This window comes from Rhinopithecus roxellana, chromosome 7 (assembly GCF_007565055.1).
Source record: "Rhinopithecus roxellana isolate Shanxi Qingling chromosome 7, ASM756505v1, whole genome shotgun sequence".
NCBI classification, from domain to species: domain Eukaryota; kingdom Metazoa; phylum Chordata; class Mammalia; order Primates; family Cercopithecidae; genus Rhinopithecus; species Rhinopithecus roxellana.
Window position 1 is genome coordinate 49073784 of NC_044555.1, and position 72089 is coordinate 49145872.

Sequence of the window (72089 nt, forward strand, 5' to 3'; positions counted from 1 at the left end):
TTCACAAAAGAAGCCTACAAGAAGTACATCAAAGATTACATGAAATCAATCAAAGGCAAACTTGAAGAACAGAGACCAGAAAGAGTAAAACCTTTTATGACAGGGGCTGCAGAACAAATCAAGCACATCCTTGCTAATTGCAAAAACTACCAGTTCTTTATTGGTGAAAACATGAATCCAGATGGCATGGTTGCTCTATTGGACTACCGTGAGGATGGTGTCACCCCATATATGATTTTCTTTAAGGATGGTTTAGAAATGGAAAAATGTTAACAAATTTGGCAATTACTTTGGATCTATCACCTGTCATCGTAACTGGCTTCTGCTTGTCATCCACACAACACCAGGACTTAAGACAAATGGGACTGATGTCATCTTGAGCTCTTCATTTATTTTGACCGTGATTTATTTGGAGTGGAGGCATTGTTTTTAAGAAAAACATGTCATGTAGGTTGTCTAAAAATAAAATGCATTTAAACTCAAAAAAAAAAAAAAAAGAAAATGTGGCACATATACACCATGGAATACTATGCAGCCATAGAAAAGGATGAGTTCGTGTCCTTTGTAGGGACATGGATGCAACTGGATACCATCATTCTCAGCAAACTATGGCAAGAACAGAAAACCAAATACCGCATGTTCTCACTCATAGGTGGGAATTCAACAATGAGATCACTTGGACACAGGAAGGGGAGTATTACACATCAGATCCTATTGTGGGGAGGGGGTGGGGGGAGGGATAGCATTAGGAGATATACCTAATGTAAATGATGAGTTAATGGGTGCAGCACACCAGCATGGCACATGTATACATATGTAACAAACCTGCACGTTTTGCACATGTACCATAGAACTTGAAGTCTAATAAAAAAATAAAATAAAAATATAAATAATAAAAACTTCAAATAAACCACTTAATGAGGCACCATAAGAAACTAGAAATGCAAGAGCAAAGGAAACCCCAAATTAGTAAAGAAAAAGAGATAAAATAAAGATCAGAGCAGAAATAAATAATATTGAAATAAAGCATATCATACAAAATGTCATTGAAACAAAGTCAGTATTTAGGAAAGTTAAACATAATTGACAAACCTTTAACCAGACTAAGAAAGAGAGAAGATCCAAATAAAGAAAATCCGTGATAAAAAGGAGATACTACAAATGATACAACAGAAACTGAATGGATCATAGATGTCTACTATGAGCAACTATACCCCAATAAATCAGAAATTTAGAAGAAATGAATTCCTAGATACAACCTACAAAGAGTGAACCAGGAAGAAAACTAAAACCTGAACAGACCAATAACCAGTAATAAGATCAAAGCCATAATAAAAAATCTCTCAGTAAAGTCCAGGACCTGATGGCTTCATCACTGAATTCTATGAAATTTTTTTTTTTAAACTGCTACCAGTTCCAAACTATTCTAAAACATAGTGTAAGCGGGAATACTTCCAAGCTCATTCTACAAGTCCAGTATGATGCTGAAACCAAAACCAGATTAAAAAAATAATAATAATAATAATAATAAAATAAAAAAGAAAGAAAACTACCAATCAATATCACTGATGAATACTGATGCAAAAATCCTCAACAAAATAGTAGCAAATTGAATTCAACAATACATTAAGAAGGTCATTCATCATGCCAAAGTGAAATTTATTTCTGGGATGCAAGGATGGTTCAATATATGCAAATCAATCAATATGATACATCAAACAAACAGAAGGAAGCACAAAAATCATATGAGGCCAGGCTTGGTGGCTCACACCTTTAATCCCAGCATTTTTGGAGGCCAAGACAGGAGGATCACTTGAGGCCAGAAGTTCAAGACCAGTCTGGCCAACATGGCAAAACCCCACCTCTACTAAAAAAATACAAAAATTATCCGAGCATAGTGGTACACACCTGTAATCTTAGCTACTCAGGAGGCTGAGACATGAGAATTGCTTGAGCCTGGCAGGCAAAAGTTGCAGTGGGCCAAGATCATGTCATTGCACTCCAGCCTGGGCAACAGAGTGAGATCATCTCCCCCTGCAACCCCTCCAAAAAAAGATAAATTAAATTGATGCTGAAAAAGCATTTGATGATTTTCAACATCCATTCATGACAAAAAAAGAAACCCTCAAGAAACAGGGGATAAAGGAAACATACCTCAGCATTATAAGAGCCATGTATGACAGACTCACAGGCAGTATCATACTGAATGGGAAAAAACTGAAAGGCTTTCTTCTAAGAACTGGAACATGACAAGAATGCCTACTTCCATGACTGTTAATCAACATAATATTGAATGTCCTAGCTAGAGCAATCAGACAAAAGAAAGAAATAAAGTGTATTCATATTGGAAAGGAAGAAGATTTGTACAAGATATGATCCTATATTTGTCTATATCATATCAATATATCTATATCAATTTTGTTGATATAGACCAATGGAACAGAACAGAGTCCTCAGAAATAATACCACACATCTACAGCCATCTGATCTTTGACAAACCTGACAAAAACAAGAAATGGGGAAAGGATTCCCTATTTAATAAATGATGCTGGGAAAATTGGCTAGCCAAAAGTAGAAAGCTGAAACTGGATCCTTTCCTTACTCCTTATACGAAAATTATTTCAAGATGCATTAGAGACTTAAATGTTAGACCTAATACCATAAAAACCCTAGAAGAAAACTTAGGTAATACCATTCAGGACATAGGCATGTGCAAGGACTTCATGTCTAAAACACCAAAAGCAATGGAAACAAAAGCCAAAATTGACAAATGGGATCTGATTAAACTAAAGAGCTTCTGCACAGCAAGAGAAACTACCATCAGAGTGAACAGGCAACCTACAGAATGGGAGAACATTTTTGCAATCTACTCATCAGACAAAGGGCTAATATCCAGAACCTACAAAGAACTCAATCAAATTTACAAGAAAAAAAACAAACAACCCCATTAAAAAGTGGGCAAAGGATATTAACAGACATTTCTCAAAAGAAGACATTCATACAGCCAACAGACACATGAAAAAATGCTCATCATCACTCGCCATCAGAGAAATGCAAATCAAAACCACAATGAGATACCATATCACACCAGTTACAATGGCAATCATTAAAAAGTCAGGAAACAACAGGTGCTGGAGAAGATGTGGAGAAATAGGAACACTTTTACACTGTTGGTGGGATTGTAAACAAGTTCAACCACTATGGAAAACAGTATGGCGATTCCTCAAGGATCTAGAACTAGAAGTACCATATGACCCAGCCATCCCATTACTGGGGATATACCCAAAGGATTATAAATCATGCTGCTATAAAGACACATGCACACATATGTTTATTGCGGCACTATTCACAATAGCAAAGACTTGGAATCAACCCAAATGTCCATCAGTGACAGACTGGATTAAGAAAATGTGGCACATATACACCATGAATACTATGCAGCCATAAAAAAGGATGTTTGCGCCCTTTGTAGGGACATGGATGCAGCTGGAAACCATCATTCTCAGCAAACTATCGCAAGAATAGAAAACCAAACACCGCATGTTCTCACTCATAGGTGGGAACTGAGCAATGAGATCACTTGGACTCGGGAAGGGGAACATCACACACCGGGGCCTATCATGGGGATGGGGGAGTGGGGAGGGATTGCATTGGGAGTTACACCTGATGTAAAGGACGAGTTGATGGGTGCTGATGAGTTGATGGGTGCAACACAGCAACATGGCACAAGTATACATATGTAACAAACCTGCACGTTATCCACATGTACCCTAGAACTTAAAGTCTAATAATAATAAGTTTAAAAAAGCTGAATGCTGGCCAGGCACGGTGACTCACGCCTGTAATCTCAGCACTTTGGGAGGCTGAAGGAAATGGATCACAACATCAGGAGATCAGGAGCATCCTGGCTAACATGGTGATACCCTGTCTCTACTACAAAATACAAAATAATTAACCTCTAGTCCTAGCTACTTGGGTGGCTGAGGCAGGAGAATGGTGTGAATCCGAGAGGTGGAGCTTGCAGTGAGCCGAGATGGCACCACTGCACTCCAGCCTGGGTGTCAGAGCAAGACTCTGTCAAAAATAAAAAAAATAAAAATTTAAGAATTAAAAAAAAAAAAAACTGAATGCTTACCCTAAGATCAGAAAAATATAAGAATGCTTACTTTTTCCACTGCTACCAAACATTGTGCTGAGAATTCTAGTCTGAGCCATTAGACAAGAAAAAAAAATAAAAGCATCCAAATTGGGAAGAAAGAAATAAAATTATCTTGATTTACAGATGATATGATCCTATATAATCCAAATAATTCACAAGAAATCTACTACAGCTAATAAAAAATTCAGCAAAGATGCAAGGTACATAATGCAGGCCAAGAAAAATATAATATCGTGTTTCTATACACATGTAATAAAAATGCTGAAAAGAAAATAAATAAAGCAATTCAATTTACAACAGAATCAAAAAGAATAAATGATCTAGGAATAAATTTAAGGAAAGAGTCAAATGACTTGTACACTGAAGATTAGAAAATACTGTTGACAGTAATTAAAGGAGACCTAAATAAACAGAAATACATTCCATGTTTATGAGTCATCAGCCTTAATATTGTTAAAATAGCAACACTATCCAAAGTCATCTACAGTTTCTACACAATCTCAGTCAACATTCCAACATCCTCTTTTACAGAAATGGAAAAGCCAATCCTCAAATTCATATGAAAGTAGAAGCCCCTCCAAGGGGGGCGGAGCAAGATGGCCGAATAGGAACAACTCCAGTCTCCAACTCCCAGCGCGAGCGACACAGAAGACCGGTGATTTCTGCATTTTCAACTGAGGTACTGGGGTCATCTCACTAGGGAGTGCCGGACAATCGGTGCTGGTCAGCTGCTGCAGCCTGACCAGCGAGAGCTGAAGCAGGGCGAGGCATCGCCTCACCTGGAAGCGCAAGGGGGAAGGGGATCCGTTTTCCTAGCCAGGGGAACTGAGACACACAACACCTGGAAAATCGGGTAACTCCCACCCCAATACTGCGCTGTAAGCATACAGGCATTCCAGGAGAATATATCCCACACCTGGCCGGGAGGGTCCCACGCCCACGAAGCCTCCCTCACTGCTAACACAGCAGTCTGCCGCGATCTATCCGCAAGGCAGCAGCGAGGCTGGGGGAGGGGCGCCCGCCATTGCTGAGGCTTAAGTAGGTAAACAAAGCCGCTGGGAAGCTCGAACTGGGTGGAGCTCACAGCAGCTCAAGGAAGCCTGCCTGTCTCTGTAGTCTCCACCTCTGGGGACAGCGCACAGCTGAAGACCAACAGGGGAAGTAGCGGGAGCCGGTGCAGACGCGAACGACTCTGACAGCTTTGGGGAGAGCCGCGGATCTCCCAACGCGGAGGTTGAGATCTGAGAACGGACAGACTGCCTGCTCAGGTGTGTCCCTGACCCCTGAGTAGCCTAGCTGGGAGAAATCCCCCACTAGGGGCAGTCTGACACCCCACACCTCACAGGGTGGAGTACACCCCTGAGAGGACACTTCCAAAGGAAGAATCAGACAGGTACACTCGCTGTTCAGCAATATTCTATCTTCGGCAACCTCTGCTGCTGATACCCAGGCAAACAGGGTCTGGAGTGGACCTCAAGCAATCTCCAACAGACCTACAGCTGAGGGTCCTGACTGTCAGAAGGAAAACTATCAAACAGGAAGGACACCTATACCAAAACCCCATCAGTACGTCACCATCATCAAAGACCAGAGACAGATAAAACCACAAAGATGGGGAACAAGCAGGGCAGAAAAGCTGGAAATTCAAAAAATAAGAGCGCATCTCCCCCTGCAAAGGAGCGCAGCCCATCACCAGCAACGGATCAAAGCTGGTCAGAGAATGACTTGGACGAGAGGAGAGAAGAAGGCTTCAGTCCATCAAACTTCTCAGAGCTAAAGGAGGAATTACGTACCCAGCGCAAAGAAACTAAAAATCTTGAAAAAAGAGTGGAAGAATTGACAGCTAGACTCATTAATGCAGAGAAGATCATAAACGAAATGACAGAGATGAAAACCATGACACGAGAAATACGTGACAAATGCACAAGCTTCAGTAACCGACTCGATCAACTGGAAGAAAGAGTATCAGCGATTGAAGAAAAATGAATGAAATGAAGCGAGAAGAGAAACCAAAAGAAAAAAGAAGAAAAAGAAATGAGCAAAGCCTGCAAGAAGTATGGGATTACGTAAAAAGACCAAATCTACGTCTGATTGGGGTGCCTGAAAGTGAGGGGGAAAATGGAACCAAGTTGGAAAACACTCTTCAGGATATCATCCAGGAGAACTTCCCCAACCTACTAGGGCAGGACAACATTCAAATTCAGGAAATACAGAGAACGCCACAAAGATACTCCTCCAGAAGAGCAACTCCAAGACACATAATTGCCAGATTCACCAAAGTTGAAATGAAGGAAAAAATCTTAAGGGCAGCCAGAGAGAAAGGTCGGGTTACCCACAAAGGGAACCCCATCAGACTAACAACAGACCTCTTGGCAGAAACTCTACAAGCCAGAAGGGAGTGGGGACCAATATTCAACGTTCTTAAAGAAAAGAATTTTAAACCCAGAATTTCATATGCAGCCAAACTAAGTTTCATAAGTGCAGGAGAAATAAAATCGTTTACAGATAAGCAAATGCTTAGAGATTTTGTCACCACCAGGCCTGCCTTACAAGAGACCCTGAAGGAAGCCCTAAACATGGAAAGGAACAACCGGTACCAGCCATCGCAAAAACTTGGCAAAATGTAAAGACCATCGAGGCTAGGAAGAAACTGCATCAACTAACGAGCAAAATAACCAGTTAATATCATAATGGCAGGATCAAGTTCACACATAACAATATTAACCTTAAATGTTAATGGACTAAATGCTCCAATTAAAAGACACAGACTGGCAAACTGGATAAAGAGTCAAGACCCATCAGTCTGCTGTATTCAGGAGACCCATCTCACATGCAGAGACATACATAGGCTCAAAATAAAGGGATGGAGGAAGATCTACCAAGCAAATGGAGAACAAAAAAAAGCAGGGGTTGCAATCCTAGTCTCTGATAAAACAGACTTTAAACCATCAAAGATCAAAAGAGACAAAGAAGGCCATTACATAATGGTAAAGGGATCAATTCAACAGGAAGAGCTAACTCTCCTAAATATATATGCACCCAATACAGGAGCACCCAGATTCATAAAGCAAGTCCTTAGAGACTTACAAAGAGACTTAGACTCCCATACAATAATAATGGGGGACTTCAACACTCCGCTGTCAACATTAGACAGATCAACGAGACAGAAAGTTAACAAGGATATCCAGGAATTGAACTCATCTCTGCACCAAGCGGACCTAATAGACATCTATAGAACTCTCCACCCCAAATCAACAGAATATACATTCTTCTCAGCACCACATCGCACTTATTCCAAAATTGACCACATAATTGGAAGTAAAGTACTCCTCAGCAAATGTAAAAGAACAGAAATTATAACAAACTGTCTCTCAGACCACAGTGCAATCAAACTAGAACTCAGGACTAAGAAACTCAATCAAAACCACTCAACTACATGGAAACTGAACAACCTGCTCCTGAATGACTACTGGGTACATAACGAAATGAAAGCGGAAATAAAGATGTTCTTTGAAACAAATGAGAACAAAGATACAACATACCAGAATCTCTGGGACACATTTAAAGCAGTGTGTAGAGGGAAATTTATAGCACTAAATGCCCACAAGAGAAAGCAGGAAAGATCTAAAATTGACACTCTAACATCACAATTAAAAGAACTAGAGAGGCAAGAGCAATCACATTCAAAAGCTAGCAGAAGGCAAGAAATAACTAAGATCAGAGCAGAACTGAAGGAGATAGAGACACAAAAAACCCTCCAAAAAATCAATGAATCCAGGAGTTGGTTTTTTGAAAAGATCAACAAAATTGACAGACCGCTAGCAAGGCTAATAAAGAAAAAAAGAGAGAGGAATCAAATAGATGCAATAAAAAATGATAAAGGGGATATCACCACTGACCCCACAGAAATACAAACTACCATCAGAGAATACTATAAACGCCTCTACGCAAATCAACTAGAAAATCTAGAAGAAATGGATAATTTCCTGGACACTTACACTCTCCCAAGGCTAAACCAGGAAGAAGTTGAATCCCTGAATAGACCAATAGCAGGCTCTGAAATTGAGGCAACAATTAATAGCCTACCCACCAAAAAAAGTCCAGGACCAGATGGATTCACAGCTGAATTCTACCAGAGGTACAAGGAGGAGCTGGTACCATTCCTTCTGAAACTATTCCAATCAATAGAAAAAGAGGGAATCCTCCCTAACTCATTTTATGAGGCCAACATCATCCTGATACCAAAGCCTGGCAGAGACACAACAAAAAGAGAATTTTAGACCAATATCCCTGATGAACATTGATGCAAAAATCCTCAATAAAATACTGGCAAACCGGATTCAGCAGCACATCAAAAAGCTTATCCAACATGATCAAGTGGGCTTCATCCCTGGGATGCAAGGCTGGTTCAACATTCGCAAATCAATAAACGTAATCCAGCATATAAACAGAACCAAAGACAAGAACCACATGATTGTCTCAATAGATGCAGAAAAGGCTTTTGACAAAATTCAACAGCCCTTCATGCTAAAAACGCTCAATAAATTCGGTATTGATGGAACGTACCTCAAAATAATAAGAGCTATTTATGACAAACCCACAGCTAATATCATACTGAATGGGCAAAAACTGGAAAAATTCCCTTTGAAAACTGGCACAAGACAGGGATGCCCTCTCTCACCACTCCTATTCAACATAGTGTTGGAAGTTCTGGCTAGGGCAATCAGGCAAGAGAAAGAAATCAAGGGTATCCAGTTAGGAAAAGAAGAAGTCAAATTGTCCCTGTTTACAGATGACATGATTGTATATTCAGAAAACCCCATCGTCTCAGCCCAAAATCTCCTTAAGCTGATAAGCAACTTCAGCAAAGTCTCAGGATACAAAATTAATGTGCAAAAATCACAAGCATTCTTATACACCAGCAACAGACAAGCAGAGAGCCAAATCAGGAATGAACTTCCATTCACAATTGCTTCAAAGAGAATAAAATACCTAGGAATCCAGCTTACAAGGGATGTAAAGGACCTCTTCAAGGAGAACTACAAACCACTGCTCAGTGAAATCAAAGAGGACACAAACAAATGGAAGAACATACCATGCTCATGGATACGAAGAATCAATATCGTGAAAATGGCCATACTCCCCAAGGTTATTTATAGATTCAATGCCATCCCCATCAAGCTACCAATGAGTTTCTTCACAGAATTGGAAAAAACTGCTTTAAAGTTCATATGGAACCAAAAAAGAGCCCGCATTGCCAAGACAATCCTAAGTCAAAAGGACAAAGCTGGAGGCGTCACGCTACCTGACTTCAAACTATACTACAAGCTACAGTAACCAAAACAGCATGGTACTGGTACCAAAACAGAGATATAGACCAATGGAACAGAACAGAGTCCTCAGAAATAATACCGCACATCTACAGCCATCTGATCTTTGACAAACCTGAGAGAAACAAGAAATGGGGAAAGGATTCCCTATTTAATAAATGGTGCTGGGAAAATTGGCTAGCCATAAGTAGAAAGCTGAAACTGGATCCTTTCCTTACCCCTTATACGAAGATTAATTCAAGATGGATTAGAGACTTAAATGTTAGACCTAATACCATAAAAACCCTAGAAGAAAATCTAGGTAGTACCATTCAGGACATAGGCATGGGCAAGGACTTCATGTCTAAAACACCAAAAGCAACGGCAGCAAAAGCCATAATTGACAAATGGGATCTCATTAAACTAAAGAGCTTTTGCACAGCAAAAGAAACTACCATCAGAGTGAACAGGCAACCTACAGAATGGGAGAAAATTTTTGCAACCTACTCATCTGACAAAGGGCTAATATCCAGAATCTACAAAGAACTCAAACAAATATACGAGAAAAAAACAAACAACTCCATCAAAAAGTGGGGAAAGGATATGAACAGACATTTCTCAAAAGAAGATATTCATACAGCCAACAGACACATGAAAAAATGCTCATCATCACTGGCCATCAGAGAAATGCAAATCAAAACCACAATGAGATACCATCTCACACCAGTTAGAATGGCAATCATTAAGAAGTCAGGAAACAACAGGTGTTGGAGAGGATGTGGAGAAATAGGAACACTTTTACACTGTTGGTGGGATTGTAAACTAGTTCAACCATTATGGAAAAGAGTATGGCAATTCCTCAAGGATCTAGAACTAGATGTACCATATGACCCAGCCATCCCACTACTGGGTATATACCCAAAGGATTATAAATTAGTCTACTACAAAGACACATGTACACGTATGTTTATTGCGGCACTATTCACAATAGCAAAGACTTGGAATCAACCCAAATGTCCATCTGTGACAGACTGGATTAAGAAAATGTGGCACATATACACCATGGAATACTATGCAGCCATAAAAAAGGATGAGTTTGCATCCTTTGTAGGGACATGGATGCAGCTGGAAACCATCATTCTTAGCAAACTATCACAAGAAGAGAAAACCAAACACCGCATGTTCTCACTCATAGGTGGGAACTGAACAATGAGATCACTTGGACTCGGGAAGGGGAACATCACACACTGGGGTCTATCATGGGGAGGGGGGAGGGGGGAGGAGGGAGGGATTGCATTGGGGAGTTATACATGATATAAATGATGAATTGATGGGTGCTGACGAGTTGATGGGTGCAGCACACCAACATGGCATAAGTATACATATGTAACAAACCTGCACGTTATGCACATGTACCCTAGAACTTAAAGTATAATAAAAAAAAAAAAAAAAAAATTACTGAGAGAAAAAAAAAAAAAAAAGAAAGTAGAAGCCCCAAATGCCAAAACAATCTTGAAAAGAAGAACACAGTTGGAAGACTCACACTTCCCAATTTAAAACTTACTGCAAGAATTAGCAAATATAGGCCGGGCGCGGTGGCTCAAGCCTGTAATCCCAGCACTTTGGGAGGCCGAGACGGGCGGATCACGAGGTCAGGAGATCGAGACCATCCTGGCTAACACAGTGAAACCCCGTCTCTACTAAAAAAATACAAAAAAAGCTAGCCGGGCGTGGTGGCAGGCGCCTGTAGTCCCAGCTACTCGGGAGGCTGAGGCAGGAGAATGGCGTAAACCCGGGAGGCGGAGCTTGCAGTGAGCTGAGATCCGGCCACTGCACTCCAGCCTGGGCGACAGAGCGAGACTCTGTCTCAAAAAAAAAAAAAAAAAAAAAAAAAAATTAGCAAATATAAAACCCAAAACTATACAAATCCTAGAAGAAAATCTAGGCAATATCATGCAGGACATAGGCACAGGCAAAGATTTTATGATGAAAACACCAAAAGCAATCGCAACAAAAGCAAAAATTGGCAAATGAAATATAATTAAACTAAAGAGCATCAGGAAAAATAGCTAATGCATGCTGGGCTTAGTACTTAGGTGATGAGTTGATAGGTGCAGCAAACTACCATGACACATGTTTACCTATGTGACAAACCTGTACACACTGCACATGTACCCTGGAACTTAAAATTTAAAAAAGAATTACTGCAAAGTACAATAATCAAAACAGTATGGCAATACATGTATGGCCAATTCGTTAGTAACAATGGTACCTAGTCTATTCAATAGGGAAATAAATGATACGGAAAAATTGCATTTCCACATGCAAAAGAATAAAGTTGGACTCTACCTCACACCAGATACAAAAGTTAACTCAAAATGAATCAACAACCCAGACATATAAGATCTAAAATCATAAAGCATTTTGGAAAAAAAAACGTAGGGGTAAATCATCATGACCTTGGATTTTTCACTGGATTCTTAGGTATGACACTAAAAACACAAGCAAGAAAATAAATAAATCAGACTTCTTCAAAATGAAAAACTTTTTTTTAAAAATTGAAGACTTTTTTGTCTTTTCACTTTAATTAATTTCCCTTGATTAAAGATTTTAAGGGCATTATCAAGAAAGTGAAAAGACAAAAAAGAATGAAATGTCTTTTGCAGCAACTTGGATGGAGGTGGGGGCCACTATTCTAAGTGAAGTAACTCATGAGTGAAAAACCAAATACCACACGTTCTCACTTATAAGTGGGAGCTAAGTGATAATTATGCAAAGACATGTAGAGTAGTAAAATGGACACTGGAAACTCACAAGTGAGGCAGAGGGAAGGGGAGGTGAAAGATAAAAACTACCTATTGGGTACAATGTACATTACTTGAGTGATGGGTACACTAAAATCTCAAGATTCACAACTATACAACTCATCCATGTAACTAAAAACCACTTTTACCCCCAAAAGCTATTGAAATATATATCTGAAGCATCAGGTGGAACACAAGGCCATTTTGGTAATAGAACAAAAAGGGATCAGTCCTTAGGAAATGGAGATGGTGGAGTATGGTACAAATCTACTCCTGCCAGTAGATTTCAGTTCAAGATTTTGGTACCCTAGAAATAGGGAAGTTCCAGGCCTTCAGAGACCGCATGCAGAATGCATAGCACTCCAAAATACACAGAGCCACAAGGTAGCTATTTTGGAGATCTGGCCTTCTCACCTAAGGATTATGTTGTGATGAAAGAATCCAGCCCATAAACAAACAGCAGCAAAAGCTATGTTCAGGCCCCCAGGGGTCCTGGATCCAGGACCAATGATGAACAATATCTAGTACATTCTAGGAGGAATATAAAGTATCTACTAAAGGCTTTAGGTTGAGGAAGATGACATGTTCATTGAACAAATACCTTCCAAGGGCCTACTCAGGCCCTATGTTAGGTGCTGTGAGAACAGAGATAACAAGACACCTTCCATATTATGACAAAGCCCATTTCACATTCATCATCCAATTTTATTTGATGTACGTGTACACAATTGTTTTATACTCTTACTGGTTCATAAATATAAATATTGCCTTCATGAGTTTTTTTAATCCTTTAGGGAATGCACTGGGCCTTGAATTTTACTTCTTTGTGATATCTAACACAATGATGGTCATATTAGGCCAGTCATGTAATAATTATTTGTTGATTTGTGGACTTTTGAAACTTCTAAATAATCCAGATCTGTTGCACTTACTCACTTTTGAGAAACTAAACAAAACAAGTGTTTGTTGAGCATCTGTTATGTATAAACCACTATGAAAGGTGCTAGAGAAGCTACAAAGATGCAAAAGACATGGAAGTGCCTGCCCTTAGGGAGTTCACAATCTGGTTGGGAATACAGGCTGGAAAAGTAAGTGACAGTAAAAGGCTTAAGTGACAACTGCATAGAATGATAAAAGAGAAATCAAAAAAGTAATGTCAGTTAAAGTGCCAAATATTTTGCTATATGAATTCAGACAAGAGAGATCCCTTCTGTTTGGAACAATCAAGAAAGGTTTTTTTTTTAATTTTTATTTTTATTTTTTTTTTTTTTGAGACAGAGTCTCACTCTGTCACCCAGGCTGGAGTGCAGTGGCATGATCTCGGCTCACTTCAGGCTCTGCCTCACAGGTTCACGGCATTCTCCTGCCTCAGCCTCCCAAGTAGCTGGGACTACAGGCACCCGCCACCACATCCAGCTAATTTTGTTTTGTATTTTTTAGTAGAGATGGGGTTTCACAGTGTTAGACAGGATGGCCTCGATCTCCTGACCTCGTGATCCGCCTGCCTCGGCCTCCCAAAGTGCTGGGATTACAAGCGTGAGCCACCGTGCCTGGCCAATCAAGAAAGGTTTTTACAGAGTCAGTGGGATTTGAGCTAAAATATAATTAGGACTTGAAGAGGGTAAGAAAGAATGTATTCCAAGTGAGAAACAGGCTGTCAATGGTGGTGGAAAACACAGAATAGATATGGATAAAAATCATTCTCTAAGTCTCACAAACATCAGGTCTGACTCATCTCCTTTAAATATGCCTTTATATAATATTCTCCTGCTCCTATTCTTCATATAAATGTCTCTAAACAAAAAGATTTGCAATAATACTATATGTTGGAATTCCCAAATTAAAGTTTTCTTTCAGCCTAGGAAACATAACAAGACCTTATCTTAAGAAACACAAATTAAAAGTTAGGTGCTTATGGTGCTACATGCCTATAATCCTAGCTACTTGGGAGGCTAAGCCAGGAGGATCACTTAAGCTCAGGAATTGGGGACTGCAGTGAGCTAGCATCACACCAATGCACTCCAGCCTGGGTAACAGAGCAAGACTCTGTCTCATGATCGATAAATAAATAAATAATTAAATACCTTTTTAAGATACTTGTGAACTTTTGAAACAACTATATAATAAGCATTGATGGTTATTACATTAAAAAAAGAAAGAAAATCCAGTCTTTAAGGAAAGAGTTGAGATTTTATTTTATTTATTTATTTATTTATTTATTTATTTATTTATTTATTTATTTATTTTTTGAGATGGAGTCTCATTCTGTCGTCCAGGCTGGAGTGCAGTGGCCGGATCTCAGCTCACTGCAAGCTCTGCCTCCCAGGTTTACGCCATTCTCCTGCCTCAGCCTCCTGAGTAGCTGGGACTACAGGCGTCCGCCACCTCGCCCGGCTAGTTTTTTGTATTTTTTAGTAGAGACGGGGTTTCACCATGTTAGCCAGGATGGTCTCGATCTCCTGAACTCGTGATCCGCCCGTCTCGGCCTCCCAAAGTGCTGGGATTACAGGCTTGAGCCACCGCGCTCGGCCTGAGTTGAGATTTTAAAACATGGCTACAGGTGACTAGTATTGGCTCTTCCAAGAGGTACGGTAGCTACAAAAGGAAATGGGACTTATCACGACATAGAAATTTTAAGGAAAGACAAAAATGGAGACCCTGGTGTATGTCAGAGTATATGCTATACATTCTGAAAACTATTCCAAGAGTTTCTAAATAAAAGAAAAAAAAGAGTTTATAAATACAGAATATCAGCCTAGAATAGAAAAAAATAAAGTAAATAACCTACAGAATGAGAGAAAATATTGCAAATCATATGTCTGATAGGAGTTTAATGTTCAGAAATTTAAAAGAACTTCTACAACTCCATAAGAGAAAAACAACTCAATTTCAAAATAGGCAAATGACTTGAATACACATTTCTGCAATGTAGATATACAAATGGCCAATAAATTCATGAAAAGATGCCCAATATCATTGGTCATTACAGAAATACAAATCAAAACAAAAATGAAATACCACTTTACTCTTACTAGAATGGCTAGGATATCTAGAAGAGGTAAATTAATAGACTCAGAAATCAGATTAGAGGTTACTGACGTTAAAATACATAAATAAATCAGAAGATAACCAGTGCTGATGAGACTGAAGAGAAATTAGAACTCTCATGTATTGATGGTGAGAATGCAAAATCATACCGTTGCTGTGGAAAAGAGTTTAGAGGTTCCTCAAAAAGATAAATATAGAATTACCATATGTAAAGACACATGCACACGTATGCTTATTGTGGCACTATTCACAATAGCAAAGACTTGGAATCAACCCAAATGTCCATCTGTGACAGACTGGATTAAGAAAATGTGGCACATATACACCATGGAATACTATGCAGCCATAAAAAAGGATGAGTTTGTGTCCTTTGTAGGGACATGGATGCAGCTGGAAACCGTCATTCTCAGCAAACTATAGCAAAAACAGAAAACCAAACACCGCATGTTCTCACTCATAGGTGGGAACTGAACAATGAGATCACTTGGACTCGGGAAGGGGAACATCACACACCGGGGCCTATCACGGGAGGAGGGAGAGGGGAGGGATTGCATTGGGAGTTATACCTGATGTAAAAGACGAGTTGATGGTTGCTGACGAATTGATGGGTGCAGCACACCAATATGGCACAAGTATACATATGTAACAAACCTGCACATTATCCACATGCACCCTAAAACTTAAAGTATAATAAAATAAATAAATAAATAAATAAATAAATAAATAAAAGAATTACCATATGAACCGATAATTCCACTTCTAAGTATATACCCAAAATAATTGGAAACAGGGACTCAAACAGGTACTTGTACACCAATGCTCATTGCAGCATTAATCACTACAGCCAAAAAGTAGAAAAAATCCAAACGTCCACCAACAGCTGAATGGATAAACAACATGTGGTATATATATAACAATGCAATGTCATTCAGCCATGAAAAGGAATGAATTTCTGATACATGCAACAGCACTGTAAACCTTGAAAACAATATGCTAAGTGAGATAAGCCAGACAGAAAAGAACAAATATTGTATGATTATACTTATATGAAATATCTAGAATATGCAAATTAAAGTCAGAAATTAGATTAGATATTACCAACCTGAGGTGAGCCGAGAAGGGGAGTTATTGCTTAATGATCACAGGGTTTCTGTTTAGGGTAATTAAAAAGTTTTCTGAAATGTATACTGTTGATGGTTGTACGACTTTGTGAATGTAATTAATGCCACTGAATTGTACACATAAATATGATTTAAATAGCAAATTTTATGTTATATATATTTTATAATAAAAATTTTCCAAAAAAAATTAAATTAGGAGGTCAGGGAAGAGTTTCGTACTACCAAAAGAGGTTATACCCAAGGATCTTGAAGGATAAGTAGAAATTTCTTAAAGAGAGAAAAAGCATAAGAGTCCACACACAGGAATGAGAAAGACTATATCATAATCTGACAGGCACTGGGTCACAGAAGGTCCTGAATGACATTCTGAGAGCTTAAGTTTTATCCCACAACAAAGGCACCCCAAAGAGATTTTAAGTAGACAAACAGCCTAATCAAATCTATGAATTAAGAAGATCACTCTAGAAAGGAGGGGCCAAGATGGCCCAATAGGAACAGCTTCTGTCTGCACCTCTCAGTAAGACCAATGCAGAAGGTGGGTGATTTCTGCATTCCCAACTGCGTTACCCAATTCATCTCATTGGACTGATTAGGCAGTGGGTCCAACCAATAGAGGGCGAGCAGAGGCACAGTGGGGCGTCGCTTCACCCGGGAAGCACAAGGGGCCAGGGACCTCCCTCCCATAAGCCAAAGGAAGCACTGAAGAACTGTGCTACCCAGCCGTGTTACTACACTTTTCCCGCTGTTTTTGCAATATGCAGATCAGGAGATTCCCTCGTGTGCCTAAACTACCAGGGACCTGGGTTTCAAGCACAAAACTTGGTGGCTGTTTGGGCAGACACCAAGCTAACTGCAGGAGCTGTTTTTGTACCACAGCAGCACCCAGAACCCCAGCGAGACAGAACCGTTCACTCCCCTGGAAAGGGGGCTGAAGCCAGAGAGCTAAGTGTTCTTGCTCAGTGGGTCCCACATCCATAAAGCCCAGAAGCTAAGAACTACTGGCTTGAAATTCTCACTGCTGGGCGGGCACAGAGGCTCACACTGGTAAATCCAGCACTTTAGGAGGCTGAAGTTGGTGGATTACCTGAAATCAGGAGTTCAAGACCAGCCTGGCCAACATGGTGAAACCCCGTTTCTACAAAAAATACAAAAATCATTCACGTGTGGTGGTATGTGCCTGTAATCCCAGCTACTCGGGAGGCTGAGGCAAAAGAATCTCTCAAACCTGGGAAGCGGAGGTTGCAGTGAGTCGAGATTGTGCCACTGCACTCCAGCCTGGGTGAGAGATTGAGACTCCGTCAAAAAAGAAAGAAAGAAGGTAGGAAAGGAGGAAAGAAGGAAGGAAAGAGGAAAGAAGGAAGGAAGGAAGGAAGGAAGGAAGAAGGAAAGGAAGGAAGGAAGGAAGGAAGGAGGAAGGAATGAAGGGAGGGAGGGCGGGAGGAGGGAGGGAGGGAGGGAGGGCGGGAGGGGGGAGGGGGACGAGAAAAATTCTTAAGAAGAGAGAGAGAAAGAGAGAGAAAGAAAAGAAAGAAGGAACGAAACGAAAAGAAAAGAAAGAAAGAAAGAAAGAAGAAAGAAAGAAAGAAAGAACGAAGAAAGAAGAAAGAACGAAAGAAAGAAAAACGAAAAGAAAGAAAGAGGAAGGAAGGAAGGAATGGAACGGAAGGAAGTGACTGAAGGCAAAAGGAAGAAGGAAGGAAGGAAGGAGGAAGGAAGGAAGAAGAGAAGAGAAAACAGAAGAATAAGAAAGAAAAGAAAGAAAGAAAGAAAGGAAAGAAAGAAAGAAAGAAAAGAGCAAAAAAGAAAGAAAGAAAGAAAGAAAGAAAAGAAAGAAAGAAAGAAAGAAAGAAGAGAGAGAGAGAGGAGAAGAAAGAGAGGAGAGAGAGAGAGAGAGAGAGAGAAAGAAAGAAAGAAAGAAGCAGAAAGAAAGAAAGACAAAGAATCTCACTACCAGCACAACAGTCTGAAGTCGACCTGGGATGATCGAGCTTGGTGGGAGGAGTGGCATCTGCCATTATTGAGACTTTAAGAGGCAGTTTTTCCCCAGTAGTGCTAAGGAGGCAGGGAGGTCTGAGCTGGGGTCGTCAGCATAAAAGATCAAAGGTAGATAAATCCATGAAGATGAGGAAAACCCAGTGCAAAACTGGAAAATTTCAAAAACCAGAATGTCTCTTCTCCTTCAAATGATAACAACTCCTCTCCAGCAAGGGCACAAAACTGCATGAAGAATGAGATTGACGAATTGACAGAAGCAGGTTTCAGAATGTGTTGAATAACAACATCCTCTGAGCCACAAAAGCATGTTGTAACCCAATGCAAGGAAGCTAAGGACCCTGATGAAGGTTACAGGAACTGCTAGCTAGAATAACCAGTTTAGAGAAGAACATAAATGACTTGATGGATCTGAAAAAGATTGCACAAGAACTTCATAAAACATACACCAGTACCAATAGCCGAATCAATCAAGCAGAAGGAAGGATAACAGAGATTGAATATCAACTTACTGAAATAAAGTGTGAAGACAAGATTAGAGAAAAAATAATAAAAAGGAACAAAGCCTCAAGAAATATGGTACCATGTGAGCAGAACAAACCTAATATTGATTGGTGAACCTGAAAGTTATGGGGAGATTAAAACCAAGTTGGAAACCACACTTCAGGATATTATCCAAGATAACTACCCCAACATAGCAAGACAGGCCAACATTCAAATTCAGGAAATACAGCGAACACCACTAAGATACTCCTAAAGAAGAGCAACCCCAAGATACATAATCATCAGATTCCCCAAGGTTGAAATAAAGAAAAAAATGTTAAGGGCAGCCAGAGAAAAAGGCCAGGTGTCACAAAAAAATAAGCCCATCAAACTAACAGCAGATCTCTCTGCAGGAAACCTTGAAGCCAAAATAGAGTGGCTTGCAGAAAAGAATTTTCAACCCAGAATTTTATATCCAGCCAAACTAAACGTCATCAGCAAAGGAGAAATAAAATTCTTTCCAGACAAGCAAATGCTGAGAGATTTTGTCACCGCCAGGACTACCTTACAAGAGCTCCTAAAGAAAGCATGAATATGGGAAGGAAAAACTGGTCCCAACCACTGCAAAAACACACAAAAATATAAAGACTGCTGACACTATGAAGAAATTGCATCAACCAATGTGAAAAATAACTAGCTAGCAAAGTAATGACAGGATTAAATTCACACACAACAATATTAACCCTAAATGTAAATGAACTAAATGCCCCAATTAAAAGACACATACTGGCAAATTGGAAAAACAGACAAGACCCATTGGTGTGCTGTATTGAGGAGACACAGCTCACACACAGAGACACATATAGGCTGAAAATAAAGGGATGGATGAATATTTACCAAGAAAATGGAAAGCAAGAAAAAGCAGGGGTTACAATCCTAGTCTCTGAAAAAACAGACTTTAAACCAACCAAGATCAAAAGAGACAAAGCAGGGCATTGCATAATGGTAAAGGGATCAATGCAACAAGACAAACTATCCTAAATTTATATGCACTCAATACAGGAGAACCCAGATTCATAAAGCAAGTTCTCAGAGACCTACAGAGAGGATTAGACTCCCATACAATAATAGTGGGAGACTATAACACGCCACTGTCAATATTAGACAGATCAACGAGACAGAAAATTAACAAGGATATTCAAGACTGGAACCCAGCTCTAGACCAAGTGAACCTAATTGACATCTACAGAATTCTCCACCCGAAATCAACAGAATATACATTTTTCTCAGCACCACATAGCACGTATTCTAAAATTTGCCACATAATTGGAAGTAAAACACTCCTCAGCAAATGCAAAGGAACAGAAATTATAACAAACAGTCTTTGGGACCACATTACAATCAAATTAGAACTTAGGGTTAAGAAACTCATTCAAAACTTCACAACTACAGGGGGGTGCGCCCAAGATGGCCAAATATGAACACCTCCAGTTTCCAGCTCCTAGCATGAGCAACACAGAAGATAGGTGATTTCTGCATTTTCAACTGAGGTACCGGGTTCATCTCACTGGGGTGTGTCGGACAGTTGGTGCTGGTCTGTGGTTGCAGCCCGACCAGTGAGAGCTGCAGCAGGGTGAAGCATCGCCTACCCTGGGAAGCACAAAGGGGAAGGGAATTCCTTTTCCTACCCAAAAGAAATTGAGACACACACACCTGGAAAATCGGGTAACTCCCACCCTAATACTGCGCTTTACCAAGGGTCTTAGCAAATGGCACACCAGGAGATTATATTCTACACCTGGCCTACAGGGTCCCAAGCCCACAGAGCCTCCCTCATTGCTAGCACAGCAGTCAGAGATCTAACTGCAAGGCGGCAGCCAGGCAGGGGGAGGGGTGCCTGCCATTGCTGAGGCTTAAGTAGGTAAACAAAGCCACCAGGAAGCACAAATTGGGTGGAGCCTACCACAGCTCAAGGATGCCAGCCTGCCTCTGCAGACTCCTCCTCTGGGGACAGCGCATAGCTAAACAAAAAACAGCAGAAACCTCAGCAGAGGTAAATGCCCTTGTCTGACAGCTTTGAAGAGAGCAGTGGATCTCCCAGCACAGAGGTTGAGATCTGAGAACGGACAGACTGACTGCTCAAGTGGGTCCCTGACCCCTGAGTAGCCTAACTGGGAGACATCCCCCACTAGGTGCAAACCAACACATCACACCTCACACGGCAGGGTACACCACCGAGACAAAGCTTCCAGAGCAAGAATCAGATAGCAACACTCACTGTTCAGCAATATTCTATATTCTGCAGCCTCTGCTGCTGATACCCAGGCAAACAGGGTCTGGAGTGGACATCAAGCAAACTCCAGCAGACCTACAGCTGAGGGTCCTGACTGTTAGAAGGAAAACTAACAAACAGAAAGGACACCCACATGAAAACCCCATCACTACGTCACCATCATCAAAAACCAAAGGCAGACAAAACCACAAAGATGGGGGAAAAGTAGTGCAGAAAAGTGGGAAATTCAAAAGTCAGAGCAAATCTCCCCCTCCAAAGGAAAGCAGCTCAATGCCAGCACTGGAACAAAGCTGGATGGAGAATGACTTTGATGAGTTTAGAGAAGAAGGCTTCAGTAGATCAAACTTCTCAGAGCTAAAGGAGGAACTACGTAACCAGCGCAAAGAAACTAAAAACCTTGAAAAAAGAATGGATGAATGGATAACTAGAATAATCAATGCAGAGAAGACCTTAAAAGAACTGATGGAGATGAAAACCATAACACGAAAACTATGTGACAAACGCACAAGCTTCAGTAACTGACTCGATCAACTAGAAGAAAGAGTATCAGCGATTGAAGATCAAATGAATGAAATGAAGCGAGAAGAGAAGTGTAGAGAAAAAAGAGTAAAAAGAAACAAACAAAGCCTCCAAGAAATATAGCATTACGTGAAAAGACCAAATCTACATCTGATTGGTGTGCCTGAAAGTGAAGGGGAAAATGGAGCCAAGTTGGAAAACACTCTGCAGGATATCATCCAGGAGAACTTCCCCAAACTAGTAAGGCAGGCCAACATTCAAATTCAGGAAATAGAGAGAATACCACAAAGATACTCCTCGAGAAGAGCAACTCCAAGACACATAATTGTCAGATTCACCAAAGTTGAAATGAAGGAAAAAACGTTAAGGGCAGCCAGAGGGAAAGGTCAGGTTACCCACAAAGGGAAGCCCATCAGACAAACAGCAGATCTCTCGGCAGAAACTTTCCAAGCCAGAAGAGAGTGGGGGCCAATATTCAACATTCTTAAAGAAAAGAATTTTCAATCCAGATTTTCATATCCAGCCAAACAGAGTGTCATAAGTGAAGGAGAAATAAAATCCTTTATAGACAAGCAAATGCTTAGAAATTTTGTCACCACCAAGCCTGCCCTACAGGAGATCCTGAAGGAAGTACTAAATATGGAAAGGAACAACAGGTACCAGCAATTGCAAAAACATGTCAAAATGTAAAGTCCATCAATGCTAGGAAGAAACTGCATCAACTAGCGAGCAAAATAACCAGTTAATATCATAATGACAGGATCAAGTTCACACATGACAATATTAACCTCCAATATAAGTGGACTAAATGGTCCAATTAAAAGACACAGACTGGCAATCTGGGAGAATACTCAAGACCCATCAATATGCTGTATTCAGGAGACCCATCTCACAGGCAGAGACACACATAGGCTCAAAATAAAGGGATGGAGGAAGATCTACCAAGCAAATGGAAAACGAAATATGCAGGGGTTGCAATCCTAGTCTCTGATAAAACAGACTTTAAACCATCAAAGATCAAAAGAGACAAAGAAGGCCATTACATAATGGTAAAGGGATCAATTAATCAGGAAGAGTTAAGTGTCCTAAATATATATGCAACCAATACAGGAGCACCCAGATTCATAAAACAATTCCTTAGAGACTTACAAAGAGACTTAGACCCCCATACAATAATAATGGAGACTTTAACACCCCACTGTCAACATGAGACAGATCAACGAGACAGAAAGTTAACAAGGATATCCAGGAATTGAACTCAACTCTGCAAGAGAAAGAAATAAAGGGTATTCAGTTAGGAAAAGAAGAAGTCAAATTGTCCCTGTTTGCAGATGACATGATTGTATATTTAGAACACCCCATTGTCTCAGCCCAAAATCTCCTTAAGCTGAGAAGCAACTTCAGCAAAGTCTCAGGATACAAAATCAAAGTGCAAAAATCAGAAGCATTCTTATACACCAGTAACAGGCAAACAGAGAGCCAAATCATGAATGAACTCCCATTCACAGTTGCTTCAAAGAGATCAAAACACCTAGGAATCCAACTTAAAAGGGATGTAAAGGACCTCTTCAAGGAGAACTACAAACCACTGCTCAGTGAAATCAAAGAGGACACAAACAAATGGAAGAACATACCATGCTCATGGATAGGAAGAATCAATATTGTGAAAATGGCCACACTGCCCAAGGTAATTTATAGATTCAATGCCATCCCCATTAAGCTACCATTGAATTTCTTCACAGAATTGGAAAAAACTGCTTTAAAGTTCATAGGGAACTGAAAAGGACCCCGCATTGCCAAGACAATCCTAAGTCAAAAGAACAAAGCTGGAGGCATCATGCTACCTGACTTCAAACTATACTACAAGGCTACAGTAACCAAAACAGCATGGTACTGGTACCAAAACAGAGATATAGACCAATGGCACAGAACAGAGTCCTCAGAAAGAATACCACACATCTACAGCTATCTGATCTTTGACTAACCTTAGAAAAACAAGAAATGGGGAAAGGATTCCCTATTTAATAAATGGTGCTGGGAAAATTGGCTAGTCATAAGTAGAAAGCTGAAACTGGATCCTTTCTTTACTCCTTATATGAAAATTAATTCAAGATGGATTGGAGACTTAAATGTTAGACCGAAAACCATAAAAACCCTAGAAGAAAACTTAGGAAATACCATTCAGGACATACGCATGGGCAAGCACTTCATGTCTAAAATACCAAAAGCAATGGCAACAAAAGCCAAAATTGACAAATGGGATCTAATTAAACTAAAGAGCTTCTGCACAGCAAAAGAAACTACCATCAGAGTGAACAGGCAACCTACAGAATGGGAGAACATTTTTGCAATCTACTCATCTGACAAAGGACTAATATTCAGAACCTATAAAGAACTCAATCAAATTTATGAGAACAAAATAAACAACCCCATCAAAAAGTGGGCAAAGGATGTGAACAGACACTTCTCAAAAAAATACATTCATACAGCCAACAGACACATGAAAAAATGCTCATCATCACTGGCCATCAGAGAAATGCAAATCAAAACCACAATGAGATACCATCTCACACCAGTTAGAATGGCAATCATTAAAAAATCAGGAAACAACAGGTACTGGAGAGAATGTGGAGAAATAGGAACACTTTTACACTGTTGGTGGGATTGTAAACTAGTTCAACCATTGTGGAAAACAGTGTGACAATTCCTTGAAGATCTAGAACTAGAAATACCATTTGACCCAGCCTTCCCATTACTGGGGATATACCCAAAGGATTATAAGTCATGCTGCTATAAAGACACATGCACACGTATGTTTATTGTGGCACTATTCACAATAGCAAAGACTTGGAATCAACTTAAATGTCCATCAGTGACAGACTGGATTAAGAAAGTGTGGCACATTTACACCATGGAATACTATGCAGGCATGAAAAAGGATGAGTTTGCGTCCTTTGTAGGGACATGGATGCAGCTGGAAACCATCATTCTCAGCAAACTATCGCAAGAACAGAAAACCTAATACTGCATGTTCTCACTCATAGGTGGGAATTGAACAATGAGATCACTTGGACATAGGACGGAGATCATCACACGCTGGGTCCTAATGTGGAGGGGGAGAGATAGCATTAGGAGATATACCTAATGTAAATGACGAGTTATTGGGTGCAGCACACCAACATGGCACATATATACATATGTAACAAACCTGCACGTTGTGCACATGTACCCTAAAACTTTAAGTATAATAAAAAAAAAAACTGCACAACTATATGGGAATGAAACAACCTCCTCCTGAATGACTGTTGGGTAAATAACGAAATTAAGGCATAAATAAATAAGTTCTTGAAAATCAATGAGAACAAAGAGACAACGTACCAGAATCTCTGAGGCACAGGTAAATCAGTGTTAAGAGGGAAACTTATAGCACTAAATGCCCACAAAAGAAAGCTGGCAAGGTTTAAAATCAACACCCTGACCACACAATTGAAAGAACCAGAGAAACAGGAGAAAACAAACTCAAAAGATAGCAGAAGACAAGAAATAACTAAGATCAGAGCAGAACTGAAGGAGATAGGGACATGAAAAACACTTCAAAAAATTAAAGAATCCAGGAGCTGATTTTTTGAAAATATTAACAAAATGAATGGACCACTAGCTAAACTAATAAAGAAGAAAACAGAGAAGAAATCAATAGACACAATTAAAATGATATAGGGGATATAACCACTGATCTGACAGAAATACAAACTATTATCAGAGAATACCACAAACACCTCTCCACAAATAAACTAGAACATCTAGAAGAAATGGATAAATTCCAGGGCACATACACCCTCCCAAGACCAAACCAGGAAGAAGTCAAATCCCTGAATAGGCCAAAAACAAGTTCTGAAATGGAGACAGTAATTAATAACTTAACCACCAAGCAAAAGCTTAGGACAAGATGGATCCACAGCTGAATTCTACTAGAGGTACAAACAGGAGCTAGCACCATTCCTTCCGAAACTATTCCAAATAACAGAAAAAGAGGGACTACTCTTGAACAAATTCTATGAGACCAGCATCACTTTGGTACCAAAACCTGACAGAGACACAACACAAAAAGAAAACTTCAGGCCAATATTCCTAATAAACATCAATGTGAAAATCCTTAATAAAATATTGGCAAACTGAATCCTGCAACACATCAAAAACCTTATCCACCAGGATGAAGTCAGCTTCATCCCTGGAATGCAGGCTGGTTCAACATATGCAAATCAATAAACATAATCCACCACATAAACAGAACCAATAACAAAAACCACATGATTATCTTGATAGATGTAGAAAAGGCCTTCAATGAAATTCAACATCCCTTCATGCTAGAAACTCTCAATAAATTAGGTATTGATGGATCATAGCTCAAAACAATAAGAGGTATTGATGACAAACCCATAGCCAATATCATACTGAATGGGCAAAAGCTGGAAGGATTCCCTTTGAAAACCGGCACAAGACAAGGATGCCCTCTCTCACCATTCCTATTAAACATAGCACTGGAAGTTCTAGCCAGGGCAATCAGAGAAAGAAATAAATGGTATTATAATAAGAAAAGAGGAAGTCAAATTGTCTTCGTTTGCAGATGAAGTGGTTGTATATTAGAAAACCCCTTTGTCTCAGCCTAAAAACTCCTTAAGCTGATAAGCAACGTCAGCAAAGCCTCACAATACAAAATCAATGTGCAAAAATCACAAGCATTTCTATACACCAACAATAGACAAGCAGAGAGCTAAATCATTAATAAACTCCCATTCACAATCACTACAAAGAGAATAAAATACCTAGGAATAAAACTTACAAGGGATGTGAAGAACCTCTTCAAGGAGAACTACAAACCACTGCTCAAGGAAGTAACAGAAGAAACAAGCAAATGGGAAAAATTCCATGCTCATGGAGAGGAAGAATCAATATCGTGAAAATGGCCATACTGCCCAAAGTAATTTATAGATTCAATCCTATTCCAATCAAGTTACCAGTAACTTTTATGACAGAATTTGAGAAAACTATTTTAAATTTCATATGAAACCAAAAACAGCCCACATAGCCAATACAATCCTAAGTAAAAAGAACAAAGCTGGAGGCATCACGCTACCTGACTTCAAACTATATTACAAGGCTACAGTAACCAAAACAGCATGGTACTGGCACCAAAACAGAGATAAAGACCAATGGAACAGTACAGAGTCCTCAGAAATAATACCACACTTCTACAACTATCTGATCTTCGACAATCCTGACAAAAACAAACAATGGGAAAGGATTCTACATTTAATAAATGGTGCTGGGAAAACTGGCTAGCCATATGCAGAAAACAGAAACTGGACCCCTTCCTTAAACCTTATACAAAAATTAACTCAAGATGGATTAAATACTTAAATGTAAAACCCAAAACCATAAAAACCACGGAAGAAAACCCAGGCAATACCACTTAGGACATAGGCATGAGCAAAGACTTTATGACCAAAACACAAAAGAAATTGCAACAAATGCCAAAATTGACAATTGGGAACTAATCAAACTAAAGAGCTTCTGCACAGCAAAGAAAGTATCATCAGAGAAAACAGGCAACCTACAGAGTGAGAGAAAACTTTTGCAAGTTACCCATCTGACAAAGGGCTAATATCCAGAATCTACAAGGAACTTAAACAAGTTTACAAGAAAAAAAAAAAAAAAAAAAAAAAAAAAAAAAAAAAAAAAAAAACTCCATCAATATGTGAGCAAAGGATATGAACAGACACTTCTCAAAATAAGACATTTATGTGGCCAATAAACACATGAAGAAAAGCTCATCATCACTGGTTATTAGAGAAATGCAAATCAAAACCACAATGAGATAACATCGCCTGCCAGTTAGAATGGCGATTATTAAAAAGTCCAAAACAACCGATACTGGAGAGAATGTGGAGAAATAGGAACACTTTTACACTGTTGGTGGGAGTGTAAATTAGTTCAACCATTGTGGAACACAGTGTGGCAATTCCTCAAGGATCTAGAACCAGAAAAACCATTTGATCCAGCAATCCCATTACTGGGTATATGCCCACAGAATCATAAATAATTCTACTATAAAGACACATGCACATGTATGTTTACTGCAGCACTGTTCACCATAGCAAAGACTTGGAACCAACCAAAATGCCTATCAGTGATAAACTGGATAAAGAAAATGTGGCACATATACACAATGGAATACTATGCGGCCATAAAAAAAAATGAGTTTATGACCTTTGCAGGGACATGGACGAAGCTGGATGCCATCATTCTCAGCAAACTAAGACAGAAACAGAAAACCAAACACTGCATGTTCTCACTCATAAGTGGGCTTTGAACAATCAAAACACATTGACACAGAGAAGGGAACATCACATACCAGGGCCTGTCAGGGGCTGGGGGGTAAGGGGACAGAGAGCATTAGGACAAATACCTAATGCATGCAGGGCTTAAAACCTAGATGACAGGTTGACAGCTGCAGCAAACCACCGTGGTACATGTATACCTATGTAACAAACATGCACATTTTGCACATGTATCCCAGAACTTAAAGTATAACCAAGAAATAAAGAACTTTGTTCGGGCTACAGTATGGAGAATGAATTGTAGGGGAACAAGACTGAAACTGCAGAGACAAATTGGGTGGCTTTTGAATAGTCCGTACAAAAAAGGTGATGTGATGGTGATTTGAACTAAGACCATGGAAATGGGGATAGAAAGACCTTGACAGATTGAAAGAGCATTCTGGTAGCTTGGAATAGACCTTTGCAAAGGGGTATGAAGTCAATATGATTCCATCTGCAAGGATAGATCAGTAAGGTAATAAAATAAATGGAAATTCTAAGAAAGAGCAAAAAATATGCTAGAAATCAAGAACACTGTAACATAAATTAAGAATGTTTTCATTGGATTTATTAGCAGTCTGGACAGAGCTGAGAGAAGAATCATTGAGCTTTAGGATATGAAAATTCAAACACCAAGAATTTAAAAAGCAAGGAGTAAAAGACTGAAAATGTTGAACAGAGTACCCAAGAACTGTGGAACAGCCACAAAATGTGTAAGATGCATGTTAATGGTAATACCAGAAAAAGAGGAAGACAAAAAGAAAAATAAGAGACATTTGAAGCAATAAGGACTGAGAATTTCTCAAAATTATTCTCAGACACCAAATCACAGATCCAGGAATCTAAGTGACCAAGCAGGACAAATGCTAGAAAAAAAAATTACACCTATGCATATCATATTGGAACTACAGAAAATCAAAGACAGATAAAAAGTCTTAAAAGAAGCCAGGGGGGGAAAAATACCTATGGAGAAACAACGGTAAAAATTACATTAGACTTCTTTTCATGTACCATGAAGGCAAGAAAAGAGTAGAGTGACAGATTTCAAGTGGAGAGAGAAGAAAACACCAACCTTGAATTCTGTATTCAGCAAAATTATCCTTCAAAAGTGAAGGAGAAATAAAGATTTTCTCAGACACAAAAGGAAATATTAAGAAAATTTGTCGCCAGTAGACCTGCCTTGCTAGAAATATTATCTTTTTGCTTTTTTATGTTTTTATTTTTTTAGAGACAAGGTCTCACTCTATTGCCCATGCTGGAGTGCACTAGTGCAACTGTGGCTCACTGCAGCCTGAACCTCCTGGGTTTAAACAGTACTCCCATTTCAGCCTCCTGAGTAGCTGAGGATACAAGCTCATAATACCACATTAAGCTGATTTTATTTTTTTGTGGAGAAAGAGTCTCAATATGTTGCCCAGGCTGGTCTTAAACTCCTGGGCTCAAGCGATCTTCCTGCCTCAGCCTCCCAAAGAGCTGGGATTACAGACATAAGCCACTATGTTCAGCCCTTGCTAGAAATCTTTTAAAACCTCCTTTAGAAAAAAAAGATTATATAGGCCTGATACGGTTTGGCTCTTTGTCCCCATCCAAATCTCATCTCAAATGTCAATCCCTACTTGTGAGGGGAGGGGCCTGGTAGGGGGTGATTGAATCATGGAGGCCAACCTCCCCCTTGCTGTTCTCATGATAGTGAGTTTTGAGATCTAATTGTTTGAAAGTGTGTAAATTTCCCCCTTTGCTCTCTCTCTCTCTCAGTTTCTCCACCATGGTAAGACGTGCTTGCTTTCCCTTCACATTTCACCATGATTGGAATGTGAGGCCTCCCAGTCATGATTCCTGCTAAGCCTATGGAACTGTAAGTCATTTAAACCTCTTTTGTTCACAAATTCCTTAGTTTCAGATAGTTCTTTATAGCATTGTGAGAATGGAATAATAAAGAAAATTGGTTCAATAGTAGGGTACTGAGATAGTGATACTTGAAAATGTGGAAGCGACTTTTGAACCACATAATGGGCAGAGGTTGGAGCAGTTTGAAGGGCTCAGAGGAAGACAGGAAGATGTGGGAATGTTTGAAACTTCCTAGACACTTGCTGAATGGTTTTGACCAAAATGCAGAGTGATATGGACAATGAAGTCCAGGCTGAGGTGGTCTCAGATGAAGATGAGAACTTACTGGGAACTGGAGTGAAGGTCACCCTTGCTATGCTTTAGCAAACAGACTGGAAGCATTGCGCACCTGCCCTAGAGATCTGTGGAACTATGAACTTGAGAGAGATGATTTAGGGTGTTTGGTGAAAAAAATTTCTAAGCAGCAAAACATTCAAGATGTAATCTGGCTGCTCCTGAAAGTGCACACTCATGTATGTGAACAAAGAGATTATCTGAAACTAGAATTTATATTTAAAACAGAAACAGAGCATAAAAATTTGAAAATTTTGCAGCACAGCCATGTGGCAAAAAAAAAAAAAATCCAATTTTCTAAGGAAAAATTCAAGCTGGCTGCAGAAATTTGCATAAGTAAAGAAGAGTCAAATGTGAATATCCAAGACAATAGGAAAAATATCTCCAGGGCATGTCACTGACCTTCACAGCAGCCCCTCCCATCACAGGCCCAGAAGCCTAGGAGGAAAAAATGATTTTATGGGCCAGGTCCAGGGCCCCACTGCTCTGTGCTGCCTTGAGACATGGTGCCATGTGTCCCAGTCACTCCAGATCCAGCTCCTTAAAGGGAGACAAGGTACAGCTCAGGCCATTGTTTCAGAGGGTGCAACCCCCAAGCCTTGGTGACTTCCATGTGTTATTGGGCCTGTAGATGCAAAGAAGGCAAGAGTTTGGGAGCCTCCACCTGGATTTCAGAGAATATATGGAAATTCCTTGATGTCTAGGCAGAAGTCTGCTGCAGAGGCAGAACTCTCATGAAGAACCTCTACTAGGGCCATGCAGAAGGAAAATATGGGGTTGGAAACCCCACACAGACTCCCCACTGGGGCATTGACAAGGGAAGTTGTGAGAAGAGGGCCACCATCATCCAGACCCCAGAACAGTAGATCCACTAACAACTTACACTATGCACCTGGAAAAGCCATCAGCACTCAACATCAGCCCATGAAATTAACCATGGGGGCTTTACCCTGCAGAGTCACAGGGGCAAAGCTGCTCAAGGCCTTGGGAGCCCACCCATCAGCGTGACCTGGATGTGAGAAATTGAGTCAAAGGAGATTATTTTTGAGCTTTAAGATTTAATGAATGTCCCTCTGTGTTTTGGTCTTGTAAGGGGCCTGTGGTCCCTTCGTTTTTGCCAATTTCTCCCATGTGAAATGTGAGTATTTACCCAATGCCTGTATCCCTATTGTATCTTGGAAGTAACTAACTTGCTTTTGATTTTGCAGGCTCATAGGCAGAAGGGACTTGCCTTGTTTCAGATGAGACTTTGGACTTAAACTTTTGGGTTAATGATGAAATGAGTTCAGACTTTGGGGGACTGTTGGTAAGGCATGATTGTGTTTTCAAATGTGAAAAGGACATGAGATTTGGGAGGTGCCAGGGGCAGAATTATATGGTTTGGATGTCCCTACGCAAATTTCATTTCAAATTGTAATTTCCACATGTTGGTGGAGGGACCTGGTGGGAGGTGACTGAATCATGGAGGCAGACTTCCCCCTTGCTGTTCTCATGATACTGAGTGAGTTTTCATGAGTTCTGGTTATTTGAAAGTGTGTGGCACTTCCCCCTTCACCTTCTCCTTCTCCTACTCCACCATGGTAAGACATGCTTACTTCCTGTTTGTCTTCTGCCATGATTGCAAGTTTCCTGAGGCCTCCAGTCATGCTTCCTGTCAAGCCTGTGAAACTGAATCAATCAAACCTCTTTTGTTCATAAATTACCCAGTCTCAGGTAGTTCTTCATAGTAGTGTGAGAATAGACTAACACAATGTCAGAAACCCAAATCTACATAAAGAAAGAGCATTAGAGAAAAAAAATGAATGAATGTAAAAATTAAATGCTTATTATTTCTATTCTAAGTGATCCAACAGGTAACAATGTATGCAAAATAATAATAGCAATAATATATTTTATTACAGTAGCTTATAGATAAATGAAATGAGTGTCAGCAATTATGCAAGAGATGAGAGAGAAATTCAAAAAACTTTGTAATAAGCTACTTGCACCACCCATGAAGTGCTGTAGTATTTTCCAAAAGTGGATTTGGATTAGTTGTACATGTATACAGCAAATCTCATGGCAATAACTTAAAACATTTTTTAATTAAAAAGATATAATTGATATACCAAGTAAAGAGAAAAATTGAATCTCACAAAATGCACAATTAAAATCAAAGAAGGCAGAAAGAGTGGAAGACAGAAACAAAAAATAAGAGCAACAAATCCAAAACAGTAAAAAATATGGTAGGCATTAAGCCAACTATGTCAATAATTTCTTTAACCATCAGTAGTCTAAATGCACTAATTAAAAGAAAAAATTGGAAATACTAGCCAAAGCAATCAGGTAAGAAAAAAAATAAAAGGCATCCAAATGGGAAGAGAGAAAGTGAAACTATATTTCTTCACAGATGATATAATTCTACACCTAGAAAACCCCATAAAGTCTGCCAAAAGGCACCTAGAACTGATAAATGTCTTCAGTAAGCTTTCAGGATGCGAAATCAATGCACAAAAATCAGTAGCATTTCTATACACTAATAACATCCAAGCTGACAGCCAAGTCACAAATTAACTCCCATTTACAACAGCCACAAAAAGAATATAATACCTAGGAATACTGCTAACCAGGGAGGTGAAAGATCTCTACAATGAAAATCACAAAACACTGATTAAAGGAATCATAGATGACCTGAGCAAATGGAAAAACATTCCATGCTCATGGATAGGAAGAATCAATATTGTTAAAATGGCCACATGGTCCAAAGCAACTTATGGATTCAATGCTGTTCCTATCATTCTACAATAGTCATTTTTAACAGAATTAGAAAAAAAACTATTCTAAAAGTCATATGGAACCAAAAAAGGACAGGAATAGCCAAAGCAATACTAACCAAAAAGAATGAAGCTGGGAGCATCACACTACTCAACTTCAAATTATACCACAAAACTACAGTAACAAAAACAGCATGGTATTGTTACAGTAGGTAGTCAGGCAGACATGAGCAAGGCAGGAGAGGTCTTCCTCACCATCAGGAGGGTCAGGCAACCATCAGGTTATGCTAAGGTTGTCATTACACTATTTCTCTAAAATAATAATTGGTCACAGCTGTAGCCAGGAAAAGACAGGCTCCCAATAAATAGAAAATACCTAAAGTTGATGATCAGTGGCTTGCTGATAAGATCTCAGGAGTCAGGTGAGTGGGCTGAATGAAGCATGCGCACTATGAGGCAAAATGGCGGAGTTTAACTGGTGTGTTACTTCCCTCTAGAAACACTCGACTGGTAAGGGAAGAATGCCTCAAGTAAGCATGCGCACAATTTCGGTAAACACACTGCCCACGCGGCCCCTCTGAAGTGCTGGCAGGCCACAGTGCATGTGGAAAGCCCACCCCAAGGGAAGAATCGGGGGAGAAGAGATGCAACCCTCCCACCCCAGAAGCATGCCAAGGTATGAAACTACAAGTTAAAGGTCAAACCATGCACTTTGTCTCTCAAGTAACCCGTGTGACCCTCTTCCAAGTGTATTTTACTTCCTTTCATTCCTGCTCTAATACTTTTTAATAAAGTTTCACTCCTGCTCTAAAACCCACGTTTGTCTCTCACTCTGCCTCTTGCCTCTCAGTTGAATTCTTTCTTCTAAAGAGTCAAGAATTGAGGTTGCTACAGACCTGTACAGATTCATCTGCCACTAACACTGGCAGTGACACAAACAGACAAAGACCAATGGAACAGGGTAGAGAACCCAGAAAAAAGCCACACACTTACAACCATCTGACCTTTGACAAAGTCAAGAATAATATGCAATGGGGCAAGGATTCTCTATTCAATAAATGGTGCTGGGATAACTGGCTAGCCATATACAGAAGATTGAAACTGGACTCCTTAACTCAAGATAGATCAAAGACTTACATACAAAACCTTAAAAAGTTTTGAAATATTATTCTCGACATTGGCCTTAGCAAAGAATTTATGACTAAGTCCCCAAAAGCAATCACAACAAAAACAAAAATTGACAAGTTAGACCTAATAAAACTAAAGTGCTTCTGCACAGCAAAAGATACTATCAAGGAGTACTAAGAAGGCTGATTAGAAGCAGCTAGTGTACACCACTCACAGAGAGGAGAAAGAGTGGAAAATGCATACTAGCTCTTCAACTGGATCAGCCAGGTGGAAAAGTTGAGATTCATCAGGGAAGCAACACAACTCACAGAGAACAGAGAAAGGTGAGACAGGAAGATGCCCAACCAGGTTTGGCATAGAGCCAAGAGAGGCTCCCTACTGTGGGGAAACAGTAAGTGAGTGAGAGCCCTCAGGGACCCACACTGCTGCCGTGGGCCTTCCCAACTCTAAGCCTAGGAGATTTCTTCTCCCCCACCACCAGGTTCTCCAGATGACATGGAGAGCTGTGTGCAGTCTGGGCAGAGCTGCCACTCAAGCACACGTGAAATCCCAGGGGCATTGGAACCCTGGGCAACCTGGCACAAGCAGCTGCATTTCTGACAATAGGGGAGGCCAGGGTCCCTGGTAAATCCCCAGGATATGGGCTGAATCCATGACACAGACTGCAGGACTCACCACCACTGCACCTTGCCAGACAAGGCCCACTGGCTTCAGTCCCTAACATGGCCACCTCAGCCCTGCCTGAGGTCTCAGGACAGTAGCAGCCCTACACTTCCCTGAGATGGAGCTCCCAGTGGTAGCAGGTAGGCCTGCCAGTTTTACTCTTCCCCACTCCTGCTGCCCTCAGGCTCAGAAGGGAGCAGAGTAATAATGGATTAAGGAGAGTATATCTGTCAGCACAATACATCTGCCAGACTGTTTTCCATAGTCCCTTCTACTCCTCACCTGGCAGGGTCTCCCAATCTTGGACCCCAGCCAACACACTCCCATCTGGGTCTTCAGATTGATAGCAGCTATGCACTTTCTGGGATGGAGTTCCCAGCAGTAACAAGTAGGTCTGGCAATTGCTGCTTGGCAGCTCCTGTGCCTGCTACCCTAAGGCTCAGGATGAAGCAGAAAGACTAAGGACTCATGCAAGCCTCCAGCAAAACTCAGGTACCTTATGGAAAAGTGGCCAGTTTTTCACACATTTCCTTGCACCCATTACTCCTCACTGGGCTGAGTCTCTCAACCTGGGGCACCAGCACAACCACTCTGCCCCTACCCGAACACTTCAGTTACTGGTGTTTCTGTGTTTCTCTGGGGAGGAAATCCCAGAGACAACCCACAGCCCCTCTCCCATTGCAACTGCAGTGTTACCACCCTTATGGCCCTCAGGCTGGGGGAGGAACACACTGGCTGATGATGTCACTGGCACCTCCAGCACACCACAGCCACTATAAGCAGAGGAGTCCAGACTATCTTTCTTATGAGTCACCACTCCCTACCCTTCACCAGGCAGGGCGCCCAGCTGAGGAACACAGAGCAGCTGTCCCACCCCAGACTAAGCATTCCCACTGGTAGTGAATCTGTGTTTCCTGGGATGGAGCTCCCAGTGGCAAATGACAGCCCCCAACCACCACTGCCACTGCAGCAGTTTTGCCATTGCTGCCCTTGGACCGGGGAAAGAAGAAAGAGCCTAAGGGTTTTACTCCTGTCTCCAGCACACCACCATCACCATACAGAGAGAAACCCAGTCTCTCTTTCCTATGAGCCTCTAGCTGCCTGCTCTTCACCAAGCAGAGCCCCTGGCTCATGCCTACAGTGTAGTTACTCCACCCCCTGGCTGAACATTCCTATTGGCAGTGGCTTAGCATTTCTCTAAGGTGGAGTTCCCAGAGACAACTGAAAGCCCCTTTGCCACTGCCACTGCCACTCCAGCAGTACCACGTGTATTAGTCCATTCTCACACTGCTATAAAGAACTACCTGAGACTGGGTAATTTATGAACAAAAGAGGGCTAATTGACTCACAGTCTCACAGGCTTAACAGAAAATATGACTGGGAGGCTTCAGGAAACTTACAATCATGGTGGAAAGTGAAAGGAAAGCAAGCACATCTTACCATGGTGGAACAAAAGAAAGAGAGAGAAGTAAGGGGGGAAGTGCCACACACTTTGAAATGACCAGATCTCGTGAGAACTCACTCACTGTCGTGAGAACAGCAAGAGGGAAGTCCATCCCCACGATTCAATTATTTCCCTCCAGGACCCTCCCTTGACATGTGGGAATTACAATTCAAGACGAAATTTGAGTGGGAACACATTGCGAATTCATATCATTGCCCTTGCTACTCTCAGACTGGGGGGAAAAAATCTGAGTGCTTTACTCACACCTCCAGCACACCAGAGCCACCTAAAAAGAAGAGGCCGGTCTGTCTTCCCAATGAGCCCCTGCCCCTGCTGTTTGTCACCAGGCAAGTGTTCTGCATTGGCCCTACAGTGCAGTCACCTCATTCTGAGCCAATCACTACAACTGGCAGTGACTCTGCATTTCTCTAAGACAGAGCCCCAAGAGACAAGTAAAAGGCCTTCTGTCATTGCTACTGCCAAGGTCCCTGTGTCTGCTGCTCTCAAGTTGAAGAGAGAAGATAAAATCTGAGCTTGCCCCAGGGCTCTGATGTGCAGCCTGGGAGTGCAAAGCTAAAATCTGTAGCCAGCACTCAAATGGCAGAGGAGCCTACAGAAAGCACAGCTAAAAGTGCAAAGAAATACAAAGGAGCCACATGGTTAAGCAACAGCCTTCTTACTGGCCATTAGGTTTAACCACCATCTACTGGTTAACAGCCCAAACTGCAACACCAAAAATATTTTGCTAGTATATACCCTGTGAAACCAAGGACAAGTATTCAGGTTAAAAAAGAAACAGACCCTGCACAAAATCTCGGCCCTTAGAAAACATGCAGAAATGAAGCCAATTGACCACACTCAAGTTACATCACAGTAAAAGAACACCAGCCCATCCAGGTAACAAAGAACCAGTGCAAGGACTCTGGTAATCCAAAAAGCCAGATTTTCTTCTTACATCCAGATGACTGCACTAGTTCCCCAGTAATTATTCTTAAAGAATCTGAAATGGCTGAAATGACAAAAATAGAATTTAAAAAATGAGTAGAAATGAAGATCATCAACATTCAGGAGAGAATTGAAGCCCAATCCAAGGAATCCAATGAAAAAAAAAAAAGATCCACGAGATAGAAGACAAAATGGCAATTTTTAGAAGGAAAAAAATGGATCTAATGAAGCTGAAAATCTTACTTCAGGAATTCCGTAATACAATCCCAAATATTAACTAAGTTGAGGAAAGAATCTCAGAGCTTGCAGACTGGTTCTCTGAAATAACTCAGTAAGACAGAAAATAAAGTAAAAATCAATAAAGAAGAATAAAGAAAATCTCTGAGAAATATGGGATTATGTAAAGACACCAAATCTGTGACTCACTGGTGTCCCTGAAAGAGAAGGAGAAAAAGCAAGCAACTTGGAAAACATATTTGAGGATATTATCCACAAAAACTTTCCCAATCTCACCAGAGAGGTCAACATTCAAATTCAGAAAATGAGTGGAACGCCCACAAGATACAATACAACATGATCATCCCTGAGACACATAGCCATCAGATTTTTAAAGGTCAAAATGAAAGAAAAAATATTAAAGGGAGCTATAGAGAAGGGGCAGGTCACCTACAAAGGGAATCCCATTAATGTAACAGTGGACCATTCAGCAGAAACCCTACAAGTCAGAAGAAATTGGGAAACCTATATTCAACATTCCTTAAAAAAAGAAATTCCAACCAAGAATTTCATATGCAATCAAACTAAGTTTCATAAGTGAAGGAGAAATAAGATTATTTTTAGAAAAACAAATGCTAAAGGAATGTATTACCACAAGACCTGTCTTACAAGAGGTCCTGAAGGGAGTGCTAAATACTGACAGGAAAGACCATTACCAGCTACCACAAAACCATACTTAACTACACAGACCATTGACACAATAAAGCAATAACACAATCAAGTCTACATAGTAACCAGCTATCAACAAAACGACCTCAGCAAACCCACAAATATGAATACTAATTTTGAAAATAAACCATCTATATGTATCAATTAAATGGAACAGAGTGGCAACTGTATGCTGTCTTCCAAAGACCCATCTCACATGCAATGACACCCATAGGCCTAAAGTAAAAGTATGGAGAAAAATAAGCCATGCAAATGGAAAACATAAAAAGCAAAGGTCACTGTTATAATTTCAGACAAACCAGACATGAAACCAAAAATGATGAAAAAAGACAAAGAAGGGCTTTACATAATGGTAAAGGTTTCAATTAATCAAGAAGGCATAACTATTCTAAGTATATGCATACCAAACACAAACACAGGAGCATCCAGATCCATAAAATAAGTTCTTAGAGACCTATGAAGAGATTTAGATAACCACACAATAATAGGGGGGACATCAACACCCCACTGACTGCAATAGATCATCAAGGCACTAAACTAGCAAAGATATTAGGAACTTGAGGATGGCATTTGACCAAATGGGCTTAAGAGATGCCTACAGAACTCTTTACCCCCAAACAACAGAATGTACATTTATCTCATCAGCACAAGACACAATAACCAAAATCAGAGCTGAACTGAATGAATGTAAAACACCATAGGAAATATCAATAAATGCATGAATTGGATATTTGAAAGAATAAATAAGATTGATAGACCTCTAGTGGGCCTGCAGGTGCACAGAAGTCAATAATCGAGATTTGGTAACTTCTATTTAGATTTCAGAGGATGTATTAAAAAGCCTGGATGTCCAGGCAGAGGTCTGCTGTAGTGACCGAACCCTCATGGAGAACCTCTGCTAGATCAGTGCAGAAGAAAAATGTGGGGTTGAAGTTCCCACATAGTCACCACTGGGGTACTGCCTAGTGGAGCTCTGAGAAGACGGTTACCATCCTCCAGGCCCCAGAATGGTAGATCCATCAACAACTTTCACCGTGCACCTGGAAAAGCTGCAGGAACTCAACACCAGACCATTAGAGGGGCTGAATCCTGCAAACCCACAGAGTTGCCCAAAGCCTTGGGAGCCTACCCTTTGCATCAGCATGCAATGGATGTGAGATATGAAACCAAAGGAGATTTTTTTGAAACTTTAAGGTTGATTGACTCCCCTGCTGGATTTCAGATTGCATGGGGCCTGTGGCACCTTTGCTTTGGCCAATTTCTTCCATGTGAAATGGAAAAATTTACCCAATGTCTGTACGCCCATTGTATTTTGGAAGTAACTACCTAGTTTTTGACTTTACAGACTCCTAGGCAAAAGATACTTGCGTTGTCTCAGATAGGACTTTGAACTTAAACTTTTGGGTTAATGCTGGAATGAGTTAAAACTTTGGGGAACTGTTGAGAAGACATGATTGTGTTTTGAAATGTGAGAAAGACATGAGATTTGGGAGTGGCCAGGGGCAGAATAATATGGCTTGGCTGTGTCCCCACCCAAATTTCATCTCTAATTGTAATTTGAATCATACTCCACCACATGTTGTAAAAGGGACCTAGTGGGAGTTGATTGGATAATAGGGGTGGTTTCCCCCATGTTGTTCTCATCATAGTGAGTGAGTTGTCACAAGATCGGATGGTTTTATAAGTGGTGGATTTCCCTGTGCGCGCTTTCTCTCTCTCATCTGCCTCTATGTAAGATATACCTGCTTCATCTTTTGTCATGATTGTAAGTTTCCTGAGGCCTCTCCAGCCCTTCAGAACTGTGAGTCAATTAAACCTCTTTTATTTACATATTACCCAGTCTTGGGTAATTCTTTATAGCAGTGTGAAAATAGACTAATACACTTCCCAAAGAAATCTACAGATTCAATGCCATTCCTATCAAATTAGCAATGACATTATTCCCAAAATTAGAAAGAAACTATAATTTATGTAAAACCAAAACATAAGTGATATCACCACTCACCCCACAGAAATACAATCTACCATCAGCAAATACTACAAACAACACTGTGCAGATAAACTAGAAAATCTAGAAGAAATGGAGAAATTCCTGGTTGGTTACACCCTACCAAGACTAAACCAGGAAGGAGTCAAATCCCTGAATAGACCAATAAAAAGCCCTAAAACCGAGGCAGTAATTAATAGCCTATCAGCCCAAAAAAGTCCAGGAACAAAGATGGCCAAATAGGAACAGCTCCGGTAGGCAGCTGCCAGCGAGATCAATGCAGAAGGTGGGTGATTTCTGCATTTCCAAAGGAAGTACCCAGTTCATCTCACTGGGACTGGTTGGACAGTGGGTGCAGCCCATGGAGGGTGAGCCAAAGCAGGGTGGAATGTCGCCTCACCCAGGAAGCATAAGAGGTAGGGGAATTCTCTCCACTACCCAAGGGAAGCCATAAGGGACTGTGCAGTGAGGAATGGTGCACTCCAGTCCAGACACTATGCTTTTCCCAGAGTCTTTGCAACTCACACACCAGGAGGTTTCCTAAGGCGCCTACAACAACAGGGCCCTGGGTTTCAAGCAAAATACTGGGTGGCCGTTTGGTCAGACACCGAGCTAGCTGCAGGAGTCTTTTTTCCATACCCCAGTGGCACCAGAAACACCAGCGAGACAGAATCGTTCACTCCTCTGGAAAAAGGACTGAAGCCAAGAATCCAAGTGGTCTGTCTCAGCAAAACCAACCCACACGGAGCACAGCAGTCTAATATCCACTGGTTTGAAATTCTCACTGCTAGCACAGCAGTCTGAGGTGGACCTGGGATATTCAAGCTTGGTGGGAAGAAGGGTGTCTGCCATTGCTGGGGCTAGAGTGGGTGGTTTTCCCCTCACGGTGTAAACAAAGCTGCGGGAAGTTCAAACTGGGTGGAGCCCACCACAGCTCAGCAAGGCCACTGTGGCCAGACTGACTCTCTAAATTCCTCCACTCTGGGCAGGACATTTCTGAAAGAAAGGCAGGAGTCTCAGTCAGGGGCATACAGATAAAACCCCATCTCCCTGGGACAGAGCACCTAGGTGAAGGGGTGGCTGTGGGCACAACTTCAACAGACATAAACGTCCCTGCCTGACAGCCCTGAAGAGATGAGCAGATGTCCCAGCACAGCTTTCAAACTCTGCTAAGGGTCAGATTGCCTGCTCAAGTGGGTCCCTGACTCCCGTGTGTCCTGAATGGGAGACAACTCCCAGTGGGGACTGAAAGACACCTCACACAGGGGAGCTCTGGCTGGCATCTGATGGGTGCCCCTCTGGGACAAGGTTTCCAAAGGAAAGAACAGGCAGCAATCTTTACTGTTCTGCAGCCTCCGCTTCTGATACTCAGGCACACAGGGTCTAAAGTAAATCTCCAGCAAACTCCAGCAGACCTGCAGGAGAGGGGCCTGTCTATTAGAAGGAAAACTAAAAACAGAAAGGGATAGCACCAACATCAATCAAAAGGACATCCACTCAGAGGCCCCATCCAAAGGTCACCAAAATCAAACACCAAAGGCAGATAAATCCACAAAGACGGGGAGAAATCAGTACAAAAAGGCTGAAAATTCCAAAAACCAGAATGCACCTTCTCCTTCAAAGGATCACAGCCTCCTCACCAGCAAGGGAACAAAACTGAATGGAGAATGAGTTTGACAAATTGACAGAAGTAGGATTCAGAAGGTGGGTAATAACAAACTCCGCCAAGCTCAAGGAGCATGATCTAACTCAATGCAAAGAAGCTAAGAACCTTGTAAAAAGGTTAGATGAATTGCTAACTAGAATAACCAGTTTAATGAAGAAGATAAATGACCTGATGGAGCTGAAAACCACAGCACAAGAACTTTGTGAAGAATATACAACTATCAATAACTGAATCAATCAATCAGAAGAAAAGATATCAGAGATTGAAGATCAACTTACTGAAATAAAGTGAGAAAACAAGATTAGAGACAAAGGAATGAAAAGAAATGAACAAAGCCTCCAAAAAATATGGAATTCTGTGAAAAGACCAAATCTAAATCTACGCCTCATTGGTGTACCTGAAAGTGATGGGGAGAATGGAACCAAGTTTGAAAACACTCTTCAGGATATTATCCAGGAGAACTTCCTCAATCTAGCAAGACAGACCAACATTCAAATTCAGGAAATACAGAGAACACCACAAAGATAATCCTAGAGAAGAGCAACCCCAAGACACATAATCATCAGATTCACCAAAGTTAAAATGAAAAAAAAAAAAAAAAGTTAAGGGCAGCCAGAGAGAAAGGTCTGGTTACCCATAAAGGGAAGCCCATCAGACTAACAGTGGATCCTCTGCAGAAACCCTACAAGCCAGAAGAGACTGAGGGTCAATATTCAACATTCTTAAAGAAAAGAATTTTCAACACAGAATTTTATATCCACTGAAACTAAGTTTTGCAAGAGAAGGAGAAATAAAATCCTTTACAGACAAGCGACTGCTGAAACATATTGTCATCTACCAGGCCAGCCTTACAAGAGCTCCTGAAGGAAGCACTAAACACGGAAGAAAAACACTGGTACTGGCCACTGGAAAAACATAACAAATTATAAAGACCATCAACACTATCAAGAAACTGCATTAAATAACAAGCAAAATAACCAATTAGCATCATAATGACAGGATCAAATTCACACATGACAATATTAACCTTCAAGGTAAACAGGGTAAATACCCCAATTAAAAGACACAGACTGGCAAATTGGATAAAGAGTCAAGACCCATCGGTGTGCTATATTCAGGAGACCCATGTCATGTGCAAAGACACATATACGCTCAAAACAAAGGGATGGAGGAATATTTGCCAAGCAAATAGAAAGCCAAAAAACAACAGGGGTTGCAATTTTAGTCTCTGCTAAAAAAAAAAAAAAAAAAGACTTTAAAGCAACAAAGATCAAAAGAGACAAAGAAGGGCATTACATAATCGTAAAGGGATGAATGCAACAAAAAGAGCTAAACACAGATGAGAGCTATCCTATATACATATGCACCCAATACAGGAGCACCCAGATTCATAAAGGAGATGTGGACTCCAGCATAATAATAATGGGAGACTTTAACATGCCACATTCAATATTAGACAGATCACCAAGACAGAAAATTAATAAGGATACTTAGGAATTGAACTTAGCTCTGGACCAAGCAGACCTAATAGACATCCACAGAACTCTCCACCCCCAAATTAACAAAATATACATCCGTCTCAGCACCTCATCACACTTATTCTAAAATTGACCACATAATTGAAAGTAAAACACTCCTCAGCAAATGTAAATGAATGGAAATCATAACAAACAGTCTATCAGACCACAGTGACATCAAATTAGAACTCAGGTTGGTGCGGCAAGATGGCCGAATAGGAACAGCTCCAGTCTCCAACTCCCAGCGCGAGCGACACAGAAGACCAGTGATTTCTGCATTTTCAACTGAGGTACTGGGGTCATCTCACTAGGGAGTGCCGGACAATCGGTGCTGGTCAGCTGCTGCAGCCTGACCAGCGAGAGCTGAAGCAGGGCAAGGCATCACCTCACCTGGAAGCGCAAGGGGGAAGGGGATCCGTTTTCCTAGCCAGGGGAACTGAGACACACAACACCTGGAAAATCGGGTAACTCCCACCCAAATACTGCGCTGTAAGCATACAGGCACACCAGGAGAATATATCCCACACCTGGCCAGGAGGGTCCCACGCCCACGAAGCCTCCCTCACTGCTAACACAGCAGTCTGCCGCGATCTATCCGCAAGGCAGCAGCGAGGCTGGGGGAGGGGAGCCCGCCATTGCTGAGGCTTAAGTAGGTAAACAAAGCCGCTGGGAAGCTCGAACTGGGTGGAGCCCACAGCACCTCAAGGAAGCCTGCCTGTCTCTGTAGTCTCCACCTCTGGGGACAGCGCACAGCTGAAGACCAACAGGAGAAGTAGCAGGAGCCGGTGCAGACGCAAACGACTCTGTCTGACAGCTTTGGGGAGAGACGTGGATCTCCCAACGCGGAGGTTGAGATCTGAGAACGGACAGACTGCCTGCTCAGGTGTGTCCCTGACCCCTGAGTAGCCTAGCTGGGAGAAATCCCCCACTAGGGGCAGTCTGACACCCCACACCTCACAGGGTGGAGTACACCCCTGAGAGGAAACTTCCAAAGGAAGAATCAGACAGGTACACTCGCTGTTCAGCAATATTCTATCTTCGGCAACCTCTGCTGCTGATACCCAGGCAAACAGGGTCTAGAGTGGACCTCAAGCAATCTCCAACAGACCAACAGACAGTCCTTCTGACTGGCAGAAGGAAAACTATCAAACAGGAAGGACACCTATACCAAAACCCCATCAGTACGTCACCACCATCAAAGACCAGAGACAGATAAAACCACAAAGATGGGGAAGAAGCAGGGCAGAAAAGCTGGAAATTCAAAAAATAAGAGCGCATCTCCCCCTGCAAAGGAGCGCAGCCCATCGCCAGCAACGGATCAAAGCTGGTCAGAGAATGACTTGGACGAGAGGAGAGAAGAAGGCTTCAGTCCATCAAACTTATCAGAGCCAAAGGAGGAATTACGTACCCAGCGCAAAGAAACTAAAAATCTTGAAAAAAGAGTGGAAGAATTGACAGCTAGACTAATTAATGCAGAGAAGATCATAAACGAAATGACAGAGATGAAAACCATGACACGAGAAATACGTGACAAATGCACAAGCTTCAGTAACGGACTCGATCAACTGGAAGAAAGAGTATCAGCGATTGAAGATCAAATGAATGAAATGAAGCGAGAAGAGAAACCAAAAGAAAAAAGAAGAAAAAGAAATGAGCAAAGCCTGCAAGAAGTATGGGATTACGTAAAAAGACCAAATATACGTCTGATTGGGGTGCCTGAAAGTGAGGGGGAAAACGGAACCAAGTTGGAAAACACTCTTGAGGATATCATCCAGGAGAACTTCCCCAACCTAGTAGGGCAGGCCAACATTCAAATTCAGGAAATACAGAGAACGCCACAAAGATACTCCTCCAGAAGAGCAACTCCAAGACACATAATTGCCAGATTCACCAAAGTTGAAATGAAGGAAAAAATCTTAAGGGCAGCCAGAGAGAAAGGTCGGGTTACCCACAAAGGGAAGCCCATCAGACTAACAGCAGATCTCTCGGCAGAAACTCTACAAGCCAGAAGAGAGTGGGGGCCAATATTCAACGTTCTTAAAGAAAAGAATTTTAAACCCAGAATTTCATATCCAGCCAAACTAAATTTCATAAGTGAAGGAGAAATAAAATCCTTTATACATAAGGAAATGCTTAGAGATTTTGTCACCACCAGGCCTGCCTTACAAGAGACCCTGAAGGAAGCCCTAAACATGGAAAGGAACAACCGGAACCAGCCATCGAAAAAACATGCCAAAATGTAAAGACCATCGAGGCTAGGAAGAAACTGCATCAACTAACGAGCAAAATAACCAGTTAATATCATAATGGCAGGATCAAGTTCACACATAACAATATTAACCTTAAATGTTAATGGACTAAATGCTCCAATTAAAAGACACAGACTGGCAAACTGGATAAAGAGTCAAGACCCATCAGTCTGCTGTATTCAGGAGACCCATCTCACATGCAGAGACATACATAGGCTCAAAATAAAGGGATGGAGGAAGATCTACCAAGCAAATGGAGAACAAAAAAAGCAGGGGTTGCAATCTTAGTCTCTGATAAAACAGACTTTAAACCATCCAAGATCAAAAGAGACAAAGAAGGCCATTACATAATGGTAAAGAGATCAATTCAACAGGAAGAGCTAACTCTCCTAAATATATATGCACCCAATACAGGAGCACCCAGATTCATAAAGCAAGTCCTTAGAGACTTACAAAGAGACTTAGACTCCCATACAATAATAATGGGAGACTTCAACACTCCGCTGTCAACGTTAGACAGTTCAACGAGACAGAAAGTTAACAAGGATATCCAGGAATTGAACTCATCTCTGCACCAAGCGGACCTAATAGACATCTATAGAACTCTCCACCCCAAATCAACAGAATATACATTCTTCTCAGCACCACATCGCACTTATTCCAAAATTGACCACATAATTGGAAGTAAAGCACTCCTCAGCAAATGGAAAAGAACAGAAATTATAACAAACTGTCTCTCAGACCACAGTGCAATCAAACTAGAACTCAGGACTAAGAAACTCAATCAAAACTGCTCAACTACATGGAAACTAAACAACCTGCTCCTGAATGACTACTGGGTACATAACGAAATGAAAGCGGAAATAAAGATGTTCTTTGAAACCAAAAAGAACAAAGATACAACATACCAGAATCTCTGGGACACATTTAAAGCAGTGTGTAGAGGGAAATTTATAGCACTAAATGCCCACAAGAGAAAGCAGGAAAGATCTAAAATTGACACTCTAACATCACAATTAAAAGAACTAGAGAGGCAAGAGCAAACACATTCAAAAGCTAGCAGAAGGCAAGAAATAACTAAGATCAGAGCCGAACTGAAGGAGATAGAGACACAATAAACCCTCCAAAAAATCAATGAATCCAGGAGTTGGTTTTTTGAAAAGATCAACAAAATTGACAGACCGCTGGCAAGGCTAATAAAGAAGAAAAGAGAGAGGAATCAAATAGATGCCATAAAAAATGATAAAGGGGATATCACCACTGACCCCACAGAAATACAAACTACCATCAGAGAATACTATAAACGCCTCTACGCAAATCAACTAGAAAATCTAGAAGAAATGGATAATTTCCTGGACACTTACACTCTCCCAAGGCTAAAGCAGGAAGAAGTTGAATCCCTGAATAGACCAATAGCAGGCTCTGAAATTGAGGCAACAATTAATAGCCTACCCACCAAAAAAAGTCCAGGACCAGATGGATTCACAGCCGAATTCTACCAGAGGTACAAGGAGGAGCTGGTACCATTCCTTCTGAAACTATTCCAATCAATAGAAAAAGAGGGAATCCTCCCGAACTCATTTGATGAGGCCAACATCATCCTGATACCAAAGCCTGGCAGAGACACAACAAAAAAAGAGAATTTTAGACCAATATCCCTGATGAACATTGATGCAAAAATTCTCAATAAAATACTGGCAAACCGGATTCAGCAGCACATCAAAGAGCTTATCCACCATGACCAAGTGGGCTTCATCCCTGGGATGCAAGGCTGGTTCAACATTCGCAAATCAATAAACGTAATCCAGCATACAAACAGAACCAAAGACAAGAACCACATGATTGTCTCAATAGATGCAGAAAAGGCTTTTGACAAAATTCAACAGCCCTTCATGCTAAAAACGCTCAATAAATTCGGTATTGATGGAACGTACCTCAAAATAATAAGAGCTATTTATGACAAACCCACAGCTAATGTCATACTGAATGGGCAAAAACCGGAAAAATTCCCTTTGAAAACTGGCACAAGACAGGGATGCCCTCTCTCACCACTCCTATTCAACATAGTGTTGGAAGTTCTGGCTAGGGCAATCAGGCAAGAGAAAGAAATCAAGGGTATCCAGTTAGGAAAACAAGAAGTCAAATTGTCCCTGTTTGCAGATGACATGATTGTATATTTAGAAAACCCCATCGTCTCAGCCCAAAATCTCCTTAAGCTGATAAGCAACTTCAGCAAAGTCTCAGGATACAAAATTAATGTGCAAAAATCACAAGCATTCTTATATACCAGTAACAGACAAGCAGAGAGCCAAATCAGGAATGAACTTCCATTCACAATTGCTTCAAAGAGAATAAAATACCTAGGAATCCAGCTTACAAGGGATGTAAAGGACCTCTTCAAGGAGAACTACAAACCACTGCTCAGTGAAATCAAAGAGGACACAAACAAATGGAAGAACATACCATGCTCATGGATAGGAAGAATCAATATCGTGAAAATGGCCATACTCCCCAAGGTTATTTGTAGATTCAATGCCACCCCCATCAAGCTACCAATGAGTTTCTTCACATAATTGGAAAAAACTGCTTTAAAGTTCATATGGAACCAAAAAAGAGCCCGCATTGCCAAGGCAATCCTAAGTCAAAAGGACAAAGCTGGAGGCGTCACGCTACCTGACTTCAAACTATACTACAAGGCTACAGTAACCAAAACAGCATGGTACTGGTACCAAAACAGAGATATAGACCAATGGAACAGAACAGAGTCCTCAGAAATAATACCGCACATCTACAGCCATCTGATCTTTGACAAACCTGAGAGAAACAAGAAATGGGGAAAGGATTCCCTATTTAATAAATGGTGCTGGGAAAATTGGCTAGCCATAAGTAGAAAGCTGAAACTGGATCCTTTCCTTACCCCTTATACGAAGATTAATTCAAGATGGATTAGAGACTTAAATGTTAGACCTAATACCATAAAAACCCTAGAAGAAAATCTAGGTAGTACCATTCAGGACATAGGCATGGGCAAGGACTTCATGTCTAAAACACCAAAAGCAACGGCAGCAAAAGCCAAAATTGACAAATGGGATCTCATTAAACTAAAGAGCTTTTGCACAGCAAAAGAAACTACCATCAGAGTGAACAGGCAACCTACAGAATGGGAGAAAATTTTTGCAACCTACTCATCTGACAAAGGGCTAATATCCAGAATCTACAAAGAACTCAAACAAATATACAAGAAGAAAACAAACAACCCCATCAAGAAATGGGGAAAGGATATGAACAGACATTTCTCAAAAGAAGATATTCATACAGCCAACAGACACATGAAAAAATGCTCATCATCACTGGCCATCAGAGAAATGCAAATCAAAACCACAATGAGATACCATCTCACACCAGTTAGAATGGCAATCATTAAGAAGTCAGGAAACAACAGGTGTTGGAGAGGATGTGGAGAAATAGGAACACTTTTACACTGTTGGTGGGATTGTAAACTAGTTCAACCATTATGGAAAACAGTATGGCAATTCCTCAAGGATCTAGAACTAGATGTACCATATGACCCAGCCATCCCACTACTGGGTATATACCCAAAGGATTATAAATTATTCTACTACAAAGACACATGCACACGTATGTTTATTGCAGCACTATTCACAATAGCAAAGACTTGGAATCAACCCAAATGTCCATCTGTGACAGACTGGATTAAGAAAATGTGGCACATATACACCATGGAATACTATGCAGCCATAAAAAAGGATGAGTTTGCGTCCTTTGTAGGGACATGGATGCAGCTGGAAACCATCATTCTTAGCAAACTATCACAAGAACAGAAAACCAAACACCGCATGTTCTCACTCATAGGTGGGAACTGAACAATGAGATCACTTGGACTCGGGAAGGGGAACATCACGCACTGGGGCCTATCATGGGGAGGTGGGAGGGGGGAGGAGGGAGGGATTGCATTGTGGAGTTATACATGATATAAATGATGAATTGATGGGTGCTGACGAGTTGATGGGTGCAGCACACCAACATGGCATAAGTATACATATGTAACAAACCTGCACGTTATGCACATGTACCCTAGAACTTAAAGTATAATTAAAAAAAAAAAAATTAGAACTCAGGAAAAAGAAACTCACTGAAACCCGAACAACTACCTGAAAACTGAGCAGCTTGCTCCTGAATTACCACTGGGTAAATTACTAAATTAAAGCATAAACAAAGATGTTCTTTGAAACCAATCAGAACAAAGACACAATGTACCAGAATCTCTGGGACACATTTAAAGCAGTGTGTAGAGGGAAATTTATCACACTAAATGCCCACATCAGAAAGCAGGAAAGATCTAAAATAGACACCCTAACATCAAAATTAAAAGAACTAGAGAAGTAGTAGCAAACAAATTCAAAAGTTACCAGAAGAAATAACTAAGATAAGAGAAAAACAGGAGGAGACAAAGATATGAAAAACCCTTCAAAGAAAATGAATTCTGGAGCCGTTCTTTTTTAATGATCAACAAAATAGACCACTAGCGAGACTAATAAAGAAGAAAAGAGAGAAGAATCAAATAGACACAAGAAAAAATGATGAAGGGGATATCACCACTGATCACACAGAAATACAAACTACCATCAAAGAATACTATAAAAACCTCTAAGCAAATAAACTAGAAAACCTAGAACAAATGGATAAATTCCTGGACACACATATCCTCCCAAGACAAAACCAGGAAGAAGTCAAATCCCTGAATAGACCAATAACAAGTTCTGAAAATGAGGCAGTAATTAATAGCCTACCAACCAAAAGAAGTCCAGGACAAGATGGATTCACAGCTGCATTATACCAGAGGTGCAAAGAGGAGTTGGCACCATTTCTTCTGAAACTATTCCAAACCATAGAAAAAGAGGTACTCGTCTCTAACTCATTCTATGAGGCCAGCATTACCCTGATACCAAAACCTGGCAGAGACACAACAAAGAAAGAAAATTTCAGGCCAATATCCCAGATGAACATCGATTCAAAAATTCTCAGTTAAATACTAGCAAACTGAATCCAGCAGCACATCAAAAGCTTATCCACCACGATCAAGTCAGCTTCATCCCTATGAAGCAAGACTGGTTCAACATATGCAAATCTACAAGCATAATCCATCACATAAACAGACCAAAGACAAAAACCATATGATTATCTCAATAGATGCAGAAAAGGCCTTTGATAAAATTCAGCATCCCTTTATGTTAAAAACTCTCAATAAACTAGGTATTCTTGGAACATATCTCAAAATAATAAGAGCTATTTATGACAAACCCACAGCCAATATCATATTGAATGAACGAAAGCTGGAAGCATTCCCTATGGGAACCGGCACAAGACAAGGATACCCTCCTTCACCACTCCTATTCAACACAGTATTTGACGTTCTGGCCTGGGCAGTCAGGCAAGAGAAAGAAATAAAGGGCATTCACATAGAAAAAAGGAAGTCAAATTGTCTCTGTTGGCAGATGACATGATTGTATATTTTGAAAACGCCATCATCTCAGCCCAAAAACTTCTTAAGCTAATAAGAAATTTCAGCGAAGTCTCAGCATACAAAATTAATGTGCAAAAATCACAAGCATTCCTTTACAACAACAATAGGCAAGCAGAGAACCAAATCATGAATGAACTCCCATTCACAATCACTACAAAAAGAATAAAATGCCTAGGAATACAGCTAACAAGGGATGTGAAGGACTTCATCAAGAACTACAAACTACTGCTCAAGGAAATAAGAGAGGAGACAAACAAATGGAAAAACATTTCATCCTTATGGATAGGAAAAATCAATGTCATGAAAATAGCCACACTGCCCAAAGTAATTCATAAATTCAATGCTGTTCCCATCAAACCACCATTGACATTCTTCACAGAATTGGAAAAAAAAAAAAACTACTTTAAATTTCATATGGATCAAAGAAAACCTCGTATAGCCAAGACAATCCTCAGCAAAAAGAACGAAGCTGGAGGCATCATGCTACATGACTTCAAACTATATTACAAGATTACACACAGATCAATGGAACAAAACAGAGACTTCAGAAATAACACCATATCTACACCATCTCATCTTTGACAAATCTGACAAAAACAAACAATGGGGAAAGGATCTCCTGTTCGATAAATGGTGCTGGTAAAACTGGCTAGCCCTATGCAGAAAACTGTAACTGGACCCCTTCCTTATACCTTATACAAAAATTAACTCCAGATGGAATAAAGACTTAAATATAAAATCCAAAACCATAAAACCCTAAAAGAAAACCTAGGCAATACCGTTCAGGACATAGGCATGGGCAAAGACTTCATGACTAAAACACCAAAAGCAATGACAACAAAAGCCAAAATTGACAAATGGGATCTAATTAAACTAAAGAGCTTCTGGACAGCAAAAGAAACTATCATCACAGTGAACACGTAACCTACAGAATGGGAGAAAATTTTTGCAAGCTACCCATCTAACAAAGGTCTAATATCTAGAATTTATAAGGAACTTAAACATATTTACAAGAAAAAAAAAACCATTAAAAAGTGGGCAAAGGACATTCAAAGACACTTTTCAAAAGAAGACATTTACGTGGTTTGCAAACATATGAAAAAAAAGTTCAACATCACTGATCATCAGAGATATGCAAATAAAAACCACAATGGGCTACCATCTCACACCAGTCAAAATGGTGATTATTAAAAAGTCAGGAAACAATAGATGCTGGTGAGGCAGTGGAGAAATAAGAACATTTTTACAGTGTTGGTGGGAATGTAAATTAGTTCAAACATTGTGTAAGACTGTGTGGCAATTCCTCAAGGATCTAGAACCAGAAATAACATTTGACCCAGCAATTCCATTAACGTATGTTTATTCCAATAAACTTATGTTTATTGCAGCACTATTTACAATAGCAAAGACATGGAACCAACCCAAATGCCCACCAGTAATAGACTGGATTTAAAAAAATGTGGTACATATACACCATGGAATACTATGTAGCCATAAAAAGGAATGAGTTTATGTCCTTTGCAGGGACATGGATGAAGCTGGAAGCCATCATCCTCAGGAGACAGGAAACAGGAAACTAAACACCGCATGTTCTCACTCACAAGTGGGAGTTGAACATTGAGAACTCATCAGCAGAGAAAGGGGAACAACACACACCAGGGTCTGTTGGGAGGTGGAGGGTGAGGGGAGGGAACTTGGAGGATGGGTAAATAGGTGCAGCAAACCACCATGACATATGTATACCTATGTAACAAACTTGACGTTTTGCACATGTATCCAGTTTTTTCTTTAGAATAAATTAAGAAAAAACCAGAAAATATATATATATATATGACCAGAATAAACATCTCATCTGAATTTTGCTCCTAAAAAAAAATGGGCAAAGGACATGAACAGACACTTTTTAAAAGAAGACACACACGTGGCCAACAAGCCTATGAAAATAATACTGAACATCACTAATCATTAGAGAAATGCAAATTGAAATCCCAATGAAATACCATCTCACACCAGTCAAGATAGCTATTATTAAAAAGTCAAAAAATAACAGATGCCAGCAAGGTTGCTGAGAAAAGGGAGTGCTTATCTACTGCTGCTGGGAACGTAAATTTGTTCAGCCATTGTGAAAAGCAGTGTGGTAATTTCTCAGAAAACTTAAAACAGAATTCCCATTTGACCCAGCAATATACCCAAAGGAATACAAACCATTCTACCATAAGGACACATACATGCATATATTCATTGCAGCACTATTCACAATAGCAAACACATGGAAGCAACCTAAAAGTCCATCAGTGGTAGACTGGATTAAAAACAAAAAGGTACACATACACCATGGAATTCTACAAAGCAATAAAAATAAATGAAATCATGTCATTTGCAGTAACATAGATGGAGCTGGAGGCCATTATCCTAAACAAACTAATGCAGGAACAGAAAACCAAATACCACATGTTCTCACTTATAAATGGGAGCTAAGCATTGAGTACACATGATCAATAAAGTAAACATATGACCTATAGGATGGGAGAAAATATTCCCACACTACACGTATGACAAAAGTGTAACATCCGGAATCTATGAACAACTTAACCAATTCAACAAGCAAAAACCAAGCACCACATTAGAAAATCGGCAGATAATATGAATAGCCAATTTTCAAAAGAAGACATACATGTGGAAACAAATATATATGAAAAAATGTTCAACATTACTAAACTCTAGAGAAATGCAAATCAAAACAACAATGAGATACCATCTCATACCAGTCAGAGCGGCTACTGTTAAAAAGTAAAAAAATAACAGGTGTTGGTGAGGTTACCGGGAAAAGGAAATGCTTGTATTGAGAGAGGAGATTGCTCCTTGTATTGTCTTATACTTAAATTTTTGTTTACTGAAAAAGTAAAAGTTAAAAAAATAGGCAGAAGTGAAAATCACAGTCAGACAACTGGGAGTCATCTTTCAGATCTGGTAGAAAAATTCAACCCCTGACCTCACCACTTGTGCTATCTATAGATTCCAGACATTGTATGAAAAAGTATTATCTTTGTAGTAGAATAATTTATAATCCTTTGGGTATATACCCAGTAGTGGGATGGCTGGGTCATATGGTACATCTAGTTCTAGATCCTTGAGGAATTGCCATACTGTTTTCCATAATGGTTGAACTAGTTTACAATCCCACCAACAGTGTAAAAGTGTTCCTATTTCTCCACATCCTCTCCAACACCTGTTGTTTCCTGACTTCTTAATGATTGCCATTCTAACTGGTATTCTACTACAAAGACACATGCACACGTATGTTTATTGCGGCACTATTCACAATAGCAAAGACTTGGAATCAACCCAAATGTCCATCTGTGACAGACTGGATTAAGAAAATGTGGCACATATACACCATGGAATACTATGCAGCCATAAAAAAGGATGAGTTTGCGTCCTTTGTAGGGACATGGATGCAGCTGGAAACTATCATTCTTAGCAAACTATCACAAGAACAGAAAACCAAACACCGCATGTTCTCACTCATAGGTGGGAACTGAACAATGAGATCACTTGGACTCGGGAAGGGGAACATCATGCACTGGGGCCTATCATGGGGAGGGGGGAGGGGGGAGGAGGGAGGGATTGCATTGGGGAGTTATACATGATATAAATGATGAATTGATGGGTGCTGACGAGTTGATGGGTGCAGCACACCAACATGGCATAAGTATACAAATGTAACAAACCTGCACGTTATGCACATGTACCCTAGAACTTAAAGTATAATAAAAAAAAAAAAAAAAAAAAAAAAGAAAAAGTATTATCAAACTCCCTGTTCTGTTTCATTCTGATTACTGGTGCATCCATTACTGGTATGTGATATACCCCTCACTTGCTCATTTGATCATGACCTCCCCATCACACAGCCCCTTTAGAGTTGTGAGCCCTTAAAATGGACAGGAATTATTTATTTGGGGAGCTTGGTTTCTAGGATGTGAGCCTGCTGATGCTCCCAACTGAATAAAGTTGTTTCCTTCCACAATCAGGTGTCTGAGGTATTTTGTCTACAACTCCACCTGCTACGTTTATTGGTTCCCCGACTGGGAAGGGAGATAATTGGCAGAGCATTGAGGCTGTCCCTTAGGTGGCTTTGCCCTGCCCTGTGGAAAATTACTGTGGGGGACTCTGACCAGCCTGAGCGGTGCAGACGCAAAGAGTGCTCCCAGGTAGGCAATTACCCCAGTGGTACACCTCGCCAGAGCAGCATGTGGCAGGCCCCCCACAGAGGACCCATACAGTGACTGAACACTGGGAGGGAACTGGCATGTGGGGTCCAGAAGTCTGAAACTTGGTTAAGACTAGTCTTTGGAATTTGCCCACTCCATTTGAGTGCAAGCATGGCCTGATCACCCACGATGTGCCCATGTCAGTACTTTGGTTTTGGTTTTAACTTAAATTGCTTGGTATTTGGTTCTGGTTTTGGTTTTGACTTGGCTCAGATTTATTGATACTCAGATTTCAGTTTTAATTATTAGTTGTGTGTGCATGTCCTCTTTCTCGTTCTTTGCTGTGTGAGGTGTGTGTGTGTGTGGAGTGACAGTGTGAGAAAAAAATGTGGGTCAGGCACAAAGCCCACCCCATTAGGAACTATGCTAAATAATTTTAAAAAGGGGTTTAAAGGAGATTATGGAGTCACTGTGACACCAGGGAAACTTAAAACTTTATGTGAGATAGACTGGCCAGCCTTAGAGGTGAGTTGGTCATCAGAAGGAAGTTTGGACAGGTCCCTTGCCTCAAAGGTATGGCACAAGGTAACCCATAAGCCAGGGCACCCAGACCAGTTCCCCTATATAGATTCCTGGTTACAGCTAGTTTTAGATCCCCTTCAGTGGTTAAGAGGGCAGGTAGTAGCAGTAGTAGTAGCAAAGGGACAGTCAGTTAAGGAAGGTTCTCGCTCCACCTGCAAAGGGAAGTCAGCACCTAAAGTCCTATCTGACTCAATGCCCAATGACTCCTGGCAGGACATGGCACTGACAGTCCCCTCTTACCAAGGAGAAAGGCTCCCCACTCCTTAGCCCACAGCACCTACACCCTCACAAGACATCCACACCCCTACACCACCCAGAGTAGACAAAAAGGAAAGTGACACTACAGGAGAAAATCCTCCCTTGGCAGCCCATTTATGACCTAAGACTGGAATCCAAATACCCCTGAGGGAGCAACAAAATACTGGGGTAGATGAGGACAGGTACGTGGTGGAAAGATGTGCCTTTGTGTATCAGCCTTTCACTTCTGCCAATCTCCTAACTTGGAAAATCAATACACCCTCTTATACTGAGAAACCTCAGGCTTTAATTGATCTGCTCCAAACCATTATACAGACTCACAGTCCCACTTGGGCTGATTATCACCAGCTGCTCATGTACCTCTTTAATACTGATGAGACACAAAGGGTACTCCAGGCAGCAACCAAGTGGCTGGAAGAACATGTCCCAGCTGATTTCCAAAACCCTCAAAAATATGTAAAAATTCAGCTGCCAGGAACAGACCCCCAGTGGGACCCAAACGATGGGCCAGATATAGAAAGGCTGAAGTAGTACAGAGAGACATTATTAGAAGGTCTAAAGAAAGGGGTTCAAAAGGCTACAAATGTGAATAAAGTTTCTAAAGTTATCCAGGGAAAAGAGAAAAGTCTGGCACAATTCTATGAGAGACTGTGTGAGACTTACCATATGTACATCCCCTTTGACCCAGCCAGCCCTAAAAATCAGCTCATGATTAACAAGGCCTTAGTTAGCCAAAGTGCAGAAGATATTAGGAGAAAATTACAGAAACAGGCTGTATTTGTGGGTATGAATACATCACAGTCACTGGAAATAATTAATCAAGTGTTTGTGAACAGAGATGCAACCAGCCACAGGAGAAGCCATAAAGAAGGCAAATACCAGGCCTGGTGAAACACCAACTTGCTAGCCACAGCCATTAGAGGAATGCCATCAAAAGGGCAGGAAAAGGGCAATCCCGGGAAAAACAACCAGCCTGACCGCCCACAGTTAAAACGTAACCAGTGTGCCTATTGTAAGAAAATAGGGCATTGGAAAGATAAGTGCCCCCAGTTAAGAAAAAAAAAAATAGGCCGGGCGCGGTGGCTCAAGCCTGTAATCCCAGCACTTTGGGAGGCCGAGACGGGCGGATCACGAGGTCAGGAGATCGAGACCATCCTGGCTAACACGGTGAAACCCCCGTCTCTACTAAAAAATGCAAAAAAACTAGCCGGGCGAGGTGGTGGGCGCCTGTAGTCCCAGCTACTCGGGAGGCTGAGGCAGGAGAATGGCGTGAACCCGGGAGGCGGAGCTTGCAGTGAGCTGAGATCCGGCCACTGCACTCCAGCCTGGGCGACAGAGCAAGACTCCGTCTCAAAAAAAAAAAAAAAAAAAAAAAAAAAAAAAAAAAAAAAAAAAAAAAGAAAAAAAAAAATAAAATAAGCAAGGAGGTTTGGAGCAAAAAGCCTCAGATAAGGATAAAGGAGCCTTGTTCAATTTAGCTGAAAGGTTGGACTTAAGGGGACTGGGCTCAAGTGCCCCCAAGGAGCCCATAATCAGAATGACAGTGGGGAACAAGGACATTAAGTTTCTGATCAATACCAAGCACTCAGTGGTAACCACCCTGGTTGCCCCTTTATCCAAGAAAACTATTGATATCATTGGGGCAACAGGAGTCTCCACCAAGCAGGCTTTCTGTCTGCCATGAACCTGCTCAGTGGGAGGACATAAAATAATTAACCAGTTTCTGTATATGCCTGACTGCCCCTTGCCTTTGCTGGGAGGAGACTTGCTTAGCAAGCTAACAGCCACTATTTCCTTTATGAAGAGGGACTCTCTACAGCTAGAGTTGCCAGAAACAGGAGTTATCATGGCCGTTACTGTCCCCCGAGAAGAAAAATGGAGACTTTTTCTAACTGAATCAGGCAAGGAAATAGGACCGGCCTTAGCTCAACAGTGGCCAAAAGTCTGGGCAGAAGACAATACTCCCGGATTGGCAATAAATCAAGCCCCAGTATTCATAGAAGTTAAGCCAGAAGCCCATCCAGTCAGACAGAAGCAGCATCCAGTCCCAAGAAAAGCCCTGGAAGGTATCCAGGTCCATCTCGAGCACCTAAAGACTTTTAAAATTATAGTGCCCTGTCAGTCTCCATGGAACACCCCCACTCCTGCCTGTCCCTAAACCAGGAACTAAGAATTACCCGCCAGTACAGAACTTGTGCTTGGTCAACCAAGCCTCAGTGACTCTGCACCCAACAGTTCCTAACCCTTACACATTGGTAGGGTTGCTGCCAGCTGAGGACAGCTGGTTTACCTGCCTGGACTTAAAAGATGCCTGTTTTAGCATCCGACTAGCTCCTGAGAGCCAGAAGTTTTTTACCTTTCAATGGGAAGATCTGGGGTCAGGTGTCACTACTCAGTACACTTGGACCTGGCTTCCCCAGGGATTCAAGAACTCCCCCACTACCTTTGGGAAAGCATTGGCTCGAGACCTTCAAAAGTTTCCTGCTAAAGGCCTAGGCTGCATCTTGCTCCAGTACATGGATGACCTCCTGCTGGGATACCCTGTGACAGCCAGGCGCACAAAAGAAATGGACACCCTGCTTCAGCACCTGGAGGACTGTGGGTAAAAGGTGTCCAAGAAGAAGGCCCAGATATGCAGACAGGAGGTACGCTACCTGGGATTCACTATTTGACAGGGGGAGCACAGCCTAGGGCTGGAAAGAAAGCAAATCATCTGCAGCCTACCAGAGCCTAAAACTGGAAGACAGGTAAGGGAATTCTTGGGAACTATAGGGTTCTGCAGACTATGGATCCCCAACTTTGCAGTACTGGCCAAGCCTCTATACCAAGTTACAAAGGGGGGGACATGGAGACTTTTGAATAGGGGACACAGCAGCAGCAAGCCTTCCATAAGTTAAAGAAAAAGCTTGTGTTGGCCCTGGCATTAGGGCTACCTGATCTAACAAAACCCTTCACACTGTATGCATCAGAAAAAAGAAAATGGCAGAGTTTTAGCTCAGACTGTGGGGCTCTGGCCAACGCCACTGGCCTATCCCTCAAAACAACCAGATGGGGTTTCCAAAGGCTGGCCCCCATGTCTACGGGCCTTGGCAGCAACTGCTCTGTTAGTACAAGAGGCAGATAAACTAACACTAGGAAAAAACCTGAACACAAAGGCCCCTCATACTGTAGTAACCTTAATAAATACCAAGGGACATCACTGGCTAACAAATGCCAGATTGACTAAGTACCAAAGCTTCCTCTGTGAAAATCCCTGCATAACCATTAAAGTTCGTAACACCCTGAATCCAGCAAACTTGCTCCCAGCACCAGAAAGCCCCATCGAGCATAACTGTATAAAAGTGTTAGACTCGATATATTCTAGCAGACCTGATCTCCGGGACCAGTCATGGACATCGGCGGACTGGGAGTTATATGTGAACAGGAACAGCTACGTAAACCCACAAGGAAAAAGGCAAGCAGGGCATGAAGTGGTAACCCTGGACACAGTCGTTGCAGCCAGGCCTCTGCTACAGGGCACCTCGGCCCAAAAAGCTGAGCTCATTGCTCTAATCTGAGCTTTAGAGCTCAGTAAAGGTAAGACCATGAACATTTACACTGACTCACAATACACCTTCCTAACCCTCCAAGTGCATGGAGCACTCTACAAAGAAAAGGGTTTATTAAACTCTGGAGAAAAGGACATAAAGTATCAACAAGAAATTTTACAACTATTAGAGACAGTATAAAAACCCCAGAGGGTGAGAGTCATACACTGCAGAGGACACCGGCGATCCTTCACCATGGTCACTTTAGGAAGTTCCCAAGCTGACTCAAAGTCTAAGAAAGCAGTATCCACTCCTTACTGGGCGTCAAACAGCCCCCTTACTCCCTTAAGTACCTGACCTAGTTTCTACTTATTCCAGGGGAGAAAAAGCCTTTTTCCACGGAGAAGGGGGACGAACAATAAAAGAGGGATGGATCAGGTTACCAGATGGGCGGGTGGCTGTGCCACAGTTACTGGGAGCTGCAGTTGTGCTGGCTGTACATGACACCACTCATTTAGGTCAAGAGTCACTTGAAAATTGTTAGGCTGGTACTTCTACATCTCGCACTTGCCAGCCCTTGCCAAAGTGGTAACACAACCATGCGTTTCCTGCTGACAACATAATGTAAGGCAAGGCCCCACAGTTTTGCCTGGCATACAAGCCTATGGAGCCACCCCCTTTGAAGATCTTCAGGTGAACTTCACAGAAATGCCCAAATGTGGAGTTAACAAGTATTTGCTGGTTCTTGTGTGTACTTACTCTGGTTCAACACGAACTAAAAAGGCTCGTGAAGTAACCTGTGTGCTCCTTCAAGATCTCATTCCTAGGTTTGGACTGCCCTTATGGATCGGCTTGGACAATGGACCAGCGCTTGTGGCTTACTTGATGCAGAAAACAGCAAAGATATTGGGGATAACACGGAAGCTGCATGCCACCTACCGACTACAGAGTTCAGTAAAGGTGAAGCAAATAAATCGGACTGTCAAAAATGGTTTAGAAAAAGTATGTCAGAAAACAGGATTAAAGTGGATACAGGTCCTCCCCTTGGTACTGTTCAAAATTAAATACACCCTTCAAAGAAAACAGGATATTCTCCTTATAAAATATTATATCATAGGCCTCCTCCCATACTCTGGGGACTTCCAGATACACCCCCAACCCCCCGAGAGTTAGGTAAAATTAAGTTACAGTGACAGCTACGGGCCTCAGAAAAACTTGCATAGACAATTTCAGCTTGGGTAAATAAAAGGTGCCCTGTCAGCTTATTCTCCCCAGTTCACCCTTTCTCTCCAGGTGATCATGTGTGTATCAAGGACTACAATGTAGCCCCTTTATGGCCATGGTGGAAGGGATCCCAGACCATCATACTAAGCATTCCTACTGCTACCATAAAGGTAGAGAGAATCCCAGCTTAGATCCACCACAGCCATGTAAAACCTGCGGCCAGTGAGACCTGGGAGACAAAACCGAACCTGGACAACCCCTGCAAAGTAACTCTGAGGAGGATGACAAGCCCTGCTCCAGTCACACCCGGAAACTGACTGCTTTACATATGGCCGAAGCATGAATAAACTCATCGTGGGACTCATTTTACTAAAGATTTGGACTTGTATAATAAAATCCTCAACTGATTTTCCCCAAATGGAAAATTGCTCCCAATGCCTCCATCAAGTTACAGAGGTAGGGCAACAAACTAAAACTATCTTTCTCTTCTATAGCTATTATAAATGCTTGGGAACCTTAAAAGGAACATGTTTGTATAACGACACTGAGTACAAAGTGCATAGCCCAGGAAATGACCAGCCAGACGTGCTATAACCCCTCTGAGCCTCCCTTGACCACAGTTTCTAAAATAAGGTTAAGAACTGGTCCCTTCCTAAGAGATATAAGTAAAGTACTAACTAAAGTGAACAAAGGAGAAGTTCCCAAAAAGATTATTTTAAAGTTTGAGGCTTGTGCACTCATTAATAACAATAGGCTAAGAATGGGATATGGATCTCTCAAATGGAAAAAAAGCTATACACCAGAAAATAAGTAATATGTCATGAACTAAAAAATTGTGGAGGTTGCTTCTACTGACCTTATTTCATTTGGGCTACTTGGAAAAAAATAACAAAGACCCCATCAGTCTCCAGAGAGGAAAAAGTAACTCTTCTTGCCCTAGTCAAAATTACAACCCATTAGAACTGATAATTACTAACCCACAAGATCCCTGCTGAAAAAGAGAAAAACATGTAACCCTAGGAACTGATGGGACCGGTCTTGATCCTGGAGTCCATATCTTAATATGAGGAGAAGTCCAAAAATGCTCTCCCCAACCAGTATTTCAAACTTTCTATGATGAACTAAATGTACCGGTACCAGAAATCCCAGGAAAAGCTAGGAACTTGTTTTTGCAATTAGCCGAGCATGTAGTTCAGTCTGTTAATGTCACTTCATGTAATGTTTGTAAAGGAACTGTGATGGGAGATCTGTGGCCATGGGAAGCCTGATAATTAGTGCCTACAGACCCAGTTCCCGATGAATTCCCGGCCCAAAAGAATCATCCCAACAACGTCTAGGTCCTAAAAACCTCAATTATTGGGCAGTATTACATAGCTAAAAAAGAAAAAAAAAATTACCCACCCTGTAGAATGGCTCAGCTGTCTTGGACAGAAACCATATAATAGTACTACCAAAACAGCCATTTGGTGGAGTTCAAACTACGCTAAAAAAAAAAAAAAAAAAAAAAATCCATTTGGTAAATTTCCAAAGTTACTGACCATGTGGACCCACCTGGAGTCCCATTGGAATTGGATGGCTCCCACTAGATTATACTGGATATGTGGGCATAGAGCCTATGCTAAGCTGCCTCACCAATGGACGTGTTATTGGTACTATTAAATCATCTTTCTTCCTACTGCCCATAGAAACAGGCAAACTTATAGGCTTCCTTGTCTATGCTTCCTGTGAAAGAAAAAAACCTAGCCATAGGTAATTAAAAAGATAATAAATGACCCCCTAAAAAAATTATATAGTACCGTGGGCCTGCTACTTGGACACAAGATGCTTCATGGGGATACCGGGCCCCCATTTACATGCTCAACCAAATCATATCATTGCAAGCTGTCTTAAAAATCATCACCAATAAAATCAGCCAAGCCTTGACTTTACTGGCCCAACAAAAAACTCAGGTGAAAAATGTTATCTACCAAAATAGATTGATTCTCGACTACTTGCTGGCAGCTGAAGAAGGAGTCTGTAAAAAATTTAACCTTACTAATTGCTGCCTACACATAGATGATCAAGGGCAAGTAGTCAAAGACATAGTTGGAGACATAACAAAGCTGGCACATGTGCCCGTGTAAGTGTAGTACGGATTCAATCCTGGGACTATGTTTGAAAAATGGTTCCCAGCAATAATTTTAAATTCTTATAATAAAAATTATAGTAGTAATAAAAACCTGCCTACTACTCCCTTGTTGGCTACCTGTACTCCTTCAAATGATAAAAAAGCTTTGTTGCTACTTTAGTTCACCAAAATGCTGTAGCACAAGTATACTATATGAATCACTATCCATCTGTCTTGCAGGAAAACATAGGTAGTAAGAATAAAAGTAAGAACTCCTACTAAAGAGTGAAGTTCTCAAAGTGGGGAATGACAGACCACTCCTCGTATTGTCTTATACTTAATTTCTTGTTTACTGAAAAAGTAAATTTTAAAAATAGGCAGAAGTGAAAATCATAGTCAGACAACCGGGCGCCACATTTTGGGCCTGACAGTTAAAATTCAACCCCTGACCTCTCTACTTGTGGTATCTATAGATTCCAAACATTGTATGAAAAAGCATTATGAAACTCCCTGTTCTGTTCTGCTTCTTTCTGATTACTGGTTCCTGCAGCCCCCAGTCACATACCCCGCACTTGCTCAATTGATCATGACACACACACACAGCCCCTTCAGAGCTGTGAGCCCTTAAAAGGGACAGAAATTATTTATTACTGGAGCTTAGTTTCTGGGACGTAAGTCTGCCAATGCTGCCAGCTAAATAAAACTCTTTCCTTCCACAATCCAGGGTCTGAGGGATTTTGTCTATGACTCCTCCTGCTACAATATCCTGCTGGTGAGAATGTAAATTAGTTCAGCCACTGTGGAAAGCCGTTTCAAGATGTGTGAAAGCATGTATAACTATGTAACAAACCTGCACATTCTGCACATATATTCCAGAACTTAAGTATAATGAAAAAAAAAAAAAAAGATATGTGAAAGAAACTAAAACAGAACTACCATTCAACTTAGCAACCCCACTACTGGGTGCATACTCAAAGGAAAATAAATCATTCTACCAAAAACACTTGCACTCATATCTTCATCACAACGCTGTTCACAATGGAAAAGACATGGAGTCAACTTAGATGCTGATCAGTGGTGAATTGGATAAGGAAAATATGGGGCATACACGCCATGGAATACTACACGGTCACAAAAATGAACAAAATTGTATCTTTTGCAGCAACATGGATGCAGCTGAAAGCCATTATCCTGGGCAAATTAATGCAGGTACAGAAAAGCAAATTCTGCATGAGGTCATTTATAAGGCTAGCTAAACATTGGGTGCACATGGACGTAATAATGGCAACAACAGACAATGGGGACTACTAGATGGGGGAGGGTGAGATAGTAGAATGGGCTGAAAAACTACTTATTGGGCACTATTCTCACTATTTGGATGATGGGATCATTTATATGCCAAACCTCAGTGACATGCAATCTACCCATGTAACAAACCTGTACATGTACCCCTGAACCTAAAATGAAAGTCAAAATAGAAAGCAATAATAAAAATTAAAAATAAATAAATAAAACACAAGATTGTCAAAGGAAGATCAAAAAAAAGATACAATTATATGTTCTCTATAACAAACCCACTCTAAATATAAAGACAAATACAATGTAAGAAAATGAAGTTGTCATCCAGGACCCTGGGAAATGAGCCACTCCACCTACCATGACTGGCACCCACAAACACCCTCATGAGGCCTGAGGAGAGGCCCACCCCATCTGCCACCACCAACATCAGTGACCACATATGTCATCTAGGGTCCTAGGGATTTACTTGCCCCACCCATTTCCCTGGTGCCCATGCACACCACTGAAGAGCCTGAGGAGAGTTCTGTCCCACGTGCTGCTGCTGCTGGTGCTCACACATGTCCAGAGGCCTGGACGACCACCACCAAAGCCCATGTGTGCCATCCAGGGGATGAAGGACAGGCCTGCCCTCCCACCACCACCATTACTGGTGCCCACATAAGTTGTCTAGTGACCTGAGGACATATTCTCCTCATCAACTGCCACTGTCAAGGGGCCCAAGTGTACCATTTGGAGGCTTAGGGATTGACCTGCCCCACCGGTCATCACTGGCACCCATTCACACCTTCAGGGACCTAAGGACAGGACCACTCTGCCTGCCACTGCCATTACTGGTACACATGGACTGGCCTGCCTGGTGTCTCCATCCACGGCAAAGCATTGTCACAGCCCCTAGTTGTTAAGCCACTGAGGAGCTCACAGACACCACTGACACTGTTTCCAGCTAGAGAAATCATATGGGGCCTACACTACTGTGCCCACCTTGGATCAAAACCAAAGTACTCTATGGAACTAACACTACAGCTATATCTATAGGAAAAAGGCTTTCCCTACAAAAGTCAATCCATAAACCTAGAAGAAGCAACTGTCACACCAAATACACGGATATCAATTTAAGAACATAAGCAACATGAGAAAAGAAGGAAACATGGCATTTCTAAAGAAACACAGTAATTCTCAAGTAACAGATCCAAAAAACATTTATAAAATATTTGAAAGAAATTCAAAATAGTAACATTAAAGGAACTCAATGAGGTATAAGAGAACACAGATAAACTACACAAATAAATCAGGAAAACAATTCAGGATCCGAATGAGAAATTAAACAAAGAGATAGATGTAATAAAAAACAAACATAAATCATGGAAGTAAAAAATTCAATGAAAGAAATAAAAAATATAATTGGGAGCTTTCACAGTAGACTGGATCATGCAGAAGAAAGAATTTCTGAACATGATAACAGATCTTTTGAAATAATTATATCAGAAAAAAGTAATAAATAATAAAAATAATGAAGAAATCCTATTTGACAAATGGGACACCATAAAATGGCCAAATATTTGAATTACGGGAATTCAAAAATGAAAAGATATGAGCAAATGAAAATGAATTGTTTAATAAAATAATAGCTGACAACTTCAAAGTCTTGCAAGAGATACAGATCCAGATACAGGAAGCTCAAAAATCCCCAAATAGATTAAATTTAAAAATGTTTTCATCAAAGCAAAATATAGCCAAACTATCAAAAGTCAAAGACAAAGAGAGAATTCCAAAAAAATAAAACAGAAAACCATCAGGTCACAAATAATCCCCATCAGGGCCAGGCATGGTGGCTCAGGCCTGTCATCCCAGTACTTTAGGAGGCCAAGGTGGGCGGATCACTTGGCGTCTGGAGTTCAAAACCAGCCTTGCCAACATGGTGAAACCCCATCTTTACTAAAAATACAAAAATTAGCTTGGCGTGGTGGTGGGCACCTGTGATCCCAGCTACTCGGGAGGCTGAGGCAGGAGAATCTCTCGAACACAGGAGGCAGAGGTTGCAGTGAGCTGACATCATGCCAGTGTACTCCGGGCTGGGCAAAAGAGTGAAATTCCATCTCAAAAAAAAAAAAAGAGAGAGAGAGAGAACCCTCATCAGACTACCTAGGTTTCTTTGCAGAAACCCTATAAGCCAGAGGATAATGTATGATATATTGGAAGTGCTAAAAGAAAAAAACTGTCAGCCAGGAATACATAGCAATGTTGCCTTTCAATAATGAAGGAGAGACAAAGTCTTTCCCAGAAAACCAAAAACTGAGGAAATTCATCAACATTAGACTAGTCCTACAAAAAGTGCTTAAGGGAGGCCTACATCTAAAAGTGAAAGGATGTCATCTGCCATCATTAAAATTTATGAAACTGTAAAACTCATTGATAAAGCAGATACACACATAAGAAAGAGAAAGCAGTCAAATGTTATCATTACAAAAAAAACAGCAAATTATAAGGTAAACAATAAAGGAGAAGAAAGGAACAAATGATGAAATAATCAACTAAATTACAAGAGTAAGTCCTCACCTATCAATAACAACTTGGAATGTGAATGATTTAAATTCTCCAATTAAAAGATATATGCTAGCTGAATGCATTTCTTTTAAAAAGAACCAATTGTATGCCTCCCACAAGGAACTCACTTTACCTGTAAAGACACACATAGACTGAAAATGAAGCAATGGGGGAAAAAGTTCCCTGCCAACAGAAACCAAAAGCATGAAGAAGTATCTATACCTATATCAGGTAAAATAGACTTTAAGTTTTAAAAAACATAAAAAGAGACAAAGAAGATTACAATATCATGAGAAAGGGACCAATTAGGCAAGAGGATACAACAACTGTAAATATATATGCACCCAATATCAGAGCACACAGGAATAAAAAGTAAATATTATTAGAGCTAAAGAGAGAAATAGACTCTAATACAGTAATAGTTGGGGATTTAAACACCCCACTTTCAGCATTGGACAGATCATCTACACAGAAAATCAATAAAGAAACATTATACTTCATCTGCAATATAGAACAAATGGACCTAATAGATATTTACAGAACATTTTATCCAACAGCTAAGAATATACAGTCTTCTCATTAGCACATGCAATATTCTCCAGGATAGACCATATGTCAGGTCACAAAACATGTCTCAACAAATTTTTAAAAATTGAAATTACATCAACTTCTTCTTAGACAACAATGGAATACAATTAGTAAAACAAGAGGGAGGTCGAGTGCGGTGGCCCATGTCTCTAATCCCAGAACTTTGGGAGGCCAAGACACGCAGATCGTGTGAGGTCAGGAGTTCGAGATCAGCCTGACCAACATGAAGAAACCCCATCTCTACTAAAAGTATAAAATTAGCCAGGCGTGGTGGCACATGCCTATAATCCCAGCTACTCTGGAGGCTGAGGCAGAAGAATCACTTGAACCCAGGAGGCAGAGGTTGCAGTGAGCTGAGATCATGCCATTGCACTCCAGCCTGGGCAACAGGAGTGAAATTCTATCTCAAAAAAACAAAAAAAAACAAAAAAGGAAAGTAAAACAAGAGGAACTTTGGAAACTAAAAATACATGAAAATTAAACAACATGTTCTTAAATGACCATTGGGTGAATGAAAAATTTAAGAAAATAAATTTAAAAATTTTTTGAAACAAAGGAAAATAAAAATGCTACATACCAAAATATACAAAATACAGCAAAAGTAGTGCTAAGAGGAAAGTTTATTGCAATAAGCACCTACATCAGGCTGGGCACAATGGCTCACATTTATAATCCCGCACTTTGGGAGGCCAAGGCAGGAGGATCGTTTGATCTCGGAAGTTAAAAACCTGCCTGGGCAACATAGCAAGACCCTGTCTCAAAAAAAAAAAAAGTTAATAATCCAGGTGTGGTGGCATGTGCCTGTAGTCCCAGCTACTCGGGAGGCTAAGGTGGGAGAATGGCTTGAACCTGGGTGACTGAGACTGCAGTGAGCCACGATAGCACCACTGCACTCTAGCCTGGGAGACAGAGCAAGACCCTATCTCAAAAAATAAAATAAAAAAATAAACAAATGCTTGCATCAAAAAAGTAGACAAACTTCAAATAAAAAGCAAAGATGTACATCAAAAAATTAGAAAAAAAGAACAAACTAAACCCAAAATTAGTAGAAAAAAATAATGAAGATTAGGGCAGAACTAAAAAAAATGGAGACTATAAAACAATAAAAGGATCAATGAACTAAGCTGCCTTTTTGAAAAGATAAACAAAATAGATTAACAATTAGATAGACTAACCAAGAAAAAAGACCCAAATAAAATCTTAAATGAAAAAGGAGATATTACAGCTGATATCACAGAAATAAGTAAAAAAGTCATTAGACTAATATGAACAACTATACACTAATAAGTTGGAGAACATGAGAAAATGGATAAATTCTTAGACAAACGCAACTTACCATGATTAATTCAGGAACAAATAGAAAACCTGGAAAAAAAACAATAATGAGTGATGAGATTGAATCAGGAATAAAAAGTCTTACAAAAATCAAAAGGCTAAGCCTGGATGACTTTACTACTGAATTTTGCCAAGCTTATTAAAGAGAATTAATATCAATTCTTCTCAAACTATTCAAAAATAATGAAAAAGAGAGAATTCTTCCTAACTCATACTATAGGGTCATCATTACCATGATGTCAAAACAAACAAGGACACAACAAAAAAAGGAAAACTGCAGACCAATATCCTTGATGAACATCAATGCAAACATTCTCCACAAAATAGTAAGAAAGGATATTTACAACACATCAAAAATGTAATAGACAAAGAGGAAGTGGGATTTATCTAAGAAATACAGGAATGGTTCAACATATACAAATCAATAAATGTGATACATCACATTTACAGAATCAAGTGCAAAAGCAGAATGATAATCTCAATATATGCATTTGTATCAAATATCAAATATATCTGATGCAATTCAACATCACTTCATGATTAAAACTCTCAACAAATTAGGCATGGGAGGAATATACCTCACACAACAAAGACCATATATAACAAAGCCACCATCATATATAACATCATAATGAATGGGGGAAAAGTTGAAAGCCTTTTCTCAGAACTAAATTAAGGATGCCCACTCTCACCACTCTTATTCAATATAGTACTAGAAGTACTAGTCGGAGGAATCAAGCAAGAGGAAACAATGAAAAGCCTTTAAATTGTTCCTCTTTGCAGATGACATGACCTTATACAGAGAAAAACCAAAAGACTACTCCAAAAAACTACTAGAAATTATAAACTTATTTGGTAACACTGCAAGAGACAAAATAAATACATAAAAATCAACAGCATTTATATATACTAATAACAAATTTGCTGAAAAAAGAAATCAAGAAAGCAATCCCATTGACCATAGTTACAAAAAATAAGACACCTAGGAAAAATTTAACCAAGGAAGTAAAAGACCTTTACAATAAAATCTATGAAACACTTATAAAAGAAAGATGGCCAAATAGGAACACTCCAGTCTGCAGCTTCCAGCAAGACCAATGCAGAAGGTGAGTGATTTCTGCATCTCCAACGTACCCTTTTCATCTCATTGGGACTGATTAGGCAGTGGGTGCAGCTCATGGAGAGAAAGCAGAAGCAGTGTGGGGTGTCATCTCGCCGAGGAAGTGCAAGGAGTAGGGACCCCCCTTTCCCAGCCAAGAGAAGCCATGAGGGACTGTGCTATCCAGCCCAGATACTATGCTTTTCTCACAGTTTTTGCAATCTGCAGACCAGGAGATTCCCTCGTGAGCCTACACCACCAGGGCCCTGGGTCTCAAGCACAAAACTGGGCAGCTGTTCAGGCAGACACTGAGCTAGCTGCCAGAGACTTTTTTCATACCCCAGTGGTGCCTGGAACCCCAGTGAGACAGAACCGGTCATTCCCCGGGAAAGGGGGATGAAGCCAGGAAGCCAAATGGTCTCACTCAGAGGGTCCCACACCCACGGAACCCAGCAAGCTAAGAACCACTGACTTGAAATTATCGATGCTAGTAAAGCAGTCTGAAGTAGACCTGGGACTATCGAGCTTGGTTGACAGAGGGTCATCCACCATTACCAAGGCTTGAGCAGGCAGTATTCCCGAGAGCGTGAAGGAGGCCTGAAAGTTTTGACTGTCTGGAACTCAACACGGTGCAGCAAAGTGACTGTGGCCACACTGCCTCTCTAGTTTCCTCTTCACTGAGCAGAGCATCTCTGAAAGAAAGGCAGCAGCTCCTGTCAGGGGCTTATAGATAAAACTCCCATCTCCCTGCGACAGAGAACCTGGGGGAAGGTGTGGCTGTGGGCTCTGCTTCAGTGGACTTAAACGTTCTTGCCTGCCAGTTCTGAATAGAGCAGAGGTTGCTGACAATGAAGGTCCTCCCAGCACAGCACTCAAGCTCTGATAAGGGACAGACTGCCTCCTCAAGTGGGTCCCTGAACCCGTGTCTATTGACTGGGAGAGAACTCCCAACAGGGGTTGACAGACACCTCATACAGGAGAGCTCCAGCGGGCATCAGTCCAGTGCCCCTCTAGGACAAAGATTCCAGAGGAAGGAGCAGAGAGCAACATTTGCTGTTCTGCAGCCACCGCTGGTGATACCCAGGCAAATAGGGTCTGAAACCAATGAGCACAAAGAGAAAAAGTACCAGAATCACTGGGACACATCTAAAGCAGCATTTAGAGGGAAATTTATGACACTAAATGCCCATATCAGAAAGCAGGCAATATCTAAAATTGACACTCTCATATCAAAATTAAAAGAACTAGAGAAGCAAGAGTAAACAAATTCAAAAGCTAGCAGGAGACAAAAAATAACTAAGATCAGAGCAGAACTGAAGGAGATAGAGACACAAAACATCCTTGAAAATAATCAATGAATCCAGGAGCTGGTTTTTTGAAAAGATCAACAAAATAGATAGACTGCTAGCCAGACTAATAAAAAAGAAAAAAGAGAAGAATCAAACAGACACAATAAAAAATGATAAAGGGGATATCATTACTAATCTTGCAGAAATGCAAACTACCATCAGAGAATGCCATAAACACCTCTCTGCAAATAAACTAAAAAATCTAGAAGAAATGGATAAATTCCTGGACACATACACCCTCCCAAGACTAAACCAAATCCCTGAAGTCAAATCCCTGCAGAGACTAATAACAAGTTCTGAAATTGAGGCATTAATTTATAGCCTGCCAACCAAAAAAAGCCCAGGGCCAGACCGATTCACAGCCAAATTTTACCAGAGGTACAAAGGGAGCTGGTACCATTCCTTCTGAAACAATAGAAAAAGAGGAGTATCTGTGTGAAAATCCTCAGTAAAATACTGCCAAACTGAATCCACACCACATCAAAAAGCTTATTCCCCACAATCATGGCCACTCCATCCCTAGGATGCAAGGCTGGTTCAACAGGCAAAACACTAAAGGTAATCCATCAGAACCAATGACAATAAAAGAAACCACATGATTATCTCAGTAGATGCAGAAAGGACATTTGATAAAATTTAACATGGCTTCATGCTAGAAACTCTCAATAAACTAGGTATTGACAGAACATATCACAAAATACTAAGAGCTATTTATGACAAACCCATAACCAATATCATACCGAATGGACAAAAGCTGGAAGCATTCCCTATGAAAAACCGACACAAGACAAAAATCCCCTCTCTCACCACTCCTATTCAACGTAGTGTTGGAAGTTCT

At 40.8% G+C, this 72089-nt stretch overlaps 1 pseudogene across 1 annotated transcript in view; it reads left to right on the forward strand.

The window, feature by feature from the left end:
* LOC115898666 overlaps window positions 1-497 on the forward strand; it is an 853-nt pseudogene extending 356 nt beyond the window's left edge. The window contains exon 1 of the transcript XR_004058332.1: window positions 1-497. This exon is cut by the window's left edge and continues 356 nt beyond it. The product of XR_004058332.1 is annotated as a translationally-controlled tumor protein pseudogene (transcript).
* Window positions 498-72089: the final 71592 nt, after the last annotated feature.